This window comes from Convolutriloba macropyga, chromosome 15 (assembly GCF_964194025.1).
Source record: "Convolutriloba macropyga chromosome 15, txConMacr16.3, whole genome shotgun sequence".
Classification (NCBI taxonomy): domain Eukaryota; kingdom Metazoa; phylum Xenacoelomorpha; order Acoela; family Convolutidae; genus Convolutriloba; species Convolutriloba macropyga.
Window position 1 is genome coordinate 45300368 of NC_134482.1, and position 72089 is coordinate 45372456.

At 34.5% G+C, this 72089-nt stretch overlaps 1 protein-coding gene across 1 annotated transcript; it reads left to right on the plus strand.

Moving 5' to 3' along the window:
* The first annotated feature begins 11981 nt into the window (after positions 1-11981).
* On the plus strand, positions 11982-37822 carry LOC142354537 (proton-coupled zinc antiporter SLC30A9, mitochondrial-like). The gene is made up of 6 exons (XM_075406855.1): positions 11982-12551; positions 16509-16859; positions 17317-17428; positions 24403-24610; positions 27471-27829; positions 37038-37822. The coding sequence occupies exons 1-6, from the start codon at positions 12345-12347 to the stop codon at positions 37394-37396; spliced, it is 1596 nt and encodes a 531-aa protein (XP_075262970.1). The 5' UTR covers positions 11982-12344; the 3' UTR covers positions 37397-37822.
* The last annotated feature ends 34267 nt before the right edge of the window (positions 37823-72089 follow it).

Consider the following 72089-nt stretch of genomic DNA (forward strand, 5'->3'; position numbering starts at 1 on the left):
AGAAAATTTAGGCTAAAAATCAGGCTGTTCAGAGTATTATCAGAAAATCGATTCATTATGTTCAGACTGAGCCCAGAATAAGTTCATTATGTCCAGAATAAGCTCAGAATTTTACTATGAATTTTACCATGAAATGTCTATAAAGTGTCATGATCAGAACTCTGGGCATAGTAAAAATCATAATAAAAATACTATGATTCAGTACTGAAATATTATGAGACTAAGGTCCGGGAAATAACAATTGTTTAACAATTGTTTGATATTTACTTCTGAAATCATTTCCCAAGTGATTCGCGAATTTTTTGGTTATAATTCTTCAAAGACTGTAAAAAAAATTAATATTCTGTCGAAATATAAACAATATCAAGATTTTGTGAAGAAAGAAGAATGAGATATATATGAGACATTTGTCATACATAATAGGATCTTAGCAGCTTTTACAATATCCTGCACACGAAATTTTTGATCAAATTCAAAAACACACGGGGACAGACAAATAAAAGCTTTGAATATTGCTTGTTGGATACTGTTATTCCTAAAGATAAATGTTACCTCTTGATAAATGTTACCTCTTTACATTGTTGTTTGGACAAATAAAGTGTTACTTTAAAAAAATAGATTTACTAACATCCCTGTCTTTTGGCGTATGCTACGCTGGTCAGTTCATAAGATGATAGACAAATTTTGAATCCCGGCAGCTCTCTTCGCGTCACAGATGATAAGAAAAAATGAAAATTTTCAAAGAGGAAATGCCTGTCAATTACATTCTCAAATCTCTAAAATCCGGTGAAGAAATAGATTAAAAAAATTTTCAGGCAAACCATGTTCATGATTTTTTGCTTATGAAATGCTAAAAAACTTGAAAAAAAAAACATAGCAGGAAGACTCCGGAATCGACTCAAAGTACAATGTAACTTAAACCTAGCCAACCCCTAACTAATAGAACTGTTAACCTCATTATGCCATTCAAACGAAAACAACAAAGGGACCAGGGAAAAATTAAATTATAAAAAGTTCTCTGGGAAACAGGTCATGAGTTGCTATTCCAAAATGAGTTTTTGTAATATATTGTCTGGTATAATCCAATATCAACGATGCATCTCGACAAAGGAGAAAATCCGAGCAACAAGCAGAAAATTAGGCACGAAAACTTAACGAAAATCTATTAAATTATTCAAAAATATTCTGAATGTTGCAAAGTCTCAGAAACTGTTCTCAAAACACCTTAACAAGCAATCCTTGCTTATTCATTAGACAACCAGGTGACCCTCAAACTCACTAAAAACAATTAAAACATTAGAAAGAATTTTGAGCAATACGTCCGTCAAATTTTGAGGAATACGAAACTCTCTATGATTTGCTATAAACGAAGTTGCTCAAAATGCTTACCTCATTCATCGCAATAGGGCTCTTGAAGCCCCTGAGCCATTTGTTGCTGCGTAGCAAACTGTCAATAGATCGCTTCAGTAAAAATTGTAATAACATCCAAAACATAAACATAAAGAGGGGTTTTCATTTTGGTAGTGTCCTCTCTCCTCATCTATAGCAATTTATTGACTAAATATAATGACTAAGAACATTTCTTTCTATTATTTGCATCTGTAGAATTTGTCAAATTAAAGCTATTTCTGACATTTAAAACAAACGTTTTCGAACTTTACGTTCATCATAAGGTTAAATTTTTCACAATTTGTTGAAGGATTAAATGAATACGTATTTACATTTGTCTGCGACCTAAATTTAATCAACTCTAGGAGATAATTTAAAAATTAAATTGAAAATTTGTCATATACATATTATATAGCCTATTAACAACTTCAGATTTACATCTGTTATCAGTTTCTTTAAAAACGGTCGTATTCCAGATTTTTGGATATTTACCATGTTTTTGTATTTCTAGTGTAATTCCAAATGTTCCCTAGCCCTAAGTTTTCTTCTTGTGGGGTTTTGAAAACATGGTTTTGTAATGCGCAAATTTTCTTTGCCCTTTTTTTCTTTTCCCAGGCCTAAACTATGATTTTAACGAATATTTTAGAGTGAGTTCTTAACGAAAATCTATTAAATTATTCAAAAATATTCTGAATGTTGCAAAGTCTCAGAAACTGTTCTCAAAACACCTTAACAAACAATCCTTGCTTATTCATTAGACAACCAGGTGACCCTCAAACTCACTAAAAACAATTAAAACATTAGAAAGAATTTTGAGCAATACGTCCGTCAAATTTTGAGGAATACGAAACTCTCTATGATTTGCTATAAACGAAGTTGCTAAAAATGCTTACCTCATTCATCGCAATAGGGCTCTTGAAGCCCCTGAGCCATTTGTTGCTGCGTAGCAAACTGTCAATAGATCGCTTCAGTAAAAATTGTAATAACATCCAAAACATAAACATAAAGAGGGGTTTTCATTTTGGTAGTGTCCTCTCTCCTCATCTATAGCAATTTATTGACTAAATATAATGACTAAGAACATTTCTTTCTATTATTTGCATCTGTAGAATTTGTCAAATTAAAGCTATTTCTGACATTTAAAACAAACGTTTTCGAACTTTACGTTCATCATAAGGTTAAATTTTTCACAATTTGTTGAAGGATTAAATGAATACGTATTTACATTTGTCTGCGACCTAAATTTAATCAACTCTAGGAGATAATTTAAAAATTAAATTGAAAATTTGTCATATACATATTATATAGCCTATTAACAACTTCAGATTTACATCTGTTATCAGTTTCTTTAAAAACGGTCGTATTCCAGATTTTTGGATATTTACCATGTTTTTGTATTTCTAGTGTAATTCCAAATGTTCCCTAGCCCTAAGTTTTCTTCTTGTGGGGTTTTGAAAACATGGTTTTGTAATGCGCAAATTTTCTTTGCCCTTTTTTTCTTTTCCCAGGCCTAAACTATGATTTTAACGAATATTTTAGCGTGAGTTCACTCCCCTATACTCATCGCGTGTGTTTAGTCCCGACATCAACTTGCTGGTTTATATAGCTTCGATGGTCATAATTTTCTCTACTGTTCGACAGGCATCCAAAATTTTTTATTCAATATCATTTATGGATACGCTACATTATTTTATTGTGATTAGCAGATGGGTCAAAGATGTTGGCTCACCTGTGAATCCTTCTTTTGATGTTTTGATATCTTAGTGGTAACATGCCGGCTTTTTACCCAACATTGATGTATCCGCATCCGTTACATTTCATTTCATATACCAAGCGGAATTTCAGGTTTTTATCCAAAGATGATTTTAGTGTGAGAAGGCTTGATCTTAATTTTCGTGTTCTGAAAATCACTTGCAAGTCACACAGTTTCTTCATTTTGCTTGCAACGAATTGTGAAAAGTTGGCTCTGTATTGTAGAGAAAATGCTGGTTTATCGTGATATCTAGTTTTTCTTTTTTGAAGCTTTTTGGGTGTCGTTTTCAATTGATCTCCACTGCCAATTATAATCTTTTCCAGGGTCTGGTTCACTAATTTTGAAGACCATTCATCTAGATACTGATTTTTGGTCCGGAATGTCTAGTTCTTTTTGAGCGCTTGATGAAAGGCCAACCAATTAATTGTTGCCTTAAAATCCCCTTGAAACATATTTTTCTTATGCTGAAGCGGTGAACAGCTGCGCAAATTCAGTAATACTGTGTCTGTTGATTTTAGATACCAATGACTGTTAACTTTTTTGTTGCTCACATTCACGTTGATATAAAGAAAATCCAAATCCTCATCCTTTTTCACTTTTTCTGAGGTAAAATGCAGGTTCTTTTGTTAGGAATTTGCAAATTTGAAGTACTCGTCCAAATCACCACGATCTTTGCAGATAGTGTCATCATGTGAGAGTCACACGTATTTAAAAAAAGATGTACTAAAAACCTTGGTTTCAAGGTTAAAGATTTAGTTTAAAACATGATTTGTTAACTGATTTATTGCTGACACAAGACTTATAGGTGTCAAAAAAAATTGAACTTTGATCAGACAAAGCTCGGGCTTCGAGCCAAATCAACAAAGCAGACATATATTTGTTGACTTGCTTAATTTACCACAATGACAAAACTGATATTGAGTACCGACCAAAGCGAGGATTGAATTCCTTCATGGAACACCAAACCTACCATCAGAGCTAACCACTCTATTAAATCTTAATTTATTTAAAACAACATTTCTTCACATTGATCTACCTATTAATTTAATTTCTAACTTTGCATTTAAAACAAGTACCACGCTCAATTAGATAAAGACATAGAGTTTTGCGCACGGACGGCTACTATAATGGCGACGCAGATTGAAAGTAAATAGAAAAACCCAATTATAATGAGCGCTGTACTTATTGATAAAACAATTTACTGACCAAAATTGTACTGACCAAAATTGAGATGAAGCCTTGTTTATTGGTCATAGAATTCATTTATATTTTTGACTGTATTTTAAACCCCAGAAACAACAAAGACTTTTGCGGCAAAATCGGGAAAACATTAGAATTGTCCCCATCACAACGAAGTTATAAGAATCCGTTTTTCATTGCTGCAGAGGATCACGGTTTACCTCGTTGCTGCGAAGATTTCTTTAAATGCAAAATTGTGGATAGAGAAGGTAACAAAACACAACAAACAGAAATTCTTAGTCCGACGCGTGAAAGACTTTGAAGACAAATCACGTTTAATATTACCGAGATCGCTGAGTGACAAGGTTGATGATGATGTATGGGTTCGAGTCTTGAACCCTACATTAGAACAAAAGAAAGTTTACAAAAATGCGAGAATCGCATGTGCGGAAAATATTGAAAAATTTTTGAGAATACAAAATAACCCTGACAATAATACAAAGAATAGAGATTAATTTGATTTTGAGAAGCCTGTGAGCGAAAGTTCAGTGAGCTTGCCTGGTGAGCAAATGAAAGAAGTGAGGACAATTTGCACAAAATATGAAATTATATTATCGCGAAATTGAAATGATATGGAATTTTGCGACCGAAATTATCATAAATAAAGTTAACAAAGGATAATGTGCCATTCAGACGTACAAACGGAGCATGAACTTTCAGAAAACAAAAGCCATGAAAAAAATGTTGAAAACTTGGAGCCAGACGACTTAATCGAGCAGACATATTCCAATTGGGCAGCACCATCGTCACTTGTAACAAAAAATATGGGACCTATCGCTTGGTTGTACACTATCATGGTCTGAACAAACAAATTCACTATCATGGTCTGAAAAACAGAGAAAACATTCTGGCCTTTACCACGAAATAATGAGTTTGTTGATTCACTGGAAGGAAACCTTTACTTATCGAACATAGATTTCCTATCGGGATACTTTTAGATGAAGCCAGAGGAAGAGAATCATAATTGAACAATGTTTATAACGCCTCTGGGCCTGCTTATGTGGAAAAGACTTCCTACGGGACTAGCGTCTGCATCGGGAGCATTTCAAAGTCAATGGATATAATTTTTGCTGGCCTCTCTTACGAAATGGCTCTGGTGTATTTAGATGAGGTTATCGTTTTAAAAAAAAGAAATTTCGACGAATATCTAAAACGATTAAGATTGGTTTTACAACGTTCAGCGGAGAGCATATTAAAGGTTAAGGACTCAAAATGCATTTCCTTCCGAAAGCGTGTCAGCTTCTTGGGTCAAATAATATTCGAGATTGGAGTCGTGGTAGACCCAGAGAAAGTAAGACCCGGTAGAAAGAATGAAAGAACCGTCCTCCCTGACAGACGTCAGGGCCTCTCTAGGCCTTGTGGGCTATTATCGAAAAGTTATTCCGGTTTTTGGGAAAACAGCAAAACCTCTTTACAGTTGACTGAATAATTCAAATATTTTTCAATGAAGTACAGAGTGCCAAAAGCGGTAACAGAATTAAGGAAGAAGCTTTTGAATATCCCAGTTTTAGGATATCCAAACGATATGCATCCGTATACATTAACTACCGATGCTTCATTGACAGGAATTGAAGCAATTTTATCCAAAAACAAGAAAAGGAGGTTAGAGTTATTACATATGCTAGCAAAACTCTTAGTAAAAGTCAGCGGAATCATTCAGCAACTAAGCGGGAATTATTTGCAACTCAACATTATTTTACTCAACATTTTAAAAACTATTTATTTGGTCAGCACTTTTCAATTATAACGGAACACCGGGCAGAGCAAGAAAAAACCAATTATGGTAGTCGAGTTTGGTAATTGGACAAACTGCAGAAAGTAAAACTGCGAAATTCGCAGCAAAATGAAAAGCTACTCAAAAAATTATACTAATGGGTACTAAACAAAAAAATGACCTGAACCAGTATAAATATAAAATGGAGCATCAAAGGAGTTATGAAAATACTTGCTTCAGAATACAAATCGTTGTCTCAGAGAAAAGATTTTGTATCGTATATCTTGTAGCATGGGAGAGAGTGTCCAACGTGCTTGAGCTGTTGCATGACTCTCTTAGTGCTGGTAACTTTGGGATTGAGAAAATATACCAAAGGGCTTGCGAAACTTTTCTTTGGCCGTGGATAAAAAGGTTCGTAAAAAACGGGATAGAAAATTGTGACGTAAGTCTAAAAAGGAAAGACACTAATCAGAAACATCGGCATTTACTCACAAAATGGAAACCTAGTTATCCATTTTGTCAAGTATCTCTTAATATCATGGGTCAACTGCCCAAGTCTCAGGGCAACAATTACATTTTGCTTATTGGTCATTAATTCAGTAAGTGGTACGAAGCCGTAGCTTTACCCAATCTAGAGACAAAAACCGTGTCAAGAACGTTTGTTGAACACTATATAGTGAGATTCAGCTGTCCAGTCTACTGCACAGTGATCAAGATTTGAACTTTATTTCAAAAATTTTACGTAGTCGTTGCAGTGAACTAGAAATTCAGAAGACATCAACAACGTCCTACCACCTACATTGGAACGCGATGATTGAAGGAACAAATCAGACAAAAATGAATGTTTCTCCAATTACTTAGGCCAATATCAACATAAGTGGCCCAAAAATTTTACCCTTAGCGATAAGGGCTAATCGATCATCAATACGTAGTGTAACAAAACACAATCCAGCCTATGTGGTACTGGATTTTTCACTGTCGCTACCTATAGAGTGCATTCATAGCACACCACAGACCGCAATATATACAACACCAAGTGGCTAGGTCTTCGCAATGAAACAGAAAATACAAGAAACGCATCAGTTGATGCGAGAACGTATGGATGTCAAACAAGAATGCCAGAAGAACTTTTACGATCGCAGTAGGTATGGACCGAGCTATAAAATGGCGAAGAATTTTTATTTTACATCCCAACATTAAAAAAGGCGAAACAAAAAAATTTAATTTTTTCTACAGAAGACCCTACACAATAGTTGAAATTATAAACGTTGAATTATTATCCGACTTCCGAGGTAGAAGATAAAAAGACGAGGAATGTTAATAAGGTCCAATATGACCCACTGAAAAAATACAATAAACGAGAAAAACCATTCGCGCCTGAGCTTCAGGCAAAACGAAAAACAACATTTAATGAGCAGAAGTACATCGATTTGAACTGCTCAGACTGTGATGATATAATTGAAATTTAATCATCCACAGACAGTGAAGGTAATCTAAACACACAAAATCAATCTGAAGCTGAGGATGCAAACGCTTCACTAAATGTTAAAAATGACACGTCTTAGAATGAAGCTAAAGAATCAGAGCAAGAAACCTCTAATGGGCAAAAGAAGGCAAACAAATTTGCCGAGGCAAGAGGTGCAATTTCTTCAAAACTTACAGAGTACACTGGAAAAAATGCAGCAAGAACAAAAAATCTAAAACCAAAAAAATCCATAAGCATCTAGTAGTAAAAGAAAAAGTACTGACGAAAAGATTGATAGTGATCCCAAGTCACTAAAAACGGCTGGAAGGTCTAGCAACCGATTAAAATTGTGACGGAGAAAATAAAAAATTACTGTGCTGAGCAAAACGAAGATTATTTTAGCAGTCAGGACACTGATGATGTTTTTATTGCGAAAAAACTCAGGAAGAAATAATGATGCATTTGTTTCCGAAAAATTCGCAAGGAAATAATGGAATAAAAAGAGACGAGTACCTTCCGCAGAATCGTGTGATGGAGTATCACTGTTTTTGTACCTGGAATTGCTAGCCATTTTTGCTTCTCCATCACCTTGAATCAAGTTGTACGATTATGATTTTGACAATCTCGTATCAACAAAGATCTGTTCTTTAGATCACAGTACAAAGTGATAACAAAAATCGAGTATCGAAAACAATAGAAAAAATTAATTTGATATATGTCGTGGCTCAGCTTGAAAAAAAAACTAAAACTTTGCATGCATGAAGCGGCATATACAGTGTCTGCATTTAAAAAAATGCAACGTATATGACGATATTGTTTTTCTCACAGAAAATTAAAGACTAATAAAATCAATATACCCTCTAAGTGAGGAAATTTTTAGGAGCATTTGACTAAAAAAAATTGCCAGAACAGATTTTGCAGATAGGACCTTTAAAATCAACACATCGTAACTGAAAAATTTATTGACAGGCCAAAAAACCACTTATTTCGCAGAACCTAGTCGAATCTTCATGGCAAAAATTTAGCGCAAAGGCGCTATGTATGCGGAAATTGTAGAGTGGGTTTCACCTACAGGAGGAAAACTTAATGGAAATGTGGTAATGAATGCAAAAACGTAGATCGTAAATATTTAGGGAAAACTGTTACAAGAAAGCTGTTTTCATCAAAACCACATATTTTGCAGACAACTTAGTGAACTATTTTTTTTTGAAAATCAAGGTGAGCAAACATGTCAAGCGATCAAACACATTAATAAGGAGGACCCTGAAAGGTTTTATCAGCAAAAAATTTTATACAAAAACAAATATTAAGATTTTGCATTAGAAATCTTAGAGGAAAAAGCAATTAGCTTGCGTGGACAGCACGGAAACTAACCGGAGTCCCATGTGTTTTTTAATCCGAGGAATGTTCAGAACTGAAAACTGGTAATCTTAAGCTATTCATGAAAATGTTTTTGTTTTTCAAGCGTTATTGACACCTTCAATTTCAAACTTCTCATAGAGCGGGTAGTTTTTTTATGAAAATTAAAACGCTCCAATGCAAAATTCAACTAATGAAAATTCAAACAATGACCGAAAAATCACAAAACATTGTTAGTCCATCAGTAACGCTCTTTGAGAAAAAAACTCAAGTTGAAAAAGCAGGATTTGTTTTATATATTTGTAAATGTGCCAAGATGGTAGCAACAACAACAAAACTATTTGTTTGCACAGAGGAAGCTCGTGTGTTAGTAGAGGTTCAGATCTTTTCGTCTCATAGGTATATGGACCCTATTACAAAAATTTTGCATGATCAAAATACATTCGCTGCATGCAACACGCTCTACCCAAATGTTGACAAATTGGAAGACAATAGTTTCCAACAAAATGGAGAAACTCTGAAGAATTTCAATCGTGAGATATATCAGTGGTCGATAGTAACTTAAATGTGAATGATGAACACCTGCTTCGAAGCATTTTCTCCACATCAGACATAAAACAGAGTCAAATTGCTCGAACAATTCGCCATAATAGTAAAAGAATTTTCTGTCAGGAAGCATTCCGAGATTCGGATGGAAAAAACAGTCATAAAAATATCATTCACTGGAAAGACCAGTTTTAATAGGAAACTTCTCTAGCAAATGAAATTATCATTTTTCAGAATTTAAAAATCGAAAACTTATACAATTGATTGAAAGCGAAGGACATTGTGGTGTCAGTCTTAACAGTCTATCTCATTTTTCAATTTGTAAAAAATTTTCCAGAATTGTTCATCTATTCAAGATTAGTTATTAATGGAGCATCTTTGCAAAAATTATTTAAAAATTTTGACCCGGTAACGGGAACACGTATGTCTAATCAATTACTCAAATTAAAAAGTGATCAACGAGAACAAAAAAAAATGATTGAAGAAAAAGAGTCCCTAAAATATTCAGTTGTTTAAAAAAGAGAAAGAAAAAAGAAAGAAAGGGAGAAGAAAGTTGTCTTGAGTTCAAGACCAAAAATGGAGTGAACGTTTTAAGTTTGAGACCACGAAAGTTGTCAAGAGTTCAAGACTAAAAAAGAAGAAAGGAAACGTCTAGAGTTCGAGACTTAAAAACCAAAAAAATTGTCTTGAGTTCGAGAAAAAAAAGGAGAACGTGTCAAGTTCGAGACGAAAAAAAGTTTGTATTGAGTTCAAGACCAACAGAACAAGAACGTCTCGAGTTCAAGACCAAAAAAAGCAAAAATCGTGAGTTCCAGATTGAAATCGTCGATAAACTTTAGAAGCAAAAGGGTTTTTTTTCAATATAAATGGCAACCAGACTCCTCAGGTTGGTGAATAAGTGTACTACATGCCAGAACTGTGGAACTTCATTCCCCGGAAGTGTTTCGAGTGCAATCTTGTCTGTCGCGGACTCGGTAGAAATCTACGCTAGAACCTCTTGCACTCACCAATATTCGGTCGCGTGCTCCGCAGACAGAAGTGGAACTGCAAAACAATTGCTCGCAGTTGGAAAAGGTGAAGATTACTAACTCTCATTTCAGAAAGACCTCGTCAAGCTTCGTCAGGAACTGGATAACCATTGCAACAAGACCAAAGAGGCAGCAAAAGAACATTGGTTAAATGGAGCGCCGAGTGTGAGACGCTACGAGATAAATTAAAGGCAGCAGCAGCCAGAAACGCTGAACATGAGAAATCTATGGAGGTGTTGAAGCAAGAGTTGGCCAATTTGAAAGTCAAAGCTGCTAATAAGGACGAAGTCATCGAAGAAATGGAGAAAATAAATAACCAATTGAGGTCAGAGCTTGAGCAGTTGGAACACTACCACCAGAATTTGGCTAACGATTGCTGAAAAAAAGATTCTGTCGGTGATCGACAAAAGATCGCTCTTAGAAACGAAAAAGACAAAACAAAGGCCGCGGACAAATGTTTACTCGAGATTCAAAACCAAAACCTTATGGACCGGCCTGCAAAGCTATATGAGATTTTGTTGGTAAAAAGTTCCTCTTCAAAAGATCAGATCAAGAAACACAACCACAAAATGAAACTTTTGACGCTCCCTGACGATGGTAGAGACGCAGAGTTCGTCAAGACCATCAACTGATTGTTTTAAATTATGACATTTGATGCGTGAGAAGCGCGAGAAGCGTACAAAATATTTGGACTTAACGAGGCAGAAAAAGTTGTGAACCACTGGAACTGATAATTGAACGGTCCATATGAAACTACAAAAATTTCGTATAGTATGACGTTCATATTACAAGATCTGTGATTAAAAATATTGTTCGATTTTGAGTGAGTGGTGCACTCTATTATTGTTAAGAGGGGTGCAGTGTGAGTGTCACACGTATATAAAACAGATGTACTAAAAACCTTGGGTTTCAACATTTAAGATCTAGTTTAAAACTTGATTTATTAACTGATTTATGACTGACATAAGGTTGATAGGTGTCAGAAGAAAATAAGACCTTTGATTAGACAAAGCTCGGGCTTCGAGCCAAATAAACGGAACAGACATATCTTTGTTTACTTGGTTAATTTACCACGATGATAGAACTGATAGAACAGATTGGGTGCCCACCAAAGCGAGGATTGCATTCTTTCATGGAACACCAAACCCACCATCAGAGCTGATCACTCTTTTAAATTTTAATTTATTTAAACCAATATTTCTTCACATTGATCTACTTAATAATTTAACTTCTAACTTTGCATTTTAAACAAGTACCACGCTCAATTAGCCGAAGACAGAGACTATTGCGCACGGGCGGCTACTGTAATCCACATACCTTTTGAACTTTTTTCCCTCAACCTACCCCTACGTATTTCATTCTTCAATTTTCGTGGTTGCTTTTCTAGTTTCTTCTAATTCTCTGTCTCGTTTACCAAAAAGGCGCCAACGGCAGAAACACTGCTGGGCCAATAACCTATCAATGGGTATGGTCCGCAACTAGCGAAGTAAAACGTCAATTGTATTTTGGTTTCAGATCAGCAACTTATCTGGATAAGTTTTCTATGAGTATCAACAATGTAAGCAAACGGTATCAAATGTTCCGCACAAAATTACCTCAAAAACACAAGTTGGCAATGAAAAAATCAGAGCTAAAAATCGGATCGAATCCACCGAAGCCAAGCGGTCGTTTAAGAGCAAGTAGCCCACATTGGTGAATTATGTTTTAAATCTATTTGCTGCTTTAAATTTGCCCAATGGCTATCACTTTTCAACTCTAAGATGTATTCAGCCTATGGAAATATTCAAGGTTTCAATGAGTCGGATGTCTTGCTAACCGCTTTGGTTTTCAAAATGTTACTCCGATGACGTTATGTCTTTGACTCTTCACCTCCGAAGTTTCGTCTGCAATCGAGCTTTATCGTGCGTAGCTTCATCTCAGCAAAAGAGGAACGTACGGCTCCTTACACGCTTGGGTGGGGTCGGTGATCCTGGAAATGCAAGTCAGAGTGATTTAAGGGCGGCGCCACCTAAAGAGGCGGGAAGTGCTGCTTCTAGCGCTGCGAAAGTTAAAATAAAAGTGAGATATATATATTTTTTCATTACTAGCTAACAGCAGTCCTTCTGGAGGGAAGAAATTGGGAGAGCAGGAACTAGCAGTCTGCCAGACAACAGCAAGCGTTTTGCTTAGGTTTTTTTGGTTGAACTTAAGCAAACGGCGAGGCTCGATTGCATACAATGTTCTGAACCCTCCCATCTACAAACCTTCAGCATTAAAAATGATGTAGAGCTATAGTGCCTTGTCCCTAAAATTATATACGATGCAGTGATGTCTCATAGTTGGGGATAACTACTCATCCATTGGATTGTCCTACGCGGCTTAAGAGCAAACCCCCTTTATTGTTTTATAAAAAGAAAAATTAAAAAAGATGTACTCGAGGTATGAAATTTGGTGTTTGATGGATTTTTAATGGACCTACTTTTCGGCAAAGCTTTGAATCTATTAGGCCCCCAGTGTCTTTTATGACCCCCAGTTACAAATTATATGTTTTATAGCTCACTAAGCTGGGGGGGGGGGGGGGTTAAAACAGAATAGATCTAAAGCTTTAAAAAACCTCGTATACTTTCACTTTTGATCACAAATTTCAACCGCCATAAACATTTTTGGTTCTATTATTCTGTTTCGACCCCCAGTATCTATATGACCCCCAATTACATATTATGCGTTGTTATGCAGCACGTCGCCGTGTAAGAAAAAAGCACGTGTACTGGGGGTAATGGAAAACTTGTGTGCCCACTAAGCTGAAGGGGGCAGAATAGATTCACTTTTTCAAATGTTGGGAACAACAATTGCACCGTTTTGCATTTCTCTGTATTATTTCATCATATTAGGTTTTGGGTCGCCATCTCTTCATTTTTATGATATGGACAACAAATACTTTATTCCTGCGCAAAAAGAAAAAAATATCAAGCAAACATTTTTTTTTGAATAAATTTTAAGTCCGGTCTCATCAAGTTTACTATTGAAATTTAATTGTTAATAGCCGCCCTCATCTTCTCAGCCGGCTATTATTGCGCTCGTATTTTTTTTTTACTTCGTCAAACTTTTTTTCGCTTTACCATTTTGCCGCTTTTTCGACGTTTTGCGTGAAATCTTTTTGACTTCTCTAGGCTAGTTTCTCTCTTCTCTCATTCTGCTAAAAGTGAACTTGAACATCAGTTGCTAAGCAAAGCAATTCAAAACGAACAGAGTCGGTATAAAAAATTGAAGTCAGAAATAGAAACGGGATAAACCCATAAAGCCCAATTTTAGATGCCCGCTATTTGAACGTCGTTCCTATAAGTCTTAGTTACCATCTCTAATGCTTATTGGTGTTGATAGTAGCCCCTGTAGCCTCTCTCTAAGAAACAGAAGTATGTTCAACTACGAAATGCCATCAAAATAAATCGGACTTAAAAAATGTTTTTGTACAAAAATCTTTTTTTTCAAGATATTCTATTCGTTCAATCCCAATCATGCTTATTGGAATCAACGGCGGCTATTTTCCGGCAATCTGCCGGGTATGTTTCCATATTCTGATAATCAAATATGCCGATGAAAAATAACAGTTAGCAATAAAGTAACAAATGTGTAAATTTTTACGTTGAATCAGTAAAATTGCTTTCTCCGGAACGTCTTCAAAATAATGTTATCTGATTTTTCTAAACGGTTTTGTGACATTTTGCGGTCTAGGAAATACACCCCCACGTAAAAAAACCCACGCCTGATTTTCATACGAAATAAACCCCCACGGAAATTAACCCCCAAGGAAAAAACACCCATGTTATCATTGAAAGAAAGAAAATGAGATTGAAATGAAAACCATCAAAACAAAAACATAAAAACGCACCATATCAGTGTCACCAGTGGGATATGATTCAGTCAGTTTTTTTTCGAAAGTTTTCATATTAAGGCCTCTATAAAGACGAGGTTCAAACTTCGAAAAAATTGGGGGTGAAAGAGGTGGGGGCCCCCTAGAAAACGACCCGTGACTAAAAAATCACTCAGAGTAGTACCGTCTAAACCACATTTGTGCTTCCTATGGGCAGTCAATAAGGGACAGTGCTTAAAGGATTGACGACCCATCCTCCATGCTATGATACCTAACCACAGTCATGGTGCTGTCTCTTGCCCTACTGTGGGGGAGTGCACAACCACCATTCTGTTAATAGGAAGACCACGCTTTCATCTCACAATGTGGAATGTGTATCATCGAACGATCGAGCACCTACCGAGAACCAACAATGCAATAGAAGGTTTCTCATAGAGGTTTCGAATGGATGCTGCAAATGATTAAGCACGATTTTTTGGAAATTTTGTCGGCGATGCACAGTTAATAAGCGCTTCAAGAACTTCAAGTACTTTACCGTGGCACAACAAAAAGGGTGAGCAGGCAGTTAAAAAAGTGAGAATGATGGCAAAAAGAACGAATTGTATGTGCTGCATACGAATATCAACCATTAGAATATTTGCGAGCAATTGCTTCAAGCATATCATTTTGGGAATCATTTTTGATCTTTTGCTTTTTGTGTAATTGTGTTAGAATATAATTCATTTGATTTAATTTGACTGAATTTGCATCTCTTTGACAGTCACATCCCTTTGACAGTCAAGTGTTGATTTTTTCCGTGTTTTTTTTTCACTTGGGGATTTCTTTCCGTGGGTTTTTTTCCTATCTAATTTTGGGTTGGTTTTTTCGAAACCGCACGTTTTAATTTTCTAAGCGAGCATCTAAGATATTCTAGTTGCAACTCTAGTTGCAATATTTATGCATTTGGAATGTTTTTGGTGCCCTAATATAAGCAGTTGCGCCTAAAAGAAATCAATTCAAATGAAATAATGGTGACAGAAATCTACCACTTTCTACTTCTTTAAGGATTTTAATTTTGCCATTATTGCTCAACAGTATACATTAACTTTGGGGCCGAATGCTCTGACAAAATTAGAAAAATTGATTTTTGTGAAACGTTTTCGAAATTTTTGAAAATCGTTTTAAAATCTGCTCCATGATGGGTTTTCCCTGTAAGTAGTAAGAGATTTAAAAATTGACAGAAAGCAAGCACCGAGAGAAAATTCGGCTTCAAACAGCATAAACAGTGATTTTTTTTTGCTTAATTTGGCTATAAGACCGCAAAGCTATGTTTTGAAGATTCTGCGAGGCAGTTCTAGCTGAAAGCTCGTCCGAATTGTCCAGAATGATTGTATCATGATTTCAGGTGGGGGGGGGGGGGATTTTCTCCGTCAAAAGGAACAAATTTTGCTAGGATCCTTTTTGGGCCGTTTTTAGTGAAAAAGTTCGAGTTGTTGCAAATTCGGTCAATTTTTTGCGAGAATTGTCCGTCCCAACAACTCTGCAACACTATTCAATCTTTAAAATGTATATTCTATTGAGGAATGATTCACAGTGTTTTTAAATAACTTGATAAAATAGACTAATTTTTGACGAATATCGCTCAAAAATGCCATTTCTATTAAAACTAAGTTTTCTAAAATCTGCCCTAATTCTAGCGGAGAAGTAGCGCGAAACAACTCAGCAACCCTCTTTTGGCAATAAAGATAAAAACGATAGTTTTTTTGGCACACAATTTTAAAATTTTTTGGTATTTGAGAAAAATTTAATGAGAACTATTGGAAAAAAGGGATCATTATCGTAAAATCAGGCAAATGCTCAGAAAACTTTATACCTCGATAACTCCTCGGAAAAGGTGAAATTCAAAACCCTCCAATTGAAATATTATATATACGACGGGATTTCTGCATAGCTGTGCCGAGCTCAATTGGTTCTTTTTTGTTTGATCAGTTGATTGCGATTAATTCATGTTTTCAAATCATCAAACAGTTAATAATTGGGTTGTTATTTATTCCCAAAAAGTAATTGAAGTCAATCCTGCTCGAGTTATACTGTGAAGAGTGCGTGTCCTCAAAAATTGAACATGAGATCTGAGAGTTTCAATGTTTTTGTAATCAATACCGTAAGACGTACACAGTTTTTTACAGGTGAAGCTGCGCCCAAAATTCGACTATGATATTACGAAGACGGATCGGAACTACATCACGCCAATTCGGGCGATGCGAATCTATCATTTAGAGGAAAAGCATCTTATGGACCTTCCTTTATGCCTTAGACGGAGCGCTGTGTATGGTGACAGCGTAATGAAAGTATACAATATTCGAGACGTCGAGAAGAAAGCTCTTCAAGTTCACGGATCTCTGGAGAAAATATCGAAGTTGGAGTCAAATCGAGTTCAACAAGAAGAAAACTTGAAGCAACTCAAGTTTATCTATAATAAGGCTAAGAAGCGGTTCAAACAAACAGATTTTGAATCTTCAATTAGTAATTTACTGAAGGTAAGCAACAACTTCACATAGAATTCAAGAATTTTCTGTTATCCAGTGTATTGCTAATGTCTTTTTATTGAGAAACCAATCCGCTCTCCTTTGGCGCAGTACGAAGGGTTTTAAAGTTTCGGAAATTGGACTGTCTCAGTATTTAGTGTTTTGAATAGTTGAAACAGAGTCAACCGTTAACACACAGAAGAAAAACTTTTCAAGATTTCTCTGATTTTTAATTTTTTAATTTCATGTCGAAGATCTTTTGTCTTTTGTCGAAGATCTTTTTTTGAAAAGTTCAAATTATTGCAAATTCTGTCAAATTGTCCGCCCAAGCAACTCTGCAACACTATTCGCATCTATTGAGAAATGATTGTCATATTTACATTTTTTTTTAAATAAATTAGACTCATTTTGACGTAAATTACACTACGAAGACCATTTCTTTTCATGATTTCTTATTTTTAATGTTTAGGGCGTGGATGAGAGGAGTTCTATTGCTCACAAGTCTTTGTGGGTAGTGAAAGTGGCTGTCATGGTCAACGCTGTGAATTCTTTTGGCAAATTTGTGGCCTGTGCTTTTACAGGCAAGTTTTTTTATCTTTTCAGATTCTCTTTATTACTGTACACAATTGTTTTATTAGCAAAAAGTAATTGAAGATTTAAGAAAATCATAACCTTTGGATGCGTTTTACTTTTGGATGCCACTGATAAGCAAAATTTTGGATGCCACTGATTAGCAAAATTTTTGGTTTTTAGAAGCAATTCTGAACAAATTATTGCACTTTTTGCATTGGCAATGAAACTAGAAATTGACAAGGAGGCTCGGTAATGTGCGATCGCACATAAGGTTCCGACCCCGCTCATCCACAATTTTGGCATAATTGTCTACCAAATGATGAACAGATAGAAAAACCCAAAAATTATTTTCGGGAATCCCAAAAAAAACCAAGTATTTTAAAAAAAAAAAAACAAAAAAATAGGCGTGTGAACGAAAAGATAGCCTTCAGAGCAAATAATTTCAGTGGAGTAAAAAATGATGCACTAGATTGATGAGATATGCCAATATTAAGAAAGCGAGTTAAGACGAACAGCAAAAATCAAACAACAAACATTAATTAGATCAAAAACTTCGTCGGCTTTAAAAAACAAAACCTAATAACAAAGTCATTATACCGTTAAAACTGAAGCTAAACAAAATAACTTATAAATCACCAGAAAAGATATGGGACCAGTCCATAAAAATGGATTGGTAACAATTAGACAAAAAGAACAAAAACAGTAAAGTTAAAAATTTCGCTTATTTTTAAAACAATTAACATCAAAGTAATGAAAACCATTAAAAATCAAGTAAAATATCCTAAAGGTTTACGATTACCAATGTTTCTATAGAAGGGCATTACGACTTTTACCGTATTCAATTTTTTATGCGGCTAAAAAGAACAACAAAAAGACGATAAACAAAAATTCAAGCAAAACTTGCAAGAAAACGCTGTCGAAGCCGTAGAGCCATATTTTGGCCCTCAAATTACATTGGATTGCGCTTTTTTCAAACACTGATGATATATTAGGTGGCCTTTCATTAATGAATCTAGGTAAAACAGACAACAAAGAAAAGTGCAAAAGTAAGCAATACTTTTGATTTTTTTTTCGAAAACAAAATTTCCTCAAAAGTAATAAAAGCCATTATTTACAGAATGAAATAATTAAATAGGTTCGTTTAGTCTTCCAAGGGAAGCTCTTGAGACCTGAAATTATCCAGAGTTAATCTTACGTCCACAAAATGAACGTAAAATATGACAAGAATCGAAAATAATTTGATTTTTTTTTGTGAAAAACTGTTGTCGAAGCCAGTCATAACGAATACCTTAAGAATATTGGAATTTTTGACACCAATCTGTTTCGACACCTTCCATTAAAAGCAATAATGTTATATTTGACCTTGCAGTTAACGAGAATAGATAACAAAAGGACAATAAAAAGAACAAAATTGCGAAGCTAAAAAGTTTTTTAATTTTTGGAAACAATTATTTTCGAAGTCGTGAAAGCCATCAGATATCTACCACTACCAGAATATCGGCTCATCTATTCTACCATGAAACCGCAATGAGACATGTTTTTATACAGGAATTTTCATACGACTAAAACGACAGTTAAAGACAAAATTAAAAAATTTAATTAAATTCTTCAAGAAAGAAGTGTCGAAGCCGTTAAAACGATAATCTATATCTTTCAGGATTTTAATATGTTAATTTTGATTTATTTTGAAAGCCAATAATTTGATATTAGAACTTTCAATAATAATGTGACAAAACTAGAAAAAGTGAAAAACTGGCAAATATCTAAAAATAAAAAAAAATCTGAAATCTAGTAGTATCAAAGGCTGAAAACAATAAATTAAGGCTTGATCCACAGTAGAGATATAATTGAAATCAATAGTAATACACAATTGTTTTATTAGCAAAAAGTAATTGAAGATTTGAGAAAATCATAACCTTTGGATGCGTTTTACTTTTGGATGCCACTGATTAGCAAAATTTTTGGTTTTTAGAAGCAATTCTGAACAAATTATTGCACTTTTTGCATTGGCAATGAAACTAGAAATTGACAAGGAGGCTCGGTAATGTGCGATCGCACATAAGGTTCCGACCCCGCTCATCCACAATTTTGGCATAATTGTCTACCAAATGATGAACAGATAGAAAAACCCAAAAATTATTTTCGGGAATCCCAAAAAAAACCAAGTATTTTTCAAAAAAAAACAAAAAAATAGGCGTGTGAACGAAAAGATAGCCTTCAGAGCAAATAATTTCAGTGGAGTAAAAAATGATGCACTAGATTGATGAGATATGCCAATATTAAGAAAGCGAGTTAAGACGAACAGCAAAATCAAACAACAAACATTAATTAGATCAAAAACTTCGTCGGCTTTAAAAAACAAAACCTAATAACAAAGTCATTATACCGTTAAAACTGAAGCTAAACAAAATAAGTTATAAATCACCAGAAAAGATATGGGACCAGTCCATAAAAAAGGATTGGTAACAATTAGACAAAAAGAACAAAAACAGTAAAGTTAAAAATTTCGCTTATTTTTAAAACAATTAACATCAAAGTAATGAAAACCATTAAAAATCAAGTAAAATATCCTTAAGGTTTACGATTACCAATGTTTCTATAGAAGGGTATTACGACTTGTCCGTATTCAATTTTTTATGCGGCTAAAAAGAACAACAAAAAGACGATAAACAAAAATTCAAGCAAAACTTGCAAGAAAACGCTGTCGAAGCCGTAGAGCCATATTTTGGCCCTCAAATTACATTGGGTTGCGCTTTTTTCAAACACTGATGATATAGTAGGTGGCCTTTCATTAATGAACCTAGGTAAAACAGACAACAAAGAAAAGTGCAAAAGTAAGCAATACTTTTGATTTTTTTTTCGAAAACAAAATTTCCTCAAAAGTAATGAAAGCCATTATTTACAGAATGAAATAATTAAATAGGTTCGTTTAGTCTTCCAAGGGAAGCTCTTGAGACCTGAAATTATCCAGAGTTAATCTTACGTCCACAAAATGAACGTAAAATATGACAAGAATCGAAAATAATTTGATTTTTTTTTTGAAAAACTGTTGTCGAAGCCAGTCATAACGAATACCTTAAGAATATTGGAATTTTTGACACCAATCTGTTTCGACACCTTCCATTAAAAGCAATAATGTTTATTTGACCTTGCAGTTAACGAGAATAGATAACAAAAGGACAATAAAAAGAACAAAATTGCGAAGCTAAAAAGTTTTTTAATTTTTGGAAACAATTTTTTTCGAAGTCGTGAAAGCCATCAGATATCTACCACTACCAGAATATCGGCTCATCTATTCTACCATGAAACCGCAATGAGACATGTTTTTATACAGGAATTTTCATACGACTAAAACGACAGTTAAAGACAAAATTAAAAAAATTAATTAAATTCTTCAAGAAAGAAGTGTCGAAGCCGTTAAAACGATAATCTATATCTTTCAGGATTTTAATATGTTAATTTTGATTTATTTTGAAAGCCAATAATTTGATATTAGAACTTTCAATAATAATGTGACAAAACTAGAAAAAGTGAAAAACTGGCAAATATCTAAAAATAAAAAAAAATCTGAAATCTAGTAGTATCAAAGGCTGAAAACAATAACTTAAGGCTTGATCCACAGTAGAGATATAATTGAAATCAATAGTAAGAAAAAGCATGCTTTCTTTGCTGGCACTAAGCTACAAGTTGACCAAATTAAGAAAAAATAGAAGAAAAGTTCATTACGCCATTTTTTAAAAATCAATTTTTTTTAAGTCAAAACGACCATAAGCTTTCAAGTAAAAACTAATTGCATTAGCTTGGAGTTGCTTAGGCAGCCAATTGGACCTATCACTCCTGAGCCTTGATTTGATATGTTCTGTTCTTTAATTATTATAAAAAAGATCAATTTAAAAAAAAGACCGACTGATTACAATCTGATTTCTTTTTGGATTTTAGCAGTCAAAGATTGGTCCGAAACTAGACCTATTAATGCTTATCGTCCATTAGGAGCACTTAATTTTTCGAATGTTATAGATAGAGATAATATGTTAGTTAAAAACTCAAATATAAATTCTGCGTTTTTGATAATCAACGAGTAAAGTTAGCAAAAAACGGCAAACTGTTAATTACAGAGCACTCTCAACAGAAGTTGAAGTAGGAATAGCGCGCTTTTGAAAGATTGTATTAATAGTGTTTGGGGGTGTACTTCCGGCAAATTTAATCAAAGTAGACTAAAGAAGCTTATTTTGTTCTGTTTTTGATGAAAAAGGCTGAATTTTGCATTGTTTACCCCAAAGTTATGACAAAAAAATAAATCAAAATAATAAACAATGCTTTTTTGTCTTTAAAAATAAAATTAACAACACTGTTCTTATAAATTTTAAAAATTTTTGCAAAATTGACAAAAATTTAGGCAAAATATCCGGAAAATGTGAATAAAAACAACGTGAATTCACTCTACTTTTCTCAAAAGTTTAAACCTCGAAAACTCCCTGTAAGAAACGAAAATAAAAAAAATCTTTTTTATTCCATTTTCTACGCTGGACGAGCTTTCTCATGATACCAGTCTCAATTCTCTACGCTGAATATATCGATCGGCTAAAATTGTCTGAACAAAAAAAAATTGTCTGAACAAAAAAAACCCATTTGAGTATATAGTTTCTCTCCCCCCCCCTCAAGAGGGGTCGGAACAAAAAACATGCTTTAAATTATATCTGAAATTTTTCTTCTGCCAATAAAGATGAATAAGCATCTGGAAATCACTAGAGGGAATAGTTACCGATTTTTCTCAAAACCACAAACCGAAAATGATATCAAAAAATGAATACTCAGCGAAAGCATTAAAAAGACCATTTTTGCTTTACTTCTAGCTCAAAAAGTTTTGCCTGTGATCGAAGATAAAGATTCAGCCTAACAATTTGTATCGTTTGACAATAAATAAAAACTTCCTTTTTAATTCGAGATAAAAATTGAGAAAAAAAATCGACCGAAGCCAACCGCTCACCGGTCGTTTGAGAGCAATTCGCTGACGTCAGTTGGTTACGTTTATATAAATATCAGTTTTTTGGCTTTTTGTATAGTCAATTTTGACCGATCAACATCTTTTCCTGAGAGATACAAAAGAGGTACTGTGTAAAACTATTGACGAACTGAATCGATCCTTTAGGAGAGATTTTCATTTTGATTGTATCGATGAGAAATAAGGGCTTAAGGGCTCAAAAATTTTCTTTTACTTCACTTTTCACGCCATAAGATTTTAAAATTTTAAAATTGTTCAAATTGTTAAGGATTTTTCTGCACCTTTTCTAGATATATTTTTCAAGTGTGTTTGAATTTTTGACTTAATTGATATAAAGAAAAACAATTGGAATTTCAATCGAGACATTCTATATTAAAATTTTTGTGCTCTGTGATTTTGGAACCACAGGAATTTAATTTTAATGGAATTTGATTAAAAGTTGAACAAACTTCTTAACCATTTACATATATTAAAAAGCATTGACCTGACTCTCTTTTTTGATACCAGAAGATCAACGTTTACTTGAACAATTTTCGATTTCACCTTTAAAAGTTTCTTTCAATAAGAAGAGGTGTTCCAGTATTGCATCATGATTACAGGTTGATCCTCATCCATTCCAAACGCGATAGGGAGAAAACAGTGAATGATTCTGTGAAAAAAGTAAACTTCTGTTACACTATTCTTAAATCCTTGAGATTTCGTTTACTTGTGACTTTTCTTTTAAATTTTTCTTTGATTTCGCTCTTGATTTACCAAATAATACACCCAAGCACTCCATTTCAGTACCAGCAGTAGCGTTAACAGCAGCGGCCTGAATAATACCCAGAAAAAATCATTTATTATCTCTTTTTTGAATTTCTTTAAACTAACTGTAAAAATTGAAAGTTGTTTATTTCCCGTGTCATTGTGAACTACTTTGAAATGAAGTTTTCTCTGCGTGCAAATTAATCTTTGCGAAGAATTGGTTGACTTTTTGTAGAAATTTTAGGATAATTTGAACGTACCTAATGTTTGTTCTAAGGAGCATTACTTTCAATGTTTTAAAAATTTATGTTTTTAACAAAGAACGTTTTTTCGAAAGCACAAATATTTGCTTTTACTTAGCAATTTTGATTAAGTATTAAATTTTGACATCAAATAGTTTTACGCTTTGTTTAAAGTTGATAAAAATGAATACTGCATTTACACCCCTTTTTTCGTTTGATATGATTTTTTAAAAATTAAATTACGGCAGCTAATTGCTTTATTTGTTGATATTTTCATCAGGCGAAGTTCTAAAATTCATTACTTATTTACTAATTTTTCTCAGTGTAATGATTTGTTTATTGTTAAGAAGAATTTCTGAATTGAGCTAAAATTAATTTATCGTCACCATGCGTACATATGTCTAACTGTGTCAATCGTTTTTTAATTAGAAGTTATATTAATTTGTAATTGTTCTCAAACGAAATCTGTAATAATTATATCTGGATGTTTTTTGCGATTTTTCGTCTGACCAATTTTTCGTCTGACCAATTTTTCGTCTGGACCTTTTTACTTTTCGTGCTCAAACGGGATAAACAGGAAAGGCCTGGAGGGCATTAAGTGGCTGAGCAGTTCTCTTAGAGCCTTACGCCTTACTAGTCTCTAAATATGCGGCTATTCAATGTGTAAAGGGAAGTTCTTAGAAATTGCCTCCCCCTCCCACACACTTGACGCCCCCCCCCCCCCCCCTCCCTCAACCTCATTACACCCGTAACACCGCACGCTCACTATGATGATTGATCATCACTGTGGATGTTATCCTCCCTTTTTTTAAATCAAAATTCTATTCTAAACCCCAATTGTATTTTGTGACCTCAATTTGCAAATAAAATGTTGAAAAACAATGTTTATGTATCCAAAATATGTTGCTTGTGGGCTACAAAAGCTTTATTCGCGCCGAATTCTGTGCGTCGAACACAATAATGTTAGTTTTTCTAATGCTTCGATTCTGTTCAGGTTCGAGTGCAATGTTTGCAGAGGCCGTGCATTCTGTAGCAGATACTCTGAATCAATGTATTCTCCTCTTTGGCAAGTTGCACTCTTTGAGAAGGGCGGACCAAGAACATCCTTATGGATATCGCAATCTACAGAATGTCACTGCTCTCATTAGTGGATGTGGCGTGTTCTGTATTGGCTCAGGGCTCTCCTTTTATCACGGAATAAGGTAATGTTATCGACATTTTTGGGTCTTTCCCATTATAGCCCAACCCACCCCCCCCCCCCCCCCCCCCCAGCTTAGTGGTCAGATAACCTATAGCCCCCCAATCATAAAAATATACCAAAATGGGGGGGGGGGGGCTATAATGGGAAAGACCCAAATTTTTTATTACCCGTACCGAATTCCCAAATATCAATAAGCACTAGGCAAGTCAAAATCCAATTACCAATCGTTACTGATTAATAAAGTTTGTAGCAATTATATTAGTCATATGAATTTTAATGAGTTTTTCGCTTGATGGATCGATTTTTCGTCTGATGCTTTTGACTTTTAGTACTCAAAAACGGGGAATAAACATGCAAAATTCACAGAACATTAAGTAGCTGAGCAGCTCTCTTAGAACTTTAATAGTCTTCAAGTGCAGAATGTCGCTAAGTGTACAATTCACTGAAGCTGCTGAAAGGACATAGATCAAAGCAGTCTTTTGCGCGGATTAAGCTCCCCTCATCCGTGCCTCCCCTTTTGTACACCTCCCTAGAAGCACCCACAAAAAGTCTATGCATCCCTTACTAAAACGAACGACCCCAACTACTCGCCAGTCAGTTGAGATCAATAAGCCAGGCGTTAGTTCGTTATGTTTAATAGTTGTGATAGCAGTAATTGAGCGGAGTTATTTTTGGCCTTCTCTTAGTTGTTTTTACAAATCAAAGAATTCGAATTGTACTGGAGCGCTTGTGCTTTCAAGACTCGAAGAGGAGTTTTGCACAAGTGTATATTTTAATCAATGGGTTTCTGAAGTGAAATGTATGGAGTAAGTGTAAAATTTCTTTTTAGTACTGATCGAGTTTATAAGTGGAACGAAAAGAGTGCTTTTTGTTCATACGGCTATTTTAGAGAGAACGAAAATTGAGGGGGGCGTGGGATATTAGGCGAAAACTTGACTAGGCAAAAGGAATTTTTGTAGCCATTGGGCTTAAATTCTGTTCTAAAGTTTTGTGGAAATTAGGCGAATACCAATTAAATTACCTAAAGAGTAGTGCAATATCCACTTGATATTATAGTATGTATAATTAAGTGACTATAACAATTGACTTCATAGAAAAATAGCTTAAGAAACAAACAGAAAGTGACAACAATTTTTGAATTTTAGCATTTTCACGATGTAAGATTAACCCTAACGCTCCCAATTTTTTGTTCGTTTCTTCGACCGGTAGTTAGTTTTGAATTAATTACTTTAAAGCTACTAATAAGTAGTTTAAGTATTCACCTTTCCTTCCCTATTACTTTTTTTCCAAATCAAATTCCTTGGACGTGATGATACTGAGCAGAGTAAAAGATATACAAAACATCGAAAGCAGTGATACACTGATAACTATTAGAGACAGTTGACAACTTTATGACATCGATTGGATTTTGAGTATTTTAATACCTATTTTACCTGTTTTAATTGCTATTCGCCTAATTTCTAGAAAACTTTAGTTGAAAAGTTTCGCCTAATGGCTGGCTACAAAACATTTTGTTTGCCTAATCGAATTTTCGCCCAAAATCCCATCCCCCAAATTGAGGTATGAAAAAGTTAACTGTTTTAAGCACACAAGTTTTTTGTTCACCTGTGGCTTCTGCAAGCAGTTTTTCATTGGTTGTAACTATTTTTTTTGCTTAAATTAAGACCACGGTAATTTTTTTCAATGAGAAGGTCTGTCAAAAATACACTCTTAGCGGAATTTCGTACCCTTCATAAGACGTGGTAATTATCCAGATGTCAATGCTATAAAGTTTTGAAAATATATCCCCATTGCTTGATAGCTTCCATAACTATCATACTCAAATCATGCTCATGGCGGGCGGGCAAAATCTAAAGTTCTTCAAAAACCAGAAAAAGAAAATTTCTATTTTCAGAAAACAGAATTTAAAAAAATTATTTATTTTATTTGCAATGTAATAAAGTCATTAAAAAGCCAGATGTATTTCTGGTTACGTCTGCGTAATTATATCCGATGTCTCACTGTCAAAAAGTAATTTTAATAGTTTATCTGAAAATATGAAAAACTAGTTTTTTAATTTGTATCAACAATTTGCGCTTTTCTAATTTGCTTCTCACGAATTAGTGAGCATTTTTTTACCCTGTCTTTCTCCATTGGCGTTGTGCAACTATTTATTTGCAGCGCTTCCGAGGTGAAGTTTGCGAAAAATAAATTTTGGTTTTTCAGAAAAGCGGTTAACTGGGTATCAGAGATGCTGATTGTTTTTTTGGTTGCAAAATATGTATCGTACATTATTTTAGAGGGCTATTTGAGCTAGAATGATCGAAATACAAAAATTACAGCGGTCGAGTCTTTCAGTGGCCTCTATCCAGCTGTTTTGATGCGAATCTAATTATCGAGCATGAAGACTCAGACTCAAATAAAACTTATAAAATATTCACTGTCTATTAATAGAATGAACTCAATTCTGATTGGACAAAAATGTAAATAAAAAGTATAAATACGAAATGCATAACACGAAATATTCATTCATTCTTCAGTTGATTCTTGTGAAACTTAGTGCTATTTTCCATCCTCAGAACTTGTGAAATTTTCTCATCTTAGCAGAATACCGGACGCTTGCGAACCTAAACACTTAAGAAAATATTTGAAAAGGAAACATAAAAACTGCACACGGAACCTAAACATTAGTAGGAAACTCCTATTAGAATAGCTCTGCAGAGAGTCATCATACTAATACTTGCGACATCATGCGAATCTGTGACATTTATCTCAAAATATTATGGAGCCGTTGTCAGCGTCTAATACGAGCAGCATTGTTTTTTGTTTTAGCGGACTAATCTGTCGTGAAAATTGGTTTGGACGGGCAGTTTTTGTTTCAGCACTTTAATGCATCCAGTGCCTGTGACGAACCTCAGTATCTCGACAGCTGTGCTTGCTTTCTCCCTTTTCACAGAGGGAACCTCATTAGTGATTGCTTACAAACACTTACGTGCAAACGCAAAAGCTGCAGGTGTCAATTTCGTATCTTACATTAGACGAAGTAACGATCCAGCTGTGAATGTTATATTTTGTGAGGATATGGCGGCTGTTGTCGGAATTCTGGTCGCAGGAGTTGCAACTGGGTTGACGCACGTTACAGGGTCACCAATTTTTGACGCTTGTGGATCGTTGGGCGTGGGGACTTTGCTGGCTCTGGTTTCGGGATACATTATTAGCACGAATGCTAGCATGCTTCTTGGTTAGAGAAATATTGGACTTTTCCCTTTTTCCTTTTTGTATCTCCCAGTTTATAAAAATTCCCTCGCTTGTTTATCACGTCTTATGGAAATGTAGAATGTGCGAAGTCAGGGTTACAGGTGGCATGTTGCATCTAAGCAAGGCAATAGCGGAAAAGACGCGAAATGTACTTTAAATTTACGCGCCGATGTTTGAGTGGGGCTGAATTTGGAAAGAATATATGTCCTAATATTTTTCAAGAAGAATGAGCGTGGTAAAATCCGGATACCAAACTTGAAGTGATTTTTGTTTAACAAGCCTTAATAAGTAGTGACCAAAATGTGGTTAGTGATAACAAAAATAAGATTGTATTTGTTTTTTTTGTGGCATGTTCAAGTGCTTATGCAAGTGCTGCCAGCTAATGCTATCTATCTTTAACCTAGTCCAGATTTTAGTTATTGCAATGTCCTTGGACAATTTTGCAAGTGCTGACTTGGGGACAAAACTTTTTGAATTCTGCTTTGGCAGTGTAATGTAAAGACCAATTAATTGTAATGCTGTGGTAGTAACAACCAATTTTATGAAACTTAACTGTATTAAATGGTTTTTTTAATAGCCTCCCTCATCTAAGCGGGCTATTATTGCGGGCCTAATTTTGCTACTCGAAGTGGAGTAATGGGCCGCTTTGCTCTGAAACAGGAAATAAAACGCGTAAAAAAATTTAGTAGTTTTGGCGCTGAGCAAATGAGTGGAGCAACAATTTTTTGTGATTTTTTTAATTTGCTTTCAACAGTTTTGATGTAATATTGCATTATATTTAGGTTTTAATAGTGATTTGATGGTTTTTGCTAATTAATGTGAATTTTATGCTAATTTGGAGGTTTTCAGCTATTTTGCTGATTTTTAGGTAAATTTAGCAATTTCTCGCCGATTATTTTTTACTGCCTTAGATGTGATTTGGGGAGACACTTATCACTTAAGGTGTTTATAGATACCAAGTGATTACGGCTTTGTTGTTTTAAAACCAAGCCATATTCGTTTTGTTGAGAATTATGAGAAAAACAGAAATTTTGAACTGTTTTTAATAGCCGCCGTCAGCCTATCAACGGCTATTATTTAGGCGCTCTCCGTCTTTAATCCGCTTTACCTTTCGTTCACGCTCTTCGTTTTACACAAGTCACGAATTTCACGCTTGACTCCTCACTCACTGTTTTAACTAAATGGATTTTAAGTTCTTTCACTCATTGAATTACGCAATGTAGCGAAGACGGTCAAAGTCAAAAAGAGCAAAATTAAAAGCAACGGCGTAAAGCGGTAAAGCTTTGTCATTAAGTCATAGTGCATTACGTTGTCAAAGTTCGTTGTAATGATTGGTAGCTGGCATTAGTATTAAGCTTAATAGCTTTCAGTTTAGAAACTGAAATAAGTATAATTTTGGAATCTGACTGAAACTGCACACCAAATAAGAAAACTTTTTGACAATTAGATACAAATTCTGTAAATTTTTGTCTCATCTTTTTCATTTTTCTGTTTCAATACTGATGTGCGCGTCAATGGAGGCTATTTTACGGCTCTTTGACGGCTATGTTTTGATTTTTTCGCAGTCTTTCGTTTTTTCTAAAATCTTACGGTTTTTCTAAAATCTTATTTTATGTGTGTATTTTTCAGAGCTTGTTTATTCATGAATTGAATTTAAATATATTTTCAGTTCTCATTGCCCAATTTTTGGCTCAATCGTCTCTTCATGTTGTTTTGAAATTTTTTCGGTTATGTTTTTAATTAGTGGCTCTTTTTTTTAGAGGACGTGTTTTAGAGGAAGTCAGTGCTCAATGTGAAAAGAAGTGTCGAGGTTAATCTGAACAAAAGTCAACATCGGAGAGAATATCGAGTGATTTTCGTCTGAGCAGCATTTTGGGAACGATCGAGAAAATTATGTGAAAAAATTTGTTTCTAAACAAGTCGTATTTTTATTCGGTTTTGGTGAGCCTTCGATTAGACTGATGTTAATTTTGAGATACTTTATTGAACAAGAGGATTTCAATCGAATTTTGACCAAATTCATTTGTTTTCTAGTTTCCCGCCTAGATTTTTTGATTTTAAGTCTTGCAATCGGTTTTATCGTTGGCTGTTGAATCTCCTCTGATAATGCTACCAGGAATTGACTCTGCAAGGTTGTACTGGGGTTTTCAGCGAAATAAATGATGTACATTTGTAATTTCAAATTTTTTGTAGTTTTCTTTGAATTGTTTAATTGCTATTTCTGTGAAAGGAATTAGGTGGGACACTGATCGAGCAAAAGAGTTCCCAAAGGAGTTTCCCGGAGCAGTTATTGTGAAATGCCGCGTTAGCATTTTGTAATGATTTTTTTAGAACTCACTTTCCTTGATTTTCGCCGTCTGTTCGGTTTCTCTTGTTAATTGCTCTCGAACGAAGAGTTTGTATCAATCACTGTAAACATGATGGTCTTTTTTATGCAAAATTTTTACTTGGCCGTTTTTGTTTTTGTTCTAGAACACTCTTTGACACTTTCAGTGATCTAAGTTGCTCTGTTTCTGAAATCAAGGTTCGTTGCTAAAATAGATTGTGAGCGAAAGGACATCAAAACAATTTTAGCTGAATGGTCAAGGTATCAGAGTTCCAACATGGAGATCCGAGATGCGAACCCCTGTGAGGGAGATTTTTTGTACCCATAAAACTACGTCCCCTCTGAATCGATTGCCCCTGCCTGTCCTGCGAGAGCAATTCATCCGACGTTGGTCAGTTTGTTTTTTTTGTTCCTGTCAGCTGGTACTTGATTTTTGCATCAGAACTTCTTATAAGACGTTTTTGCCCGGTAGCTGCTCGGAGTCGGAATTTGCGAGGAGAGTTTTTTCATACCTTATCAATTTTTGTTATCAGATTTTTCTCATATGAATTTACTGTTATTCTTTCAATATGACTAGTGTAATAAAGTAGGATGTTTATTTTGTTAGGTGAATCGTTGCATCAGGTCTAAGTGAATAACCACTTCAAGTCGGTTACGGAGTCTTCCGGCTATGTTTTTTTAGACCTGTTCACACATTTTCATCAGTTTCGAAGTAAAATTGTTGTAGAGTAGTAATTGTGGTCACAGAAAATCAGGAAGTAAAACGAAAAGCGATTGGCTTTGGGGTGTAGATATATTCGACTCTTATTTAAAAGCAGATAAAATGGTGTTTTGTTATTTTCTTGTCTGTTTTTTGTTTAGCCGATGAAAATTTTCTAAATTTAAATCATGACTTGTCTCGCAATGTATATAACGAATTTAACTAAAGTTTATTTAAAGTCAATTTTTACCCTTCCCTTGATTTTTAAGGGCAAGCCTGGAACTTTAAGCATAAGGGCTCCAAACTAGAAAACTCTTTTATCCGGATGGCTCTGATTGACTGCGCAAAACCCTTGCACGGGATATTCAGGATTATCTTCTAGAAACATGTTCGATTTAAGGTTTAAATAATGACAAAAATTAAGTTTTTAGATTAAATCGAATAGACGCTCTCTGTAGAAAAAGTTCTGTTTTTTGAAGAACAAGTTTAGTTCAACTTGCATACTATGTCGTAATCAGTTTTTTTTGGCATTGCTAAGTTGTTTTGTACATATTATCTGAAATAAATGCACTATTGATTTCATAAAGTAGATTCCATTTGTGTAACTAGAAGACTGCCATGAATATCTAATTTACTAACAGTCAGCTGTTAGCTAGTAAACAAATGTTTTCACTTTCCTCATTTTGGTCTTAATAAGTAACGCGTTGTTTGAAGTTAATGTTTTTGAGCTTTTAAACTATTATGTATGTCTTAGAAATCGTTTTTTTGGCTGCTCTATTTTTTACTACGAATGATTTTGGAGCTTGCCAGGTTCTTATATACAATTATATTCAAGGGTCAATATTAGAATGTTCATTATGTTTACCAGAAGAGTTTTCTGGTTTGTTCTGCGGGTTTAGAAGTAAGAGGCAGCGTGAACGTTACGTGGAATCTGATCAGAGAAGTACACTAAAGCGAACGATTACTTGGAAAGTAGAAATTCAAATTAAATAATAATTTCAAATTATTTTGCATTCTAATTTTTCGCGTTTTCATGCCAGTCTTTTGAATCTGGTCATGGTTTTTATGATGATTGTTAATTTTTGATTTTTCTGTTTTAAAGAGGCAAAAAGTTATCTGCTTTCTTAAAAGGTTTGAGCATGTAGTTAAGATTTTCACAGCACTAACACCGACAAAAAAATACAACGCATGAATATTCAATTTCGTTTTTTATTCGTAATTGTTGTTCTAGCTAGTTTTTGTTGGCAAGTGTAGGCATGAAGAATGCTGTTAGAGTCCACTTTTTATATTTGGTAGGCTTTTATACATAGTTAAAGTGCACTTCATTAATCCTTCCAATGACTCTTATTGTATATTTTTGAGCAGTAAATTAGAAGTAGTTTTTTTTGTAGTTATTAAGTACACTGGTTTTCAAATAAAGTCAAGTGTTTCTCAGTTTTGCTCTCATTTTTTATTATTATTTTTGATTTGCTTTGGAGTTCTGATAGAGATTGAATTAATCAAATAGCTTGAACAAAAGGCAATTAATAATGCTAGCCCCCTAGATTGTAGGTGCATATTATTATTAATAGCCGCCCTCATCTTCTCAGCCGGCTATTATTGCGCTTGTATTTTTTTACAATTCAAAGAATTTGAATTGTTTTGGGGCGCTGTCTTTTTTTTACGACTCGAAGAGGAGTATTGGTTTTCTTAAGGTTTTTTTTTACCGGAAGTACTATTCGTTCAGACGATGTTTTGACCTAAAAGCGAAAGCGAGTAAAATTGCAGTGTGAACTAATTTTTTCTGAGCGAGAGAAGTTTTTTGATCATGCGCTGCGTTTAGTGAATGACTTTTTGACATTGAAAAGTAGGTTTGACTGAATAGCACATATAGATAACCGTTTTTAGCCGTTTTTTCGTCTAAGTGGCCTAGTTTTTTTTGCTTGTAATTTGGTTTTTGTAGAAATAATTTTTAATCGATGCTATGTTGAAATGTAAACCCCGGAAATTGATAGCACAGTATTTTGCATAGCCTGAAATTGCGTTTCAAATGCGAAATTGGCACATATTTCTTGATTTTTTAGTTAATTTTTGGTTTTTTTTCTATTAATTTCTTCATTTTTGGATCTTTTAGCTGTTTTTTGTCAAAAATCAGTTAATATGGCAACTTCTTTTTGATAATTCATATACTCAATGCCTCTTTCTACCTCGATGTAATTTTGTTTCATAAAATTGTACATTTGCTAATCCGATTTTCGTAGTTTTTTGCCTATTTTTTTCAGTTTTTTGTTTGTATTTTGCTTTTAATTACTAGAAATAGTATTTTGGGGAACATGAGGGACTTTAAATTCGTTTCAATAAAAATTCAATAATTTTTTGGTGTTAAGTTTTTGAAAAAACAGATAAATTGTTTTCATAAATGCACTCTTAAATATTTTTGACCACTTTTTTGCGAAATGTTTTATTGTTTCGCATGTCTGAATTCTGCTTTTTCTTGTTTTATTCTCTTCACCAAGTTAGATTTTTGTCTCGAATGACTCGTTGTCTTCTCTATGTCTCGAATGCTGATCAATGAAATGTACTCGTTTTTCTTGATTTTTTTAAATTTGATTTTTAACTTTCAAAAATCAAGAATTGGTCTTTTTGTTACGGTGTTCCTAACATTGTGTCCATATTCTTCACATTCTCGTTTGTATCGTTCTAGTTTTGTCCTGGCACCTACTTTTATATTCGTTATATTGATTTTTTCAGTTGTTAAAAAATTGAATGAATTCAGCTTTTTCTTAGATCTTGGTTTCTTCGGTTTGTAATTGATATAATTCAAAATAAGGCAGTACTGGGAGTTTGCTAGAAAGTCTTTTCCAACATTTCTACTTATTACTATTCTTTGCAATTTTCTTCCGGGCTTGATATTGTTTTTAGACAATTTTTTGCCTTTGAATATTATTCTGTTGCTTTTGTTTTTCTATGATTAATTTAATTTTTGAATTAGTATGAAATCATGTTGTCTAGCATATATACAACAAGAAAGAATCATGTATTATTTTTGTCTTAATTGCCGGGATTAGAAATCTAATTGTAGTGGTTCTCTGATTCTTAAGTTTGAGCACTCTTTTTTGAATAATTTTGACTTTCCTGTCTTTTTTGAAAAGTTTTTATCTGCCGTTTGCTTTCGCGATCTTTTTGAGATTAGAATCAATAATTATCTGAGGGCAATTTGTCAGGCTATCAGTTTTTCGACCATCCTAAAAATTTCAGACTTTTTTAACGTTACCAAACGTTTTCAATAATAAAATTTTGCTGCATTTTCTTCCTCTTGGTGATAGTTGTTTAAATTTCACCATTTTTATATCAGACCCGGGGAGGTAATGAGTTATTGGTTTAATACAAAAGGTAATGGCTTCAGCTTTTTATGAAGTTTTGGTGCTTCGAGTCGCTTCCGGAATTCTTCCGGCTATGTTTTTAAGATCTGTTCACACATTTTCATGATTTTTGAAGTCAAATTGGAGTTGTGATTTTGGTCACGCCGAAACAGGAAATGGAGCGAGAAAGCGAGTGGTTTTGCGGCGTGATTTTTTTTCGCTCTAATTTTAAAGTAGAGTGCGACAATGGTGTTTGAACAAAAATTCGGTTTCTCGGTAGTGATTTTTTGTTCACATGCGGCAATTTCACTCTGATTTTTACTGTTTTTTCAATTTTTTGGATCGGATTTTTTTTTCTAAATGGTTTTCCCAATCCATTCACAGCTCATTCTAGGCCTTGTTTTTTGTTTGAATTAAATTTTCATTTCTCGCTAGTGGTTTTTTTTGTTCACATTAGGCATGTTGACATTTTTTTTTTGTCTTTTTTTCGTATTTTTTGATCTGAATTTTTTTTAATGGTTTTCTCAATTCACTCATAGTCCTTTTTAGGTCTAGTTTTTCTGTTTAGTCAATGACAATTCTTTGAATTGTTCGTCAGGACTTGTCCTGCTATGTTTTTTACTTCGTCAAACTTTTTTTCGCTTTACCATTTTGACGCTTTTTCGACATTTTGCGTGAAATCTTTTTGACTTCTCTAGGCTAGTTTCTCTCTTCTCTCATTCTGCTAAAAGTGAATTTGAACATCAGTTGCTAAGCAAAGCAATCCAAAATGAACAGAGTCGGTATAAAAAATTGAAGTCAGAAATAGAAACGGGATAAACCCATAAAGCCCAATTTTAGATGCCCGCTATTTGAACGTCGTTCCTATAAGTCTTAGTTACCACCTCTAATGCTTATTGGTGTTGATCGTAGCCCCTGTAGCCTTTCTCTAAGAAACAGAAGTATGTTCAACTACGAAATGCCATCAAAATAAATCGGACTTAAAAAATATTTTTATACAAAAATTTTTTTTTTCAATATATTCTATTCGTTCAATCCCAATCATGCTTATTGGAATCAACGGCGGCTATTTTCCGGCAATCTGCCGGGTATGTTTATTAATAGCTGTTTCAGCTTCTCATTCGGTTATTATAGTGCTCCTATCTTTTTACAATTCAAAGAATTTGAATTGTATTGGGGCGCTGTCTTTTTTTATAGATTGTTCACACATTTTCATGATTTTTGAAGTCAAATTGGAGTAGTGATTTTGCTCACGCGGAAACAGGAAGTGGATCAAAAAAGCAAGTGGTTTTGCGTTGTGAAATTTTTTAACTCTGATTTTAAAGAAGAGTGAAAAAACGGTGTTTGAACAAAAATTATCTTTCTCGCTAGTGGTTTTTTGTTCACATGCGGCAAATTCACTTTGATTTTTACTGTTTTTCGAGTTTTTGGATCGGATTTTTTTGTAAATGGTTTTTCGAATCCATTTCTGGTTCATTCTAGGCGTAGTTTTTTTGTTTGAGCCAAATTTCCGTTCCTCGCTAGTGGTTTCTTGTGCACATGCGGCCATGACATCGATTTTCTGTTTTTTTACTTTTTTGATCTGATTTTTTTCAAAAATGTTTTTCCCAATTCAATCATTGTCCGTTCTAGGTCTAGTTTTTTGTTTAGTCAATGAAATTTCTTTGAATTGTACGTCAGGACTTTTCCTGCTATGTTTTTTGCTTCGTCGAACAAATTTTTTTTGCTTTACCTTAGTTCACAGCTTGTTAAACATTTTGCGTGAAATCTATTTGACTTCTCTAGGCTACTTTCTCTCTTCTCTCATTCTGCTAAAAGTGATTTTGAACGTCAGTTGCTCAGCAAAGCAATTCAAAATGAACAGTGTCAGTATAAAAAAATTGAAGTAAGTAGAAACGGGATAAACCCATAAAGCCCAATTTTAGATGCCCGCTATTTGAACGTCGTTCCTATAAGTCTTAGTTACCATCTCTAATGCTTATTGGTATTGATAGTAGCCCCTGTAGCCTCTCTCTAAGAAACAGAAGTACGTTATGTTCAACTACGAAATGCCATCAAAATAAATCGGACTTAAAAAATGTTTTTGTACAAAAATCTTTTTTTTTCAATATCTTCTTTTCTTTCAATCCCAATCATGCTTATTGGAATCAACGGCGGCTATTTTCCGGCAATCTGCCGGGTATGTTTAGCACCCCCAAGCAAACCATTTTACCAAATTTCACATAATGATTTACTATGATATGACACGTGCTCGTAATTGGGTAATGCATAACGTATGGGGGGGGGGGGGGGGGGGGGTTGGGGACAAACGGAAATAATCCGTAATAATTTTCTTTCAAACTTGTCGATTGCTCCGAAATTAAGATGGGAATCTTTACAAGTAAATACCCCAGATTGGTGGGTGCATATTAATTTCGACTCCGGAGGTCTCTTGCAATTTCAACACACAATAATTAGCTAAGTAACAATCCTTATGCTGCTAGTGGTTGTAATAAAGATTTATATCGTTGCTGGTTTATTTGAACAGGATGTAAAAATTGTGAACTAAGTAGATTTGATTCTTTCTGCGGAACTGTTTCTCGCCATTTGTGAAACATAACTATCTATAAATGACATTTTAATCAGTATGTTATGCAAGTAATTATTATTGCAAAACTATGCAATAGTTAATTACACATATTGAGAAACAGCTTCTATCTGTTATTAATCATCAGCCTTTTGCTCCAATCTCAACAATTCTATCAAAGCTGATTTATAAGACATCAGCTGCTGTGTTAGAGAACTTCTCTCGATTTTATCCGGTCAAGTTGATCACAATGTTTAGGTCAGTCGGTACCAGTTGACCAGATGCAGCAGATGCGAGCTATTTTGGAACGCGACCGGATGGTCCGGGGATTACACGATGTGAAAGCTACAGATATGGGAACGGGAACCATCCGGTTCAAAGCAGAGGCAGATTTCGACGGGAGAGAAATCACATCAGCTTATCTCAGCTCCAAAATCGATCTGGAGTCGGTGTTACAGGAAGCAAAAGCTATCAACGATTTGAAGACGCTTGAACAATTTATGCTTGTTCACGGCGAAGGCGTCATTGATCAACTTGGAGAAGAAGTCGATAGATTGGAGAAAAAATTGAGAGATAAACATCCTAACGTGCGCCATGTCGATTTAGAGGTGTTATAATGTCAGTGGATGATATTTATTGCTAAATTATTTGAGGCTCCCGAAAATTTCGTAAGTTTGCAAAATCTCTGCTTGCTGAAACAAGGACAGGTATATTTATCTCGGGTATATTCCTTTTTAACGCCCCCACCCCCTCACCCCCACCCGTATATAGAGCGAACTCCTGCTAAATAGAGCAAATTCATTCAGTTTTTCAAGATAGCCGATTGTTTCGAGTTTTAATGTTTTCCAAAAAGTGAAGGGGAGGGGATTGGGTTAATATCTGTACCCGAGATCGCCGAAAAATTGCATTACAATACTTTGAGCTTTGTCATTCGAGGCAATAAATTGTTGTAGAGAATTATACTTTAAACCACTTCTTTGACGACTTTAAATGCGAAGTGTATATTATAATTTGTTAGTTTCTCAGAAGATTTTTAATGCCGATTTTCTTTTTGACCCTCAGCAACGAAAAAAGAATTGCTGCCTGTTGTTTCACGTGAACGAAATCTTTCTGCCCGTGACTTTTCAAAGATGCTTTGCTATTAGTCCAATTTTTAAGTTACCTCGAACCAAGTTCTCGTTTTGTCAAACGTAAGAAATGAGTTACAGTTTGGTTTTCCACCTGGGATCATTTTTCATAAATCCATTTTCTTAACTGCACCGATACTGGGACAATGTTTTTAGTTTAATTAAATAAATTTGAGATTTTTCAAATACAATGGCTTCACTTTTTTGTTCCAATGAGAGAAAAATATGGATTCTTTCTCCCAATTGAGAACTGAAATATGTTTGCCTCGGGGAAAGTCATTTCCTTTCAAGGCAGTGAAGATGTGAGAACAAAGCAAGCTGTTAACTTGTTTTATTGAGACGGGTATGATTTTAGTAGTTTTTTTAAATAATTGGTACAAATTTTATTTTCGGTGATTATAGCACGTGATACAATAGTTTGCCCTAATTTATGTTATTGATCAATATTGTGAAAACTTTTTCTTACAAATCAGTTTTAACGAAAACTAAGGTCGATATCATTTGACCTCATTGTGTAATAGAATGCTTTGTTTGGTTGCATCATCGAATTAGTGGTGACAAACTTCAGTCACCTTTAGGCACTTCGACCTTTTGTGAGCAAGGAAATGTATATCAACAACAAAGCTCACGCTGCCATTTCTATATCTTTTCCGGTTGATAAGATCAAGACGAAATATGTGAACATTTTTCCTCGTCAAATACATTGAACTGCCATTGGATATCTCTTAGTTTATCACCCTGAATAGAGGCGATAATAGTCTATGCTAACAATTTCCGACCGACAAAATATACTGTAGAGTCTGAAGATTAATATAGTATGTGGTGATTGGGGTGAGGAACTATATGCTCACATGGTTAATTGCTCTCAAAATTCAAAGCAGTTATTGTACAAGTGTGTGTCTTTTTAATGCAAAATTTTCTCTTGACCATTTTTGTTCTCGAGTATCTTTAGATTTCACTTCTCGAGTGACCTTTTCACGCTTGAGTTCTTGCTTTTTGCGTGACCTTTTGCTCTTATTCAGAAATTATGTCTGTTGCGAAAACAAATGCAGTTGTAAGATAAGATAGCACAAGGACCTCATAGCTGAGTGGGCATTGTTGCAAGCTATTACGCTGGAGGTCGGGATTCGAACCCCTCCTTGGTTGAAATTTTTGTGCACCCAAAAAAAATATCTAGGCCCCCGCCCCTTTTGAATTAAATTGCCCCGCCTGTCGTTTGAGAGCAATTTGTCCGACATTAGCTTTTTTTCTGTCAATTTTTGCAGATTGATCTCTATCATTTGAAAGCCCATCGGACATCGAATATCTTTTAAGAATTGTGTTTATAACCACCGTCAGCCTCTCAAACGGCTATTACTAATTTTGCATTTTTCGAGGAGTTATCCAGATTTAAAATGTTAGTGAACGTTTGGCGTTTTTCTTCATTTTAAACCACTTTCGACAAGCGTGAGTTTCGACAATTTTTAGATATTTTAGCGACTGTTTAGTATTTTTTAGTAATCGCTAGTTCAAATAGCGAGGCTTTTATTAGTTTAATTGTATAGAACGGGTATGTATTGTATTGGGGAGCTATCTTTAAAGGTCTTCGCATTTTTCACAACTTCTTAAAGGCCACGAGAAGTTAAATTGAAGCAGTAATTTTGATAAATTAGATGTTAGAACAAGAAAGGAAGCAAAAATGAGGAATTTGGAAGCGTACATTTTTCTAATACTGGTGAAGGGGAGAGGGGAAATTTTTGTTTCAACAAATTTTGAATTTTAGATATCATTTATTTTTTACGTGCAATAATTTTTTATAGTTTTTGGTGTTTCTGCTGTTAAACTGCCTTTAAATATATTTTTTTAAACCCGTATTTGTTATAATTTTTATCTTGTCACTTAGTTTAATTAAAGATAGGTGCTCTTGACGGTTTTGAAAAATTTAAATTAACTTCAATAATTTTTGTCACAATGACATGAATTTTTGATTGCGTTCTGCATGTAATTTTTTGTGATCTGATGATTAAGGGTTAATAACAAGAGCATAATATTACTACTTGAAGCATTAGTCAATGATCGTACTCCATAGTTACTCACTCTTTTTTAAATCCATAGTTTATTGAATTTATTGCTTTGACACTGTGTTTTCGTTTTATTGAAATCATTGAACTTTTATTGAACTTCTATTGAACTCATAGAACTGATATAAATCTCAGTGATGACAGGATCCATTGACTTGTCTAACGAGGCATAAGTGAGATTATTTTATTTTAATTTCATCAGTTTTGGTTTTTGGGGCTTCGACATTATTTATTTGGTGTTATTTACTTCTGGTTTTGCCTATTTGTTTTTGCTTTTGGTAGTGTCACTTGGTTTTTTTAATGGTAGTGTCACTATATCAGAAATTCTCATTAATCACAGGTCCACTGAGCCTTCTAGGGACCTATTATTGAACTTTCATATTGTTTGAGGTCAATAGTTTTTGCTTTTTGAAACTTGAATATGTTTCTCTGCAAAAAAAAACGGGTTTTTGAGTTTAGTTTTGTAGTTTTGTTTTCGACTTGTATTGCGAAATTGTTCTCTCAGAGTATTTGCAAATATTGATGCACTGCCTATTAAATATCTAAAATGGAATGAAAGTATTTTTTCAGCTGTTAGAACCTGCATCAACTCGTTGTTGCTGTTATTAAACAAAAAACAATTTTCTTAAAAACTTAAAAATTTGTTTTTATTTTACTGATTCCCCATGTCATTATAACGCAGATTTTTAAACTAGAGATATAAACGATTGGCCATCAAAGCAAAAACGAATATTGAATTGAACCTCAATTTTTTAATTGATCACGGAACATCCAAAATGCCCTCTTGTGTGCTGCATTTGTTTGTACTGGTAGCTGAAAAAAGTATTCCAATACAGGAATTGACAATCCGAGATAAAAATTTCTCTTTGGAGTTTTATAAATTTATAGGTACGTCAGTAAAAGGTTTAAATTTTCCCGCAAAGAGTTTGAATCCCAAAATTTTTACATTGTTTTACACTGAGTTAAAACAAACTCTCCGTGTGTTTCCTAGTGAAAGATTCGGCATGAAATATAGCGAAAATTTCTTCTGAAAAGATAGTCAATACTTCTCAAAAATTGGAGATATCGAAAAGATATCGAAAATATCGGCATGAAAGATATCGAAAATTTCTTCTGAAAAGATAGTCAATACTTCTCAAAAATTGGAGATGCTGAATGTGTTTTTCTCGTCGAACTAAATCAAGTGGACAATTGAACATTTTTTTATTTCTATGATCATAATTTGATTAAAAGTAGGGAAAGGGATCGTTTCAAATTGACGTCGTTTCAAATTGAAGACAATAAAATTTTGTATCAAATGAACGACAAAAATAATGAATGCAAACTCTCAATCTGCGCTGATAACTTAGTCCCAGTTGACGGGCCGGTGGGCGAAGCCGATAACCGACCCGTTGTTTCCTCATTACATCCCACATCGAGTGAGAGGCATAGCCTGTTTCGGGAGTATTTTACAGCGAAGGTGTTTGCAATTGTCGTCCAATTGAAACAAAATACAGTGTCGTCCAATTGATTTTTCGTCCTGTTGGTCGGCACCCGTCGGGAAACCACTGACAAAGAACCAAATCTGCCTTATCAAGAAAGTAAAGCGAAAATTAGCCCAAGTTGAACTGATTTCAATAAACAACGAGGAAGTTTTCAAGTACGACAAATCTCATTACCGCTGTAGAAAGCAAGTTTGCACATTGAGACATTCATACGTGTGCCATATGTTTCTGCGAGAGTTACTTTGATTTTATATTAATTAATTGATTAAAAAATAAGAGTTGACTACAAATGACGACAAATTTTTCAATTTGGTGAGAATAAAAAGTTGTTTTTGAAATAGGTGCTGTAAATAACATAGATAACAAATAAAGTCAATATAAACTGTAAATTACCAATTTTTACAAAGTTTTTACGAAATTTAATGCCAACTTAACCAATATTACCGAAGTAGTATCCAGCTTCAAATTTCGGCAACACCGCAAAAGTAAAATTTTAAAAACTCTGATTTAAATAATCTGTGCTCTACTGTCTCCTTAATATACGACTTATAGCATCTATGTGGATATATCTATTAGCCAATATCGGCTGGACAAAATGAATGCAACCTGAGTATTAAGTTCCTCCTCCAGCATAAATGGGACGAAACAACTGTTTTTTCGATGATTTAAGAATATAGTGCTTATAATGTTTTTATGACACGTAGTGAAACAGCTTGACTTATTTTGTGCTTTTGGTAAATAATACTTTAGTATGACACGGGTAATTGGCTTGTATTATCTTGTGGGTAATGTCGACCCATCATTACTTGGGTTGAAAAATTTAATTTTTAGGTTCTAATCTTTTTAAGCAAGCTGTTTGCTGAATTTGTTTCTTCACATTTAAAAGATTTGGTCCGATGAGGCCGGCCCCCGTTAGTGTACCGTTTGGAAACTGCTGAATATATCTGCCTTATCAAGAAAGTGAAGCGAAAATTAGCCTAAGTTAATTTGATATTAATAAACAACGAGGAAGTTTTTTTAAGTAAAACAAATCTCGATACTTACTCGGAAGAAAGTAAGTTCGAACATTGAGACATTCATACATATGCTATATATTTCATTTTTGCGAGAATTATTTAGATTTTATTGGAGTTAATTGGTTAAAAACCCCAAATTAAATACAAATGAAGATACAATTTCTTAATTTGGTGAAATCAATCGGTTAGTTTGGAATAAGTTGGTGTATATAACATAAATAGCATGTACATTAACGATATTTTGTGTATTACCAATTTTTCCAATTGCACAAAGGTAGCCAAATTTAATACCAAATTAACCGATGTGACCGAAGTATCCAACTTCAACGCCGCAAAAGTAAAATTTGATAAACTCTGATTTAAATAATCTGTGCTCTACTGTCTCTTTAATATACGACTTATAGCATCTATCTGGATATATCTATTAGCCAATATCGGCTGGACAAAATGATTGCAACCTGTGTTTTGAGTTCCTCCTCCATCATAAATGGGACGAAACAACTGTTTTTTCGCTGGTTTAAGAATAAAGTGATTATAATGTTTTCATGACACGTAGTGAAACAGCTTGACTTATTTTGTGCTTTTGGTAAATAATGTTTTAGTATGACACGGTTAATTGGCTTGTATTGTCTTGTGGGTAATGTCGACCCATCGTTACTTGGGTTGAAAAATTTAATTTTTAGGTTCTAATCTTTTTAAGCAAACTGTTTGCTGAATTTGTTTCTTCACATTTAAAAGATTTGGTCCGATGAGGCCGGCCCCCGTTAGTGTACCGTTTGGAAACTGCTGAAAATATCTGCCTTATCAAGAAAGTGAAGCGAAAATTAGCCTAAGTTAATTTGATATTAATAAACAACGAGGAAGTTTTTTTTAAGTAAAACAAATCTCGATACTTACTCGGAAGAAAGTAAGTTCGAACATTGAGACAATCATACATATGCTATATATTTCATTTTTGCGAGAATTATTTAGATTTTATTGGAGTTAATTGGTTAAAAACCCCCAAATTGAATACAAATGAAGATACAATTTCTCAATTTGGTGAAAACAATTGGTTAGTTTGGAATAAGGTGGTGTATATAACATAAATAGCATGTACATTAACGATATTTTGTGTATTACCAATTTTTCCAATTGCACAAAGGTAGCCAAATTTAATACCAAATTAACCGATGTTACCGAAGTATCCAACTTCAACGCCGCAAAATTAAAATTTGATAAACTCTGATTTAAATAATCTGTGCTCTACTGTCTCTTTAATATACGACATAGCATCTATCAGGATATATCTATCAGCAAATATCGGCTGGACAAAATGAATGCAACCTGTGTTTTGAGTTCCTCCTCCATCATAAATGGGACGAAACAACTGTTTTTTCGATGGTTTAAGAATAAAGTGCTTATAATGTTTTCATGACACGTAGTGAAACAGCTTGATTTATTTTGTGCTTTTGGTAAATAATGTTTTTGTATGACACAGGTAATTGGCTTGTATTGTCTTGTGGGTAATGTCGACCCATCATTACTTGGGTTGAAAAATTTAATTTTTAGGTTCTAATCTTTTTAAGCAAGCTGTTTGCTGAATTTGTTTCTTCACATTTAAAAGATTTGGTCCGATGAGGCCGGCCCCCGTTATTGTACCGTTTGGAAACTGCTGAAAATATCTGCCTTATCAAGAAAGTGAAGCGAAAATTAGCCTAAGTTAATTTGATAATTAATAAACAACGAGGAAGTTCTTTTAAGTAAAACAAATCTCGATACTTACTCGGAAGAAAGTAAGTTCGAACATTGAGACATTCATACATAAGCTATATATTTCATTTTTGCGAGAATTATTTAGATTTTATTGGTGTTAATTGGTTGAAAACCCCAAATTGAATACAAATGAAGATACAATTTCTCAATTTGGTGAAAACAATTGGTTAGTTTGGAATAAGGTGGTGTATATAACATAAATAGCATGTACATTAACGATATTTTGTGTATTACCAATTTTTCCAATTGCACAAAGGTAGCCAAATTTAATACCAAATTAACCGATGTTACCGAAGTATCCAACTTCAACGCCGCAAAAGTAAAATTTGATAAACTCCGATTTAAATAATCTGTGCTCTACTGTCTCTTTAATATACGACTTACAGCATCTATCTGGATATATCTATCAGCCAATATCGGCTGGACAAAATGAATGCAACCTGTGTTTTGAGTTCCTCCTCCATCATAAATGGGACGAAACAACTGTTTTCTCGATGGTTTAAGAATAAAGTGCTTATAATGTTTTCATGACACGTAGTGAAACAGCTTGACTTATTTTGTGCTTTTGGTAAATAATCTTTTAGTATGACACGGGTAATTGGCTTGTTTTGTCTTGTGGGTAATATCGACCCATCATTACTTGGGTTGAAAAATTTAATTTTTAGGTTCTAATCTTTTTAAGCAAGCTGTTTGCTGAATTTGTTTCTTCACATTTAAAAGATTTGGTCCGATGAGGCCGGCCCCCGTTATTGTACCGTTTGGAAACTGCTGAAAATATCTGCCTTATCAAGAAAGTGAAGCGAAAATTAGCCTAAGTTAATTTGATAATTAATAAACAACGAGGAAGTTCTTTTAAGTAAAACAAATCTCGATACTTACTCGGAAGAAAGTAAGTTCGAACATTGAGACATTCATACATAAGCTATATATTTCATTTTTGCGAGAATTATTTAGATTTTATTGGTGTTAATTGGTTAAAAACCCCAAATTGAATACAAATGAAGATACAATTCTCAATTTGGTGAAAACAATTGGTTAGTTTGGAATAAGGTGGTGTATATAACATAAATAGCATGTACATTAACGATATTTTGTGTATTACCAATTTTTCCAATTGCACAAAGGTAGCCAAATTTAATACCAAATTAACCGATGTTACCGAAGTATCCAACTTCAACGCCGCAAAAGTAAATTTTGATAAACTCCGATTTAAATAATCTGTGCTCTACTGTCTCTTTAATATACGACTTACAGCATCTATCTGGATATATCTATCAGCCAATATCGGCTGGACAAAATGAATGCAACCTGTGTTTTGAGTTCCTCCTCCATCATAAATGGGACGAAACAACTGTTTTCTCGATGGTTTAAGAATAAAGTGCTTATAATGTTTTCATGACACGTAGTGAAACAGCTTGACTTATTTTGTGCTTTTGGTAAATAATGTTTTAGTATGACACGGGTAATTGGCTTGTTTTGTCTTGTGGGTAATATCGACCCATCATTACTTGGGTTGAAAAATTTAATTTTTAGGTTCTAATCTTTTTAAGCAAGCTGTTTGCTGAATTTGTTTCTTCACATTTAAAAGATTTGGTCCGATGAGGCCGGCCCCCGTTCGTGTACCGTTTGGAAACTGCTGAAAATATCTGCCTTATCAAGAAAGTGAAGCGAAAATTAGCCTAAGTTAATTTGATTTTAATAAACAACGAGGAAGTTTTTTTAAGTAAAACAAATCTCGATACTTACTTGGAAGGAAGTAAGTTCGAAGATTGAGACATTCATACATATGCTATATATTTCATTTCTGCGAGAATTATTTAGATTTTATTGGAGTTAATTGGTTAAAAACCCCAAATTGACTACAAATGAAGATACAATTTCTCAATTTGGTGAAAACAATTGGTTAGTTTAGAATTAGGTGGTGTATATAACATAAATAGCATGTACATTAACGATATTTTGTGTATTACCAATTTTTCCAATTGCACAAAGGTAGCCAAATTTAATACCTAATCAACCGATGTTACCGAAGTATCCAACTTCAACGCCGCAAAAGTAAAATTTGACAAACTCTGATTTAAATAATCTGTGCTCTACTGTCTCTTTAATATACGACTTATAGCATCTATCTGGATATATCTATCAGCCAATATCGGCTGGACAAAATGAATGCAACCTGTGTTTTGAGTTCCTGCTCCATCATAAATGGGACGAAACAACTGTTTTTTTGATGGTTTAAGAATAAAGTGCTTATAATGTTTTCATGACACGTAGTGAAACAGCTTGATTTATTTTGTGCTTTCGGTAAATAATGTTTTAGTATGACACGGGTAATTGGCTTGTTTTGTCTTGTGGGTAATGTCGACCCATCATTACTTGGGTTGAAAAATTTAATTTTTAGGTTCTAATCTTTTTAAGCAAGCTGTTTGCTGAATTTGTTTCTTCACATTTAAAAGATTTGGTCCGATGAGGCCGGCCCCCGTTAGTGTACCGTTTGGAAACTGCTGAAAATATCTGCCTTATCAAGAAAGTGAAGCGAAAATTAGCCTAAGTTAATTTGATGTTAATAAACAACGAGGAAGTTTTTTTAAGTAAAACAAATCTCGGTACTTACTCGGAAGAAAGTAAGTTCGAACATTGAGACATTCATACATATGCTATATATTTAATTTCTGCGAGAATTATTTAGATTTTATTGGAGTTAATTGGTTAAAAACCCCAAATTGACTACAAATGAAGATACAATCTCTCAATTTGGTGAAAACAATTGGTTAGTTTGGAATAAGGTGGTGTATATAACTTAAATAGCATGTACATAATCGATGTTTTGTGTATTTCCAATTTATCCAATTGCACAAAGGTAGCCAAATTTAATACCAAATTAACCGATGTTACCGAAGTATCCAACTTCAACGCCGCAAAAGTAAAATTTGATAAGCTCTGATTTAAATAGTCTGTGCTCTACTGTCTCTCAAATATACCACTTATAGCATCTATATGGATATATCTATCAGCCAATATCGGCTGGACAAAATGAATGCAACCTGAGTATTGAGTTCCTCCTCCATCATAAATGGGACGAAACAACTGTTTTTTCGATGATTTAAGAATATAGTGCTTATAATGTTTTTATGACACGTAGTGAAACTGCTTGACTTATTTTGTGCTTTTGGTAAATAATGTTTTAGTATGACACGGGTAATTGGCTTGTATTGTCTTGTGGGTAATGTCGACCCATCATTACTTGGGTTGAAAAATTTAATTTTTAGGTTCTAATCTTTTTAGGCAAGCTGTTTGCTGAATTTGTTTCTTCACATTTAAAGATTTGGTCCGATGAGGCCGGCCCCCGTTAGTGTACCGTTTGGAAACTGCTGAAAATATCTGCCTTATCAAGAAAGTGAAGCGAAAATTAGCCTAAGTTAATTTGATTTTAATAAACAACGAGGAAGTTTTTTTAAGTGAAACAAATCTCGATACTTACTCGGAAGAAAGTAAGTTCGAACATTGAGAAATTCATACATATGCTATATATTTCATTTCTGCAAGAATTATTTAGATTTTATTGGAGTTAATTGGTTAAAAACCCCAAATTGACGACAAATGAAGATACAATCTCTCAATTTGGTGAAAACAATTGGTTAGTTTGGAATAAGGTGGTGTATATAACTTAAATAGCATGTACATAATCGATGTTTTGTGTATTTCCAATTTTTCCAATTGCACAAAGGTAGCCAAATTTAATACCAAATTAACCGATGTTACCGAAGTATCCAACTTCAACGCCGCAAAAGTAAAATTTGAGAAACTCTGATTTAAATAATCTGTGCTCTACTGTCTCTTTAATATACGACTTATAGCATCTATCTGGATATATCTATCAGCCAATATCGGCTGGACGAAATGAATGCAACCTGAGTTTTGAGTTCCTCCTCCATCATAAATGGGACGAAACAACTGTTTTTTCGATGGTTTAGTAATAAAGTGCTTATAATGTTTTCATGGCACGTAGTGAAACAGCTTGACTTATTTTGTGCTTTTGGTAAATAATACTTTAGTATGACACGGGTAATTGGCTTGTATTGTCTTGTGGGTAATGCCGACCCATCATTACTTGGGTTGAAAAATTTGATTTTTAAGTTCTAATCTTTTTAAGCAAGCTGTTTGCTGAATTTGTTTCTTCACATTTAAAAGGTTTGGTCCGATGTGGCCGGCCCCCGTTAGTGTCCTGTTTCGATACTATTGAAAATATCTGCCTTATCAAGAAAGTGAAGCGAAAACTAGCCTAAGTTAATTTGATTTTAATAAACAACGAGGAAGTTTTTTTAAGTAAAACAAATCTCGATACTTACTCGGAAGAAAGTAAGTTCGAACATTGAGACATTCATACATATGCTATATATTTCATTTTTGCGAGAATTATTTAGATTTTATTGGAGTTAATTGGTTAAAAACCCCAAATTAAATACAAATGAAGATACAATTTCTCAATTTGGTGAAATCAATCGGTTAGTTTGGAATAAGTTGGTGTATATAACATAAATAGCATGTACATTAACGATATTTTGTGTATTACCAATTTTTCCAATTGCACAAAGGTAGCCAAATTTAATAACAAGTTAACCGATGTTAACGAAGTATCCAACTTCAACGCCGCAAAAGTAAAATTTGATAAACTCTGATTTATCTGTGCTCTACTGTCTCTTTAATATACCAATTATAGCATCTGTCTGGATATATCTATCAGCCAATATCGGCTGGACAAAATGAATGCAACCTGTGTTTTGAGTTCCTCCTCCATCATAAATGGGACGAAACAACTGTTTTTTCGATGGTTTAAGAATAAAGTGCTTATAATGTTTTCATGACACGTAGTGAAACAGCTTGACTTATTTTGTGCGTTTGGTAAATAATGTTTTAGTATGACACGGGTAATTGGCTTGTATTGTCTTGTGGGTAATGTCGACCCATCATTACTTGGGTTGAAAAATTTAATTTTTAGGTTCTAATCTTTTTAAGCAAGCTGTTTGCTGAATTTGTTTCTTCACATTTAAAAGATTTGGTCCGATGAGGCCGGCCCCCATTAGTGTACCGTTTGGAAACTGCTGAAAATATCTGCCTTATCAAGAAAGTGAAGCGAAAATTAGCCTAAGTTAATTTGATTTTAATAAACAACGAGGAAGTTTTTTTAAGTGAAACAAATCTCGATACTTACTCGGAAGAAAGTAAGTTCGAACATTGAGAAATTCATACATATGCTATATATTTCATTTCTGCGAGAATTAGTTAGATTTTATTGGAGTTAATTGGTTAAAAACCCCAAATTGACTACAAATGAAGATACAATCTCTCAATTTGGTGAAAACAATTGATTAGTTTGGAACCAGGTGGTGTATATAACATAAATAACATGTACATTAACGATATTTTGTGTATTACGAATTTTTCCAATTGCACAAAGGTAGTCAAATTTAATACCAAATTAACCGATGTTACCGAAGTATCCAACTTCAACGCCGCAAAAGTAAAATTTGATAAACTCTGATTTAAATAGTCTGTGCTCTACTGTCTCTCAAATATACCACTTATAGCATCTATATGGATATATCTATCAGCCAATATCGGCTGGACAAAATGAATGCAACCTGAGTATTGAGTTCCTCCTCCATCATAAATGGGACGAAACAACTGTTTTTTCGATGATTTAAGAATATAGTGCTTATAATGTTTTTATGACACGTAGTGAAGCTGCTTGACTTATTTTGTGCTTTTGGTAAATAATGTTTTAGTATGACACGGGTAATTGGCTTGTATTGTCTTGTGGGTAATGTCGACCCATCATTACTTGGGTTGAAAAATTTAATTTTTAGGTTCTAATCTTTTTAAGCAAGCTGTTTGCTGAATTTGTTTCTTCACATTTAAAAGATTTGGTCCGATGAGGCCGGCCCCCATTAGTGTACCGTTTGGAAACTGCTGAAAATATCTGCCTTATCAAGAAAGTGAAGCGAAAATTAGCCTAAGTTAATTTGATTTTAATAAACAACGAGGAAGTTTTTTTAAGTGAAACAAATCTCGATACTTACTCGGAAGAAAGTAAGTTCGAACATTGAGAAATTCATACATATGCTATATATTTCATTTCTGCGAGAATTATTTAGATTTTATTGGAGTTAATTGGTTAAAAAACCCAAATTGACTACAAATGAAGATACAATCTCTCAATTTGGTGAAAACAATTGGTTAGTTTGGAACCAGGTGGTGTATATAACATAAATAACATGTACATTAACGATATTTTGTGTATTACGAATTTTTCCAATTGCACAAAGGTAGTCAAATTTAATACCAAATTAACCGATGTTACCGAAGTATCCAACTTCAACTCCGCAAAAGTAAAATTTGATAAACTCTGATTTAAATAGTCTGTGCTCTACTGTCTCTCAAATATACCACTTATAGCATCTATATGGATATATCTATCAGCCAATATCGGCTGGACAAAATGAATGCAACCTGAGTATTGAGTTCCTCCTCCATCATAAATGGGACGAAACAACTGTTTTTTCGATGATTTAAGAATTTAGTGCTTATAATGTTTTTATGACACGTAGTGAAACTGCTTGACTTATTTTGTGCTTTTGGTAAATAATGTTTTAGTATGACACGGGTAATTGGCTTGTATTGTCTTGTTGGTAATGTCGACCCATCATTACTTGGGTTGAAAAATTTAATTTTTAGGTTCTAATCTTTTTAAGCAAGCTGTTTGCTGAATTTGTTTCTTCACATTTAAAAGATTTGGTCCGATGAGGCCGGCCCCCGTTCGTGTACCGTTTGGAAACTGCTGAAAATATCTGCCTTATCAAGAAAGTGAAGCGAAAATTAGCCTAAGTTAATTTGATTTTAATAAACAACGAGGAAGTTTTTTTAAGTAAAACAAATCTCGATACTTACTCGGAAGAAAATAAGTTCGAACATTGAGAAATTCATACATATGCTATATATTTCATTTCTGCGAGAATTATTTAGATTTTATTGGAGTTAATTGGTTAAAAACCGCAAATTGACTACAAGTGAAGATACAATCTCTCAATTTGGTGAAAACAATTGGTTAGTTTGGAACCAGGTGGTGTATATAACATAAATAACATGTACATTAACGATATTTTGTGTTTTACAAATTTTTCCAATTGCACAAAGGTAGTCAAATTTAATACCAAATTAACCGATGTTACCGAAGTATCCAACTTCAACGCCGCAAAAGTAAAATTTGATAAACTCTGATTTAAATAGTCTGTGCTCTACTGTCTCTCAAATATACCACTTATAGCATCTATATGGATATATCTATCAGCCAATATCGGCTGGACAAAATGAATGCAACCTGAGTATTGAGTTCCTCCTCCATCATAAATGGGACGAAACAACTGTTTTTTCGATGATTTAAGAATATAGTGCTTATAATGTTTTTATGACACGTAGTGAAACTGCTTGACTTATTTTGTGCTTTTGGTAAATAATGTTTTAGTATGACACGGGTAATTGGCTTGTATTGTCTTGTGGTTAATTTCGACCCATCATTACTTGGGTTGAAAAATTTAATTATTAGGTTCTAATCTTTTTAAGCAAGCTGTTTGCTGAATTTGTTTCTTCACATTTAAAAGATTTGGTCCGATGAGGCCGGCCCCCGTTAGTGTACCGTTTGGAAACTGCTGAAAATATCTGCCTTATCAAGAAAGTGAGGCGAAGATTAGCCTAAGTTAATTTGATTTTAATAAACAACGAGGAAATTTTTTTAAGTAAAACAATTCTCGATACTTACTCGGAAGAAAGTAAGTTCGAACATTGAGACATTCATACATATGCTATATATTTCATTTCTGCGAGAGTTACTTTGATTTTTTTGGAGTTAATTGGTTAAAAAAACCCAATTTGACTACAAATGAAGATACAATTTCTCAATTTGGTGAAAACAATTGGTTAGTTTGGAATAAGGTGGTGTATATAACATAAATAGCATGTACATTAACGATATTTTGTGTATTACGAATTTTTCCAATTGCACAAAGGTAGTCAAAATTAATACAAAATTAACCGATGTTACCGAAGTATCCAACTTCAACGCCGCAAAAGTAAAATTTGATAAACTCTGATTTAAATAGTCTGTGCTCTACTGTCTCTCAAATATACCACTTATAGCATGTATATGGATATATCTATCAGCCAATATCGGCTGGACAAAATGAATGCAACCTGAGTATTGAGTTCCTCCTCCATCATAAATGGGACGAAACAACTGTTTTTTCGATGATTTAAGAATATAGTGCTTATAATGTTTTTATGACACGTAGTGAAACTGCTTGACTTATTTTGTGCTTTTGGTAAATAATGTTTTAGTATGACACGGGTAATTGGCTTGTATTGTCTTGTGGTTAATTTCGACCCATCATTACTTGGGTTGAAAAATTTAATTATTAGGTTCTAAACTTTTTAAGCAAGCTGTTTGCTGAATTTGTTTCTTCACATTTAAAAGATTTGGTCCGATGAGGCCGGCCCCCGTTAGTGTACCATTTGGAAACTGCTGAAAATATCTGCCTTATCAAGAAAGTGAAGCGAAAATTAGCCTAAGTTAATTTGATTTTAATAAACAACGAGGAAATTTTTTTAAGTAAAACAATTCTCGATACTTACTCGGAAGAAAGTAAGTTCGAACATTGAGACATTCATACATAAGCTATATATTTTATTTCTGCGAGAGTTACTTTGATTTTTTTGGAGTTAATTGGTTAAAAAACCCAAATTGACTACAAATGAAGATACAATTTCTCAATTTGGTGAAAACAATTGGTTAGTTTAGAATTAGGTGGTGTATATAACATAAATAGCATGTACATTAACAATATTTTGTGTATTACCAATTTTTCCAATTGCACAAAGGGAGCCAAATTTAATACCAAATTAAGCGATGTTACCGAAGTATCCAACTTCAACGCCGCAAAAGTAAAATTTGAGAAACTCTGATTTAAATAATCTGTGGTCTACTGTCTCTTTAATATACGACTTGTAGCATCTATCTGGATATATCTATCAGCCAATATCGGCTGGACGAAATGAATGCAACCTGAGTTTTGAGTTCCTCCTCCATCATTAATGGGACGAAACAACTGTTTTTTCGATGGTTTAGGAATAAAGTGCTTATAATGTTTTCATGGCACGTAGTGAAACAGCTTGACTTATTTTGTGCTTTTGGTAAATAATGTTTTAGTATGACACGGGTGATTGGCTTGTATTGTCTTGTGGGTAATGTCGACTCATCATTACTTGGGTTGAAAAATTTTATTTTTAGGTTCTAATCTTTTTAAGCAAGCTGTTCACATTCTTCACATAGCCCTTTACCTGGATATATCTATCAGCGAATGTTGGCTGGACAAAAGGGAAGTACCTTGAGTATTAAGTTCCTCCTCCAGCATAAGTGGGGCGAAACAACTGTTGTTTCGATTGTTTAAGAATCTAGTGCTTATAATAATGGTTTTGTTTCTGCGTAATCGCAGCGGACCAGCATAAGGCTTGTGGTCTGCTGTGTATTAACAGTAGCCTGTTCTCAGCTGTCCTTTTTCTATTTTTTCTCATTTCTGAGGTCATGCTAACAGTTTCATAATTAAAGGTTCTCTTGAAAAAGGATAATCACTTTTTTTTGCACATTTGGCTTTCAAAATTTCGTTCATTTGTAATTCCTGTTAGCCTTGATGGTGCTCCAGAATCAAAGAGAGGTGATAGGAAATTTTTACTAAATAACATTGTGACGGATAGTGGTGGAAGTATTCATAGTTTAACTAATTAGTTACCAGATGAAAAACTAGTCTAAAACCATAAACATTTTGTAATGCGTGGTCTTTTATACTAGCTTCTCGTTATAACGGATTTAAAAGGAGGCAATCAAGAACTGTTTTGTCATTTTTGTGATAGGATATGCGCATGAGGTGAGGTTCTCAAGGTCGAAAAGAAGTATCAATATTTTTTGATTTGTAATTTGGTGGTCTCATTTTTCTGTTTAACTATTTGAAGAACAAATGTCACAGAACTTGTTTTAAAATGATGCTTATTTCGATAGGCAGCGACCGCTAATGCCCTTAAATTTTCTCACATTAACCGTTTTTAAGTAATTTTGAACATTATTACCCAGAACTAATAGCGTTTGAGAACTTATTATCCACTTTGAGTGAAAAGAAATTGTTATCATTGTAGTTTTTTCTCGTTTAACTCGTGTCAATCTTGCTAGCCAAGAGACATCTAAAAGACTCTTTTGAAGAAATGAAGTGACCTAATGACGAAAACTGTGAAAATTAGTTTGTTCATGAATTTTTCATGCTTCTCGACATCTTTTGACCTATTGATCGAACCTGTCATCTAACTAAGAGTTATGCTTTACGTAATATACTCATTTAACCATTCAAACAATGACAGATAAGTTTAACATTACTATAAGACTAGAAAAGTCTTCAAGAGTACAGCAGCTACTAATAAAAAACACAGGACTACACATGTAATTCAAATTTTTGAACTTTGAATTAGCTTTAGACTACACAACTGGTGCATTATAATCAAATTGACCAATTGCATATATTACTGAAATCGAATTTAGTTCTAACAAGGAGGCTGCGAAATGTGCGTTTGCACATAATGTTTCGATCCCGCTCGAACACCTTTTTTAACCTAATTGTACACCAAATGATGAAGAGATAGAAAAACTTTTTAAAAAACCGCTTATTTTTAAAAGTAGTTGGTGTATCGATTTGAAAAATCGCTTCAATCTCAAACCACTATACAAGTTAAACAGTAACTTGTTAGCGAGTCTATGATGCCTGACATTAAGGAGAGTAAGAGACAAGACAAACAAAATCATTTAAAAACAACAAGCATTACTTAAAACCAAAACTCCTTTTCTAGAAAAAACAACAAGTAGACTGAAAACAAAAGGGGGCGAACTTATAAAATACATTTCTTTTTTTTTGAAAACAAATGAATTCAAGGTCATGAAAGCCATTAGCTATCAACTGAAATTTTTTCATGGTTTCTTTTATACCTTCAAAGAGAACCAATTGTTTTATCCAGGTCATTCGACTGCAAAAAGAACAATTACAGGCATAAATCAAATAGTCAGTTTAATTTTACGAGGAAACGGTGTCGAAGCCTATAAACTCAGAGTCTTTTCACTAAAATATCGAAAATAATCAAGTGCGCCGTCTTTCAAGGCCAATAATGTGATATGCGGTTTGTCATTAATGTTCCATTAATGTGATGATCGGACAAAACAGCTATAAAGATCCTCAAAAATTGGAATTTGTCCAAAACCGGAGGTACAATTACCCCATATCTGAGTAAGCAAATATTTTTACAGCAGTTTAGATGTCTGCACTACCGGTTACTGGGACAAAAATGGCCAAATAGGCATTACTGATGCCATTTTTGTGAAAAAAGAGAGAAAATGCTAAGTTTTAGCTAGTGCAGTTGTTTCAGACAATTCACCAACTCAGTTTCATCTTCAAATGTAAAATCAGTGAGACTATTGTTAACAATATTGTCATATTTTATGCATAAATTGATCAAAATTTAAGCACATTTTACGAAAAATCTGAACAAAACAACGAAGTCAGTCTAAAGGTCACAAAACTATAGACCTCCGTAACTCCTCGGAGAAAGCGAAATTCAGAAAAATCTTAATTTGAAATTCCACGCTCGACAAGCTTTCTAATGATACCACTGACAACCATGTACGATGAATATATCGATCGGCAAAAATTGACTGTTTAAACAACCCAGTTGAGTATGTAGTTGCTGCCCCACTAAAATGGGTCGGAACAATAAGAATGTTGGAACTTCACGCCAGCAACTTCCAGTTAATTTGATTGGATAATTTCATCTTTCTGGTTCATACTGTTTCTGAGTGATTCATATTGATTGGCTTGCCCTAGACCGTAAATTACCAACGAAATAACAAACACTTAAAAATAAGAACCCACTTAAATTATTGCAAATTTTACCAAGAATACAGATCTCTGAAGATATAGATTTAAAAACAAACAAACCATCTGAAAGCCTAGTTACAAAAAACACATCCGTAAAACTCTAAATTCTTAAGAAAACTAGGTTTCGGTTGTTGGATTTGAAGTCTGACGCCTTAGACTGCAAGTGAGCTTTAGAATCCTCAACTGCTTACAAGTACTGGCCAGTGATGGCGGACTGGCAACGACGACGCTAAAAACAGAAGTCTACTCACAAAGGCAAAATTACTCTGTTTTTAAAATAAAGGTTTAAGATAATTTTCAGACTTTTTAGTTTAGGAACAGAGAGTAATTTGCCTTTTTGGGTCGATTTCTGTTTTACAGCGTTATTGTTTCCAGTTCGCCATCACCCGCTAGTTTTTGTGAGCAGTTGAGGATTCTAAAGCTTTCCTGCAATCCAAGACGTCAGATTTCGAATCCAACAATCGAAACCTAATTTTCTTTACGGATGTGAGTTTTACGGATTTGATTTTTTTGCTGGGCTTCCAGATAGTTTATATGTTTTCAAATCTTAATTTCAGCGATGTAATCTTGGTAAAATGTGCAATATTTTAAGTGGATTCTTATTTTCAAGCGTTTGATATTTCCTTGGGAACAAAAACAGCATGAATCAGCGAGATGAAATTATTCAATGAAATTAACTGGAAGTTGGTGGCGGGTCTAATGGACTGCTCTCAAGTAAAATCTATATCAATTATGTTATTCCTGTTGCTCTTCGCGGCATTTTTTGTACTACCAATTTTTTGTCGGAGTGGTGAATTTTCGAGACTTTCCTTGAGAAACGGGATAGACTAGTGAAGCCTGACGGCATTGATTTGATGAGAAGTTCTCTAATAGTCTCAGTTAAGAATTTTGAGAGAAATTCATGCTGTGAAGTGCCGTTCTTGCGATTTTGACAGTTTTAAAGTGAAATTCTTGATTACCGACCACCCAATTTAGACCTCTCTATTAATTTTGTGTAAAGGTCACCAATATTAGAAAATCGGTTAGCTTCTTTTTGACGAGGTGATGATTTCTTGTGCGAGGTGATGATCACACAATCGGATGCAAGTAATTCTAATTCATTGTTTCTGAAAAAGCATTTTTGTTTTCATAACTTGATAGAAGAATGCCTCACCCAATTTCTGTTCCACTTTTTGTGGAAATTGCTTTGTTTGCTCTAAAAATAATTGTTTTAGGTCGATAATGAAATCTCCAAAGATTTCAATGACGAATGGTTAATTAAGTTGACATTTTTATTATTGACTTCATTTAGACAAGCTTTGACTTCTGATTGATTCGCTGTTGCGATTTTCCGTTCAGTAATTAAAGCAATAGACGTTATTCTTGAAAAAAGGGAAACCTCAAAATTTCTGTTTATTTGTGACGCCACGTGGTAAAAGAATTATTGTTTAGGCTGTGTAGTTTTTAGTATGCAGTTTAGTTCCTTTTTCCCACATGAACATTTTTTTTCTTCAACGTATTTTGAAAGTGGAACAGAAAAAGAACTTAGTTTTTTTGTGTGTGAAAGAAAGGAAGCTTGCTTTTGTTTTTGTTTTGCCATCAAACAAAAAGGTAGAAAGTAGTATGTGTGCGTGCTAGTGTGTGCTATTTTTGCCATTCTTGTCCTGAGTAATTGGAGAATTAAGAAATATCGATCTATATTTCAAATGACGCTAAGGTAAAACGCGCATTAGTTTGGTTGCTTTTTCATTTGAACGATTTAACAGTTTTATTCAATTCAACCGTCTGCCGCTTAATGCTGACGTCATTGGCTTATGCCTGAAGCAGAAAGTAAGAAAAATTCTGGAGCTTGAGGAAAGTTTGTGTAAGTCAGTTTTCGTATTAATTTTTTTTACCAAATATGGAAAATAAAAGACGCAAGTTTTTGATGATTTCATAGTTGAATAATCATTTCGAGCTAAAACTATAATTAACTGAAACTATTAATCATATTTGCCTGATAATTTCTGTTTTCAGCCACACCCCACCCACCAAATTTTAGTCTAAGTTTACCCATCCGGCATATGAGCTATTTTTCATAGTAGCGTGCTCTATATATAAGAGAGTGTGTAACTCTGTGAGTCAGAAAAAACCACCCAACCCGGGGGGGGGGGGGGGGGGGGGGGTTGGGAGGCGGGCGGTGTGACGTTATTTTTCGTACTTTCTTAAAAATTGCAGAATTGCAGTTCCTGGATTTGCTCATTTGAATTCATTTCTGATTCGAATAAAACGTGCGTTTTAAAAAGGGTTGACATCAGATTAAAAATACATTACTCAAATAGACGATATCGATTAAGATAAGACGTACAACTTCAACAATTTAATTGAGCAAATGTTGTAAATACCTGTCTAACGAATGGAAAACGTGTAAAACAGATTTTTCAACAGCAAATGGTATCCAAGTTACAATTGTAGATATAGATTGTTGGATGACCCACACATAGATATAGCCCCCCCCCTCATATTGTTTATGGTAATTGCTGCAGCTATAAATTCACCCCACGAAGCTGCAGCTATTATGTGAACGCCATTTCTTTTATCGTTTACGTGACCTGTACCAAATCTGAATGGCGAGTTAAATGCTTAGGTTCCGAATATTACTGATTTTACTCGCCAGTTCCTACCTGTTTGTCGGCGTTGATGAAGAACTCGGCTGTTTAAGAACATTTATTGAGCTTCAATTGGCTTTTCGTTGAAATGTTGAAATAAAATAATGTCTGCTTCTGTCAACTGTTTTTTATAGCGGTTTCCAATTAATGCGATTAAATGAGAAATATTCGTCTATCAACTGAAAACGTAATTTTTGACTGTTTGCAATTAACTCAGAATTAATTAAGATTGTCAATAATAAAAATGTGGTACTTGTAAATGTAAAGCGTGCATCGAGAATGCTGCCAATTTCCGTTCGTTTTGGCAGAAATTTTGATTGATTTAAAGGATAAACAAGCTTCTGCAAATATAGCATTGTCGCAAACTGAAGAGTTATCGAAGCAAAGCGAGATGGCTGTTCCTTAGTTGCCTTCAATCAAAATTAACCATCAGATTTTCATCGTTTTTGTGTGTAGGCACATCTATTCTAGCAATTGAAGCGAGCTGGAAGTTATTTTTTGTAAAAATTTTCAAGATCGGAGGAAATTTTCTTCCAGTGTCATTATCTATAAAATTGGATTTAGTAACGTGCCGTTTTGATTACTAGTTGTTGTGATAATAATAGCTCATTATTCTCTTGGGTGGCTTTTCGTTTCGGACATTTTTTTCGCTAAATTTTTAAACTCGAAATTTTGCTCATGATAAATTTTTCCATGGAATGAATTTGTAAGCGAAACGGCATTAAATACTATCATAATCGGGGCTGTATCCAGAATATATCCGACTTGTCCACAACCTCGAAAATGATAAAGTAAACCAATCGCTGTGTTATCGCTCTTGGTTTACCGATTAGTGCGTATAAGTCTCAGTTAAATTACTAATGTGGTTAAATAAGTTATTAATTCACCAAGTTATGTATACCTCTAGTTCTCGTTGGAAAAGTTGTTGACGGAATGTAGAGTTTTCTGTTATGAGGGCTGCATTTGTTAACTCATATTGCCCGTTCTCTTCATCAGGGAAGGCTGTTATTGCTTCATAAGGAGCTTTTATGTACGTGCATAGATTTTTGTTGTACAGAATGTAGCTCCTATTTTTCACATCGCGATCTTTTATCCTCCACACGTTCTTTGAGCTTGGGAGGGGGAATACGTTAATTACTGGAACCTCTGAAACAGGAACTTCATGCACGGTTTTTAGACATTTGTTGGTTATTGTTGTCTTCCCTTCTACTCTAAAACTGTTAGATTCCGGTTTGAGGCTGTACTTTAAATTATTCACGAATCTGGGGTTTTCGGTATTCAGCTGATCCTCTCTAACTTTTTGTGTTTCCAAACATAATTTTATGTTTCTGTGATCTTGTTCGGTTAGGAGGTCGTCAATATTGGAGAGTCGGATTGCTCTTCCACTGTGGTCTGGCATTGTTGCCGTTGCAGACTCGTGGTGAATATTCCAATTTGTTATTGGGTCGTATCCTTCGGGTTGACAGTTGGACATCATCTTTGCTGGGTGTTGGACTAACTCGTTTGGTGCTGAAGTTGAGGGACTAGAGAAGAGTTTAACGCTGAAAGTTAATTTTTAGCTAAATGCTTTTTGTTATTATAAACTAGCTGGTGGTCTTATTATTTGCTAAATGCAATCCCACCACGGTAAAAGAAAGAATTAGAAGGAACCAAAGACTATTACCCAAAGAATGAGCTCTAATTCTTCCGCAAAGAAAAATAGGAAGGCATGAATCAGAGCGTGCAAAATGAGGAGTATTAGGGGTAGAATCATGATGAAAGAAAGAAATGAAACCAGAGCGGTATAAGCGGACATTTTTATTTTTTTAAGCCGTAGTGGTGTTGCGGGCATAAGGAATAATCGTTAACACCAATTTTCCGTTGTTTTGTATTGTTCCGAGAGGAAAAAAAAATTATCGCTAAACCTGCTATTCTTAGGAATTTTGCTCAAGCTAAATAGTTTTGTTGCATACAGGACATGACGGACTATTTGAAATGCAAATATTACAGAAACTATAGTTAGGGTGCGATAAAAGATGAGTTGAATGATTTAAAGATAACTGGGTTTTGATCCTATAGCATAAGTCACATTGATAATAAAAAACAATGGGAAAGGGGTACATTTTTGTTTTACACAGTGGGCAATGTGTATTTCTTTTATTTGCTATCAATTCTCGATAACAGCTAAAACATACAAAATGGTCTTGATCACCGTTTGTGGGGTGAAGTTTTTCAAAACGCTTACAAATCTTAAAACAAATTGGACATACGATTCCAGTGGGTGTATTGATCAAAGGTTGGAAAGGGGTTGTGTTTTTATTTCCCATCTTAAATGGCTTGAATGTTTTACTTACCAGGTTGGGTTTAACTCCAAGGATTGTCGGGGGTAATCGGGTAGTTACACACAGGACAGGATTTGAGGGTCTTGATACATTCTGTGCAAAAAATGTGGTCTTTGTGGGTCTTGAAATGGCTAAGGTAAGTTTCGGCTACCTCCTTCTTGGTTTGTCCACAAAGATCGCATCGGAAATAGTAACTATAACTGGATGTGTATATTGGCTGTTTGCAAACGGGGCAATTGGGGTGGTCCCAATATTCAAATAACTGTTGTCGACAAGGGATGCAAGCAAAATGAGGGGGCTGATTTTTGGAATTTGCGTGCATTTTCTTAAATTTCTTGCAGGATGTGTAACAAATGGGGCATTCAACAACATTTTCGTCAGTAAGAGAGGATTTGGGAAAGAACCAATTATTTACATAACTTAGAATAGCAGACATAATTTTAAAGTGTTATTTAAAAAAGGCTGTGGATAGTAATTGGAAAAGTGTCCTTCAAATCGACAAGGCACAGGAAGAATTTCCACTGCGTGTCGTTGGGGCGTACTTTAAGGTTTCCCTTTTGGCTTGTTTCCTGATCTTCGTAATAAACAATGATACATGGTTCTACATCTTGAAGGCCAGGGCAAATAAGATCGAAGGATTTCTGGAGATACGTGATTCTAAATAAACGTTCTTTATTAAAAAAATACATTTTTGCGTTCAAAAGGAGAAAAAAGGAATCGAAGTAAACAGAGGGTCAGATTTTATCAAGATTAAATGGAAGTGTGGTGGAGACAGATGTTGACAAGGTAAGAAAAAAGTACCAAAAGGGGGAAGTTGGCAGGACTGTAACGTATCCGTCTTCCCAGGAGTCTAAATATTCAAAATGGATTATCAACGTAGGTACTAGTGTGTTATTGTCTACTTTTGTGAAAGATCTCTGAAAAAATTGTATCTGTACTAACTTATTCTGATACGGTAGTATCATTTCTTATCAACAATCTTTAATTTAGGATTAAGGATTCTGAGTCTAGCGATTTTGGAACACATGGGGCGTTCTCCATAATGAAGAAGAAGTAATTCCAATATGGTGATGTTGGATAAACTGACATTTGCCAAGAATCATTGGAGTCAATTTCTTGAACGTCGATTATTATGAAGGGAGTTAGGAGGGGGTATGATTCAAAAGTGCGCTGGAAGCGTACAATCTCCACTAATTTTCCGTTGAGAAGGAACATTTTTGGGAATTAGTTACCTATTATAAGTCATCAAGGTTGTCCGGCCAAAAAGTGGGATTTAGATTAGCGAGAAATACAAAGAAATGCCAGTGATTAGAGTTTGGTGTCAGGGTTATAAATCCTGTCTCGCAAGTGTCCCAGTAGTCGAACTCGACTATTAGTTGAGGGGTCAATATATTATTTTCTGAAGAAAATGTTCTGGAAAAGCCGACTATTGACACCAATTGACCCTTATAAAGGAAGTGCATTAGTTGAGCTTAATTTTTTTACAAAAAATATTTGGTATAAAGCAATCTTGTATAAAACTGGAGAGACTATCACTATTAAGACGCAATCAAGTATACTATGATATGGTTCCGGAAAAAAATTGGTTTTAAATGTCAGTGTTATGATTAATAAAATTATAAAAACAAAATCTAAAAAGGAAGTATAAACGCACACAAATTCGATATCGTAGAATACGAAATTAATAACTATAACAGTTGTTACAATGGCTATAGTCATATACATGTAAAATTGAAATAGGCTTAAATTGTCGTATAAAATCATTCTAAAGATAAATTTTTATAAATATCCGTAAATCGGATTGATCTTGTCCGCGTAGTAGTCAAAGTCTACTCCGATGTCAATGAATGTTATGCTAAAGTCAATAAACGCTCTTAAAAGCTTAAAATAATTAGGGTTACTGGGATAAACAATTATATCTAAAAGATCTTTGAAATGAAATGAAGCTACTCTAATATGAATAATACTGTGAAGCAAAGGCAGGTGAGAAAATATTATCTGTCCTGTATATCCTTCAAAACGAATGAACAATTGATTTGGTTGTCGAATAAACAATGGTTTCATAATTGAAGGGAAGTCATCACCTAAACAAAGATATAAGTGTTTTTTTTTAGTTAATTTATTTATTTATTTATTTATTTATTTTTTTTTTAAGTTATGGAGGGGCAATAACGTTTCCCGTTATTTGCGGAACAGGAGGGTAAAGTTTTTTGTTTTCATCTATTTTGGTTTCAATTAGAGCGTAATTTTGTTGGGTTGAACTATACTCATGATAGTTTTCTTCATCGATATTATAGTTTGAGTTTACTCTTCTTTGTCGTGATGGTGCGGATGGTGTAGGTTTTCCTTCGGAAAAGATTGAAGTGAAAACAGAAAGTACAAATAAGTTGTATGTTGCTCCTAAGAGAATTTTCCAAAACCCTATGGTTCTGTTTGACATTTTGTGAATTTCGAAAGCTCTTAGCATTGTGGTAATCACGTCAAGTATGAACTTTATGCATAGGAAAACTGCAAAATAAATACCAAGTTTTTCCAGATAATACGTTATTATACCAAATGTTCCCGTAAATTGTGTCACGAAGTAGTTCGGGGACAGTAGGGAATCGAGATAAATTTGACGATTTATTCCCATTGCTGAGGAATAGATATCTTTCTCACTGTAGTCAATTTCCCTCGAACTTAGAACTTCATGTGAAATTTTTTGAAGTACTGATTTGGAAGCGGAACTGTGCAGAATGTTGTCCCAAAAATCTTTTAATTGGTTAGGAGTATAGATACCTGCGCGTTGGGATTCATAGCCAACTGAATTTATGATATGGCCAATTGAAAGCGGTGAGAACAAGAAAGGAGTTTTGAATGGAACAGGGGCAGGCATCAAATGGTACCAAGATTTTTCATTATCTAGGTCAAGTTGGTAGGCATTTTTATAACCTCCAACGCATTTTACTTCATTGGCAAAAGGAAATGTTTGCCTAGTAATAGGATCGACGAACATTGTTCGATCATTATAATGAATAGGAATACGATCGTAGCAGCGTTCGAGAACTTTTAATGGCGAGTTTTTCTTTGGGCAGTGGTATAGCCAACCGATGCTACCGTCCGTGTCCAGAAACATAGACCGGTTGCCTGTTAGCATATAACCAGCTAGCCTATTGTTTTGAAGGGCTAACATTAAAATCGTTTGTTTTTGAGTTCTATCAAGTTCGCACTGATTCATAATAACATTATGCCAGGATTGCTTGATCCTCAAATAGTTGTGATAAATAATGTAATCCAGCTTAGCGGCTAAGTGAACCTCATAATCTAGCTCGTCTTCACCTACATGGGCCCAGGGTGTACGTGAAGGAGAGTGATGAGGGTCATCTTTTACCTTTCTAGTGTACCCGTTCCAACTCAGTTCTGTACCGGATGCTACCGTAACTTTGTGATAACTATGTTCACTTTTTAAATCATTAGGTTTGCCAGTCCTCATATTAAAGCCACCTGAATAAGAAACAAAAAGAGACTCCAAATTAGTTTTGTACAAAGGTTCTCGTTTACCGCACAATGTTTCAGATTGGTCTAAGACTCGCAACTTAATATCCATTTGGGCAGGTTTATCGGTTCCTGGACCTGTATACGGAACTTCTGATTTTTCGTCGCTAACAATAAAGTACTTAGGATTTCCGGCTTCAATGTCATGTTTTATCATTTTGGCATCTTGGGTAAATTTTTTGAAAACAAGACAATTCTCGGGAATGTCCCAAGAGTATGCAAATGGATCTAAAGATGTGGAATCACATCCTCCTTCGTGCAATGCACACGGCAGTTTCTGCCCTTGGGTGTTGTAGACTGACTTGTCTTGAACATTAACTTCTAACGAAATTTCCTGCATTAGAGTTTCAAAAGAGTAATGGCTTATATCGCCACTATCGTCGCATGAGGTCGATGAATCGTCCTCGAGGTCGGCTCCATAGTTTTTGTATGAAATTTTCCTATTGTTTAGTTCAATTTCAATGTCAAATTTATCTTGAAAGTCGTTAACCGTAAGTTTTCCCGTTCTGTTCGCTTGTTTGCATTATTCTGGTGAGACAATTAGATGATAGGTAATTAAGGGTGCGTCATGGACAATTGATGAATGAGAAAACATACCGCAGTGATATTTTAAAACATTCACACTAACGGAACACATAACAGCTTTTACGAATGTGCGATAAGACCGTTGATAAATAGTTACTCTAACGTTGCGCATGTCAATGTTTTCAGGTCTGATACTACATGGCGCTACCTGGTTTAAAGAGTACATTTTGTTTTCTTTCATTTGAGAGCAATCATAATGTATAACTCGCAACTTGTGCGACACATCATTGAGCTCGTCTATTTTTTGGTCAAACTGTGAGGGAAGGCAGGAAATAAAAGAAATAAATTTTAAGATAAGTATAAAATTTTTAGGAATTTTAAGCATTTTAAGTTTGCTTACTTTATTTTAGAATTTATTTAAATTTTTTTTTGCGTAGAGATGTCTGATTATCTCTAACTTTGGCTAATGTGAATTATAAAAGAAGTAAAAAAAAATAGGTAAAAATAAAGGTTTGTGACTTGGTCCAGTAATGTTGGACTTGTCTGTCCGTTACCTGAAACATATAAAACTAAGTGAAGCCAGCCTGATATCGGCTAGTCTGTTGTTTTCTTCTGTTTGACACTCTTCGATTTTCCGCATTGTTACTTGGATTAGGCATAGTATTATTATGAGGGTTACTGGAACGCAATGGACTAAATTCTGGGTTAGTTTGGCGTATGATTTGCCCATGTGAATGTGGTGTTGAACTCCTTGTTCTTTCCCTAATCACTTCAATATTCCTATTAGTGAGATGTTCATTTACTGCGCCAGAGGAGCTTCCTTCTATGAAGCCTGAGTCAAAATTTGTTGGTGTTTTATCTAAATCAACAGGGGTTCGATCAAAGTCGGTGATAGGCCAGAATTCTGTTTGCATAGGAATTTGAAAGGAATATCTGTTGACAGGTGTGTTTAATTTTTTTAGTTGGGAACTCCTCAAGTTTTCGTAGAAGGTTTCTAAGGAATCGTTATTGATACCATATTCAACTGTTAGATCTGGAAGTGTCTCTTCTGCCGGGTAGTATTCAACAAGATGATTTCTATGTGCAACCTTTCTAACCCTTTTGTCGTTATCAAGCTCTATTTCGTAATTCACGTTTGTGATTTTCTTTACTACCGTATATGGGCCTGACCTGAGCTCTTGGAGTTTTTTTGATTTGCCTAATTCTATGCTGTGGTTTTCCATCAGAACCTTTTGTCCAATTTCTAGTTGTTTACCCAATTTGTGTTTATTTCGATGTTTATGTGCCTTTGCGTTGTGAGCTAGGCTGTGTTTATAAGTGCTATTGTAAATTTGTTTAAATTGGTTTTCACGGCTTAGTAGTGAAGATTCTATTTTTGGCTTCAACAATTTGTCAATTTCTTTGTTGTCAGATTTTTGCAGTGTGTGTCTATGTAATGGTAGATCTTTACAGAAGTCAGAATTGCATGTGAGGTTTGAATTTCTTAATAATCCTAATTTTAGTGAGAGTGGAATTTGAGGTTTTTGACCAAAGATAATTTCATACGGTGAAATTCCTGTACTTGAGTTAGGTACTGTGTTGTGAGCAAAAGCAAACTTCGGGGCAAGTTCATCCCATTTTCCTCCGGCTTGTTCTAAAAACATCCTAAAATGTGCTCCTAAGTGTTTGTTTTGTATTTCAACTTTTCCATTCGTCCATGGTGAGAAGGCGGTTCTTGGGGCTGGAGTGATTTCTAGTTCGTGTATCCAACTAGTGAAGTTTTGATTCATAAACGCTGAACCTTTATCATAGACTAATTTTTGAGGTATCCCAAAAGACAGGATGAATTTTTCAAACGCTTTAATGGTGTCAAATGCGTCCGTAGACCTGACGGGGTAAACTTGAATAAATCTCGAAAATGAATCTACAATCACCAGACAATGGTGTTTTCCATTTGACGGTGGGTTCAAAGGTCCTTTATGATCAATGTGTACCGTGTGAAAAGGAAATGGTATTGTGTCGGTCCATTTTTCTAAAGGTGCTTCGTATATATCTTTCCGTTTTTGTTTATTTTTTTGACAGTCAAGACAGCTGGCTATGAGGTGCTTAACCCATTTGTACATTCCGGGCCAGTGAAAAAAACGTCTTATGTTTGCAAGAGTTTTATCTAAACCAATGTGTCCTGCTAACACATCGTCGTGGGCCAAATTAAATGTTTTGATGAATAGGGAGATTGGTACACAAACTTTGATTAGTTCAGTGTTAGGATCGTCTGTCTGTTCTTTGATGCAGAGTAGGTTTCCAATTATGCATAAATTTTCAAAGTTATTGAGATAGTTTGTTATAGCTTTCGATTGGCGATTTTCAATGGTTTCCAGATCTTTGTTTTGACTTAGAAAAAACTTGCGTATTTGTTGTAATACTGGGTCTTTCAATTGTTCTTCACATAGGACTTCAGTGTTTAGATCAACATTTTTTGCAAAAGAAGTTAGTTTCAAGATCAATTCTTGAGCATCCATTTTTTCGTCAAGTTTTTCAGGGAATGGTGATTGTTTTGTTAAGGAAGTTTTATTTTGTTCCTCTTCTGCATTTTGTGCTGCAAAGATTTCAGCAAAAGTAAGAATTTCATGGTCTGGATCATCAATTACTTGGCAAAAATTTTCATTATTTGCTTCAATAATTGTATTTGAAGGAGAGTTTTTTTCGCTATTAGCCTCTCCTGAGTTTATAAAGGAATTGTTAGAAGTTTTTTCCAATTCATTGGTCTCAATTTGAGTCGCTGTTTGTTTTTGATCGTTTAATTTTTTAAAATGATTAATTGCAGAACCTTGTGAGAAGTAGTCGACAAGATTTGTTACTCCACAAATTGTTGCTTTGCTTGGTCAACGTTCTTGTGTCAATTGGTCGTTTTTGAATGTATACTTTGCTAGACCTGTTTTGGTTTCTTTAAGTATTGGGTAAAAATCGTCGGCATTGCCTTTTTCGTTGTCATGGAGAACGAAGTATTTTTCCTCGTTTCCATTCTGGTCGTAGAACGAAATGTCTTTTGGTATTTTTTTGTGTTTTAGTTGATGTTTGTCAAGATCTTTCAGTTTTACGTTTCTACTTAGAATGTCGGGAAAAGCTAGGTTCTTTCCTTCAGTCCAAATGATTTTTAGGTTTTGGAACTGTGAAATCACTAATTGGTATCTAAAAAAACGATGGGAGAGTTTCCCTCGTCTTCCCCATAAGTACATTAGTGGTTTGTGGTCCGTGTAAACATAAACAGGAAATGGCGAGCCAATTTTGTAGTGCTCGTATGTTTGGAGTGCTGAAATTACACCACATAGTTCACGTGCGGTGGTACTCATTTTCTGCTCTTCTTTAGTGTAAATTCTGGAATTAAATGACACTATTCTCTTCCCTTCAGGAAATTCCTGTACTAGGATAGAGCCAACGCCAATTGAGGAGGCGTCTACGTGAACGTGAAAAGGATGTTTTGTGTCTGGTATAGCTAGTATGGTGTCCTCACTAATGCGGTCTTTTATACTTTGGAAAAGTTTTTCATGTTCCGCTGTCCATTCGAACTTAGTTTCGGTTTTGGTTAAGTCGTAGAGTGGTTTACAGTCTACATGCAAGTTTCTTATGTACATGCTGTAGAACCCTAAGCATCCTAGAACTCTCATTACATCACGTTTGTTTTCTGGAGATTTCAAGGCTTTGAGATCTGCTACCCTTTTCTTGACTGGTTGAATTCCTTCTTTGCCTACAATGTGGCCAAGGAACTGAACTTTTCTAAGAAAAAACTTAGTTTTTTCGGGTTGCGCTTTTAAACCTGCTTTTCTTAATAATAAATGGTAGTTTTCAATAATTTCAAACATTTCGTTTTCAGTTTGAGCTTGCATGATAGTGTCGTCAATGTAAGTTATGGCTTGTTTTCGTTTTATTAGTGGTGCAAAATGAATAGTCATTATTCGGCTAAAGAAGTTAGGAAGACCACAAAGGCCGTAAAAACCTCTTTCAAATGTGTACTGTTTTGAACCAATTACAAAACTTACTAACTGTTTTGTCTCCTCGGTGAGGGGGACTTGATTGTAAGCTGAACACAAATCACTAGTAGTGAAGTAGTTCCCTTTGAGCTTAGTCAATAGGCTTCCTATTGGTTCTAGGGGCCATGAATATCTGCTGAGGTCAGTAATTGAATTTAGATAGCGTGCGTCAATTACGAGTTTTATGGTATTTCCTTTAGGGAGGATTATTATCGGGTTAATGAACTCGGAACCCATTTCGTTTTCGTTTCCCATTTCACGGATAATACCTGTTTTGCACAACTGATCCAAAAGAATTTCTAGTTTTTCTTGATAATGAAGGGGTACTTTGGATGGTCTTTGTTTTGACAACGTGACGTTGGGCAATAGTTTTACGTTGAATTTTTGTTTAATTTTTCCAACATCATATTTATGTTGTGAGTATACGTCTTTGTTATGAACTAGTGTTTCCAATAACTGTAACAGTTTTTGGTCAGAGATGTCTGATTGGCTAAAATCAAACTTTTTAAGGAAAGTTTGGTCTGTATCTGAAAATCGGCCAATTATTTCTGGTTTAACCTCAATGGGTCGCAAACTATCCTCTCTTTCACTGTGGGGTTTTAAATTTTTTAGATCGTCACTGAAATCAGTTTCTAATTCGTAATTGTCAGTAAAGTCTTGTTCACGCTTACGTTTTTCAGTTTTTTTCTGTTTATTAGTTTTGTGATTTGAAATAGTTTTTTCGGAGTTAGGTTTTATTATTGGAGAAACACAATTTTCACTTACATGAAAAACTTGATTCCAATCGGTCTCACTAGTCAAAAGATGGTCTATAAAAGCAAGATTGTCTACAACTCTAAAGTTTTTCTTTGGCTCAATCTGAATGTCCTCTAAGGTGTGACCTATTGGGCCTTTAGCAATGACAACCTTATTATTTTGCGGATTGTTTAACATTATAGGTAACTCCTTTTCCTTTTGGAAACATCTTACATTATAGGTATAAATACCTTTTTTCTGTAACTCTGATCCAATAATAAAGGATGTTCCTTTTCGGAAAAATTCGTTAGTGGGCTTTATGGTGATGACACGAGTTGTTTGGGGAGCTAGATGAAGTTGGATGTCCATAAAAACCGTTTTGTAGAGACTAACATAGGGGTAACTTTTAGTTTGATATCTGCTAAGTGAAATGAAAATGCCGGGATAAATTTTTAGTTCAATTTTTGGTGTTGAAATATCAATTGATTTTGTAGAGCTATCAAGAAAGTCCATTCCCAAAATGTTTGGCTTACATCCGTCTTTGGCTGAAACCCATGTTTTTATTTTCACGTTGTATTTTCCTTCTATGTCGAATGATGAATTGAAAGTAATATATCCCAAGAGCTTTAGTTTTTCTCCGTTAACGGCTACAGTGTTAGTTTTTATTTTGACAAGATCTAATTTTTGTGTTTTGCATATTTCACTGTATGTATAGTAGTTAATAATAGAACTGGTTGCACCTGTATCAAGAAGGAACTGGGTTTCTAGACCGTTATTTTTATTCTTGTCTCCGACGGGTTGGTATAAGTTAATATAAATATGTTTGTTGATGATTTTATTAGTGTTATTAGTTTCAGAGGGTGACGGAGACTGGTCTAGTTTAAATTAGCATGATTGTTTTCATCATCGCTGAAATAGGAACTAGAGCTATTGTTCATGAAGTGCACTTTAGGACTTCGCTCTCGGCTATTATCTCGTGAGTTATAGCCACTGTTAGGTCTGTTACCTTGTCTATTTGAATCATTGCTTCGTTCGTTTGAATAATTTCTGTATCTCTGCTCACTGTTTGGTCTATCTCTGCTACTATTTCTATCAGACCTGTATGAATCTCTCTGATTTTGTCTATCTCGAGAGTCGTAACTACCTGACCGTTGTCGGTTTGATGAAGTGTAATTGGATGGATGAGGAGAGTTATTCCTATAATTAGGAGTGTGTTGTCTGTTGTTTTCACTTGGATAATTATCTCTTCTTCGATCGTTATTGTTCGGGTAATGACTTTGCTGTCCTGGTGATCTACCTCGGTTTTGACGATAATTATCTGTAAACTTATCTCTGGTTTGCGGAGGCTGTTTGTTTTGTTCTTTATTTTCTTTGCGTTTGTAGCAGTATGCAATTGTGTGACCAGACTTTCGACAATATTTGCAAAATCTGGTTTGATTTTGGTTCATTCGGGGGTTGTTGTTATTATATGTTGCGTTGATTTTGTGGTCTTTCATTAAACTTGTTAGTTCCCTGATCTGATTTTTTAGACCTTCAATTTCTAATTTGTTATCCATGCTGTTGGATGATGTACCAGTAAATTCACTGCTCACTGCAAAACTCAAATCTTTAGTCGATACATGATCTCTAAGTTGTTGCCAAGTGGCACCTACATTTTCGATTAGAAATTGATGTGCTTTCTGTTTTAGAGCGGGTGGTGTTAGTCCTCTAACAAAATATTCCATAGTTTTTCTCTCTCTGAAGGCTTCATTGGAATCGGGATCCGGCCAACCTTTTTCTATTGTTTTGGTTAATCTGTGTATGTAACTTTTGATTAGCTCTTCTGGTTGTCTCCTTAAGTTTTCTACTTCAATCCGTTTTCTGTACTTATCCTTTTCATCTGTAAACCTGGCTATGAATTGCGTTCGGATGTCATTCCACGCTAATGCTGGATTCAATGATTCAGACCACTGCGCGGCGGGTCCTCGCAAAACCGAACCGAAAAGTGCTCTCTGCCTAGCATCATAAACTGCGGCTTGGTCAGGGTCAGCTGCTGGTCTAGTTCCGAGAGAGAATTGTATTTTTCTTATTATAAGGTTGATAAAGTCTTGTGCGTCCTC

What these genes read in the sequence shown, in the direction of transcription:
- LOC142354537 (XM_075406855.1), top strand. Translation starts at nt 12,345, where the DNA reads ATGTCTTTGACTCTTCACCTCCGAAGTTTCGTCTGCAATCGAGCTTTA. An exon ending in CAATTAGTAATTTACTGAAG is followed by an intron (nt 16,860 to 17,316) that starts GTAAGCAACAAC and finishes TTTAATGTTTAG; the next exon opens with GGCGTGGATGAGAGGAGTTC. An exon ending in TGTGGCCTGTGCTTTTACAG is followed by an intron (nt 17,429 to 24,402) that starts GCAAGTTTTTTT and finishes GATTCTGTTCAG; the next exon opens with GTTCGAGTGCAATGTTTGCA.